We start from the raw sequence: 72,089 nt of genomic DNA, 5'->3' as shown, positions 1-72,089 counted from the left end.
GGGGTAGGGGTAGCAGCTCTGGCAAGGTGGAGGATGGGGTGGTAGACGGAGGAGGCTGGCCGCAGTGGGGAGGTTATCGTGGCACCGACGGTGTATGAATGCGGAAATGGAGGGGGAAGGGGGATCTCAAACTTTGGGGCGCGCTTGTCTGAAATGTGAGAAAGTTACGAACTTATCCCCCGTTTAAAATTTCGGACATCACGTCGGTTGGGGATAGGACGGTAATCCCGCATCTCCCAAATATTTGCCGGTAACGATTTCGGACGAGGATAGGGTGTTTCGCTGCCCACGGTGTATGAATGGGGCTGACAGGTAGGGTGGTTGTGTCACGTCTGGGGGAAGTTACACATCTGCCCCTATTTAAAATATTAGCCTACATCGATTTTGGAAGAGGAGAGTTTGTTTTGCTGCCCACCGTGGATGAATGGGGAAATGGAGGGAGAGACACATGTCTTTCGGACGAGCTTGAATCAAATGTGTTTTGCCACGCCTGTTTGGCGCCCATCATGTCTGAATGGGCTCAGAGGCCGTCGTGTCATGTCTGATTGAAGTCACTAGTCTACACCTATCGACGGCAGTGTAAATCCGGTCGATAAGGATGTCAAGTGTCAGGGGTAGAGAGTAATTTCCATCTTGCAAACACTTGCTTCGGGCAGCCCACAAATGATAGTGGGTGTTTAGCTGCTTCGTTCAAAACTTGGGAGAATTAGCATTCACGTTTTCCCTGGGCCCTGGCAACTAAATCCAAATGCAATTTTTATTCGATTTCGAATATCCATAGATAATTCTACGTTTTGTTATTTATTTCTTCAAAACCACAACAAAGATTTATTCCACCTTTATATATGATTATGATTTAGAAATGCCATGATCTTCGAATTCAGTAGGTTGGATACACTTTGAGTCAAACAGTTATTTCATCCAATACAATATGCTCACACGAAAAACAGTTCACCTTAGGTCAATCGTACAAATACTGAGGATTACCTCGCCTAAGAAATTCGGATCATTACAACTCATGGACAACATAGGGGGTCTTACAACATAAGCCATTCAGAGACATGACACAACATGCAAGTACAATAATCTAATGACAATTTCAACTGGTATCTAAAGAAGAATTGGGATTACCATGGGCTTCAGATAGCAGAAGCAGCAGGACATCCTCCGTCTTCAAATGCAACATTCTTACTTCCTCCAATTCTTGGGTTGCTTGCATAATGCATGCAGCTAATTGCATGATTTCCAGCTTCAAGATCGAGATTACCTCATCCATGGCAGCCAGACCACCTCTTTCTGCCTCTAGTAGAGCCTCAAGAACTGTAATATCTATGCTCACACTGCTCTCCGACGGTGTTGCCTCTGAACTGCTACCATCTGGTAACATGGATGGCGCACTACTTCCACAAATAGATTCTGGGGTTGTACATTGTGTCCTAGTGTGAACGGCATCCTGAAAGGTTTCCGCTGGACATAAGTAAGAGATGGTTATCGCATGATCCAGGCAGAAAGCTTACATGGAAAACGACATACGAATTATTGCCGAGCATGGCAAGCTATATTTAAATGGTTCGAAGCATCATCAGCCAAAAAGAAATTAAAATGGTAAGATGAAACTAGGGATGTAAGTGGCAAATAAACGACATCCGCCAATCCCATCTAGTTAGTTTTTGCTAGCTCCCTAGTTCATTTTTCTCGAAGAATAAAAACTCTTTTGAACTATCATACCACTAGTGGACTTTAATCGGATTAAATGGGACCCAGTTGATATCCCTAGTTGAAAGGGAGTGTACCACCGCTATATTTAAGTTGCCAAGGCATCTAAGCAATTGAAATAATCTGAGAAAGCACTTAATAGTGTGGCCTCATATAAACTATGAAGACAGTCTTTTGATGAAGTTCAGAGGAAAAGTTGAGGACTCGAATGAACTAGGCATGCAGTTCTTTATGATTGTACAGCAGGCACTGCTGACATCTTGGCCAACTCAGGTATAGCGTAACAAGTAACAAACAAACATTCGAATCAAAGCAATACAACAAAGCAGACAACCAAACTATTTGTAATTCTGTAGGATTACAGGTTGAGGGCACAAGCCAAGAAAGCAGCCCACACGCATTACATTTCAGATGTACTAAATCACAATCGCTTACCATATGTTGTTGTGTAGCCTCGCTGCTGTTGCAATGTTCTTTGAAGATATCGTCAGCATCTCGTGGTTGCAAATCTAGTTGTTGTAGTTTATTCTGCACCCTCTATTTAGGTAAAATTAATTTTAATCGCATGCACTAGTTTGAATTGATCATCAATGGTTCATCTAAACTAATGAAAGAAGGGTGTCTGCATACACGAGAATATATCTACTTCCCTCTATTTTTATGCTTGTTTGATTTGCCAGCCCCAAAAGAATAAATATTTTGCTTGATGGGGTTGGCAGCTCCATAATTAATAGAAGCATCAAATTAGTCATGCATCATGGGAAGATCAAGAACACACAAAAAAGTAATGAACAGAGGCTCGGAGAAGTGATGTAATAGCTAGCATCAGAAAATGTAGGGTAAAACAAACAAAAAGCAGCGGAACCACATGCTAGTTTGTCGATGTGTAATTAAGCATAGAGAACATGAAGCAGTCTGATGGAATCAACAGGTGGCATCAGAACAACACCATTATCATAAATATAGCATGCAAGAAGTAAAATAGTAGGCCGTGATATCTAGGAAGTACAGTAATACTTAGGACAAAACTAAAGCATATTAACTATATGTGCACTGGTATGTAATTTAGGACATGTAACATGTTCACTGCCAAAAGTATGGCCCTACAGGGGCAGGCAGAATAACGCGTCTCATGAAAAATTTAATGATGTCCTAAAGAAATTCAAAGGTGCGGTGCTTATCCTAAGAAAGTGAACGTAGGCGCCGGCCTTTGCATAATAGTACCTGATTCTCGGCGGCGTATGGGTATCGTTATCATACTTAATAGCCAAGGATCATCGATGGTGCTCGTGTTGCGGTTGAGTTTGGGCCGGCTATCGCCGTCGCTCAAGCGGCTCCGGTGCTTCGGTTGCGGCGCCTGTCGACATGCAAGAAAGCTCATCTATGGTAAGTGAACAGTTGCACGATCAAGAAGAGAAAACCTAAGGAGTACAGATCGAAATAACCTGATGAGGCTGTGGTGTCAGTAAAGCAGGGCCGGTGGAGTTGAATATGGTGTCCGTGGAGCTGGTCCGGTGCAGTGGACGAAGGCTTCGGTGGGCGCGGTGTACAGTGCTTTCGGTGAGGCGGATCTGTTGCGGCGGACGAGGGCTTGTATGAAGGGCCAGCGATGGGGCGGACGAGGGAGTCAGTGAAGGGCCTACATAGTTATCAGGGGAAACAACACCTATGGGATCACGAAGAATCCCTTTTGCTATGGTTGGCGAGCGCGGGACTATGGAAAGAGCGGGTTTGAGAGATCAACATAGAGGGACTATCTAGGTTCGGGCTGCAAGCGATGCGTAATACCCTACTCCTGCTGGTTTATGTTTATCTAGTGTTCTTGGACTAGCTACAAAGCGTGTAGGGTCCAAAAAGTCCGAATCCTTCCTCCATATGTCACGGGCCTCCTTTTATAGTCAAAAGGGGCTGCCACAGTGGCACACAGGAGGTGGAAAGTTGTACAATAGTCGAGTCTATCTCCTGGCACCGTAGGAAAAGCGCATTTAATGCGCTGCCGATGTGGCCTTCTTGCTTTATCGGGGACGGCAAGGAAGTTCGTCCCAGCTGTCGCCGCCTCGCCCGAACTGATGAGGCGTGTACTGCCACGCTGGCTGGCTACTGAGTTGGTGCAGTGGCAGAGTCTTCACGAAGATCTACATGCCACCACGTAGGTGCTTGCTGAGTTGGCCTAGAAGCCGCACGTTGCCACGCAGGTGCTCGCCTAGTTGGTGGGCTGGCAGCTTCATGGGAATGGCGGTGGAGTCTTGACAGGTGGGGCCTGGCTGTGGCCCTGTGGATGTCTTCGGCGAGAGTCTTGCCGGGTCCCCGGCAAGGGTCTTGCCATGGCGTCGTGGGCGTCCCCGGTAAGGGTCTTGCCGGGGGGGTCTGGTGGGTATCCTCGGCAAGGATCTTGCTGATGATCTTTGTCTTCTGATTCTCATCTAGTCTTGTATGTTCTTGGTCTTCACAAAGACCTGCACGCGTCCATGGAGGCGCCTCCCGAGCCTTGGTTTCAATGTGGGTGATGGCGTCGGAACTCTTAGGCTCAAGGGTGGCAGCCCTGCTGGCATTGGGCAAGTCGCCCCGGCAAGGTTCTTGCGGGGGCTGTGGAGGCCGCCCCAGCAAGGGCCTTGCCGGGGGAGTTCACCTCACCCTCCTGCTCTTCGTGTTTCTGGCTAAGTGTTGCTCCGGTCACCTTGCGACTTTGCTTCCTCTACCCCGCCAAGTGTGGCTACGGGCGTGGGGCTGCGACTGCTCGCGCAGAAGTAAAGGGGTACAAATAGGACCCCTACTTTTGTACACCGAAAGGAGCCCCCGGGCTTGGGCCGCATATAAGCGCGGAGTGTTATTGGGCCAGGCCCAGAAAGGTGCGCGGGCGTGAGTGCGACGGAGTTCTTACCGTAGTAACTCCCTTGCTCGTTGCGCTTCCCCACGACCCATGTTGAATGCGCGACGTGGGGGTCGTGCGTGACGTGGGGGTCATGCGTGGGGTGGTTGCCGCACTCATGCGTCACATCATGGTAAAGAGGTGGCCCGCGCCTTCCCCATAAAAAGGAAAAACTGCAAGAACGCTACTCATCTTACCCTCTGTGCCTTTTCCAATCTCGGAACTGCCATTCCCCTCTTTTTCCTCGGGCGAAAGATTCAAAGCTCTCACCTCTGCTAGCCGCCGCCGTGCCCCCATTGTTCTTGATCCTTCACCCTTTCCATGCCACCATGGCACCCAAAACCAGCAAGGGCAAGGGAGCGTCCAAGGACGCCAGGGAGAAGGAGGCGCCGAAGAGCGAGTTGGCGGTGCGGCGGACGCAGCTCTCCTACTTTCCTTTGACAGTTGACGCGGTCCACCTCAAGAACTACTTCTTGCACATGTGGGGCAGGAAGACGACGGGGCACCCTGCCACGTGCGTTGTCCCTGCCCATTTCGCCAAGGCCGGCCCAAATCGGTACCCCTTCTTCGTCAATTTCTTCTCTTGTGGGATCTACCCCCCTTTCTCTGACTTCTTCAATGACATCATGCACACCTACGGCTTCCATCTTCTGGATCTTACGCTGAATGCCGTGGTGTGCATGGCTCTCTTTGCCCATCTCTACGAGGGCTTTGCCGGGGTGCTCCCTAGCAGGACGCTCTTCCGCCACTACTTCTCCCCTCGCCTCCAACCAGGGGGCGCCATCTCCGGCTACATTACCTAGATCCCGAGGACCCAAGAGAAGGGCACGTATCCGGAGGGTGCCCAGAAGGAGAGGTGGGAGGAGTGGCAGGGCCAGTGGTGCCGGATCGAGGAGAAGGACCCGCAGGAGTTCTATCGGGTTCGTCAGAGCCCAACGATCCGCCGCGGGGACTGGAGCGACTTCGACGCCAACGACGAGAAACTCACGGTCGCCGCCACTAGGATCCATCGCCTCACCATGGCCGGGCTCACCCTCGAGATGATCGGGGCCGACTTCATCCGTCGCCGAATCACCCTGCTGCACAACAAGGGGAGGCCGGCTTGGGATTTCAGGAACGCAGCCGACATCATGAGGCTCCGACCTGGCCTGAAGCACCACATCACGGTGATGGGGCACGCCCATTTCTGTCAAAGGCTCCTTCAGCTCAACGTGGACAGCGACGACAGGGATGAGAGGACCGGCAAGGCCTCGAAGGCCGACAAGGCCATCAAGGGGCCCTTTTTTGGGTTGCCAGCGGGAGTAGTCCCGCTCAGAAACAACTCACGCCAGTCCGCCATCACTGCCATGATGCCAGACTTCAATGCGCATGGCCTTGACCCGGCATGGGCCGAGCCGCCAGCGGAGAAGGTGCAGGAGTTCTTCGACACTTTGTCAGAGAGCTATGTCCGTGACGAGCCACTGCTCATCCAAGACACCATCAAGGCGGAGCTGGACTACATTGCCCCCAGGGTGGCGGAGGCGGCGCTCGCCAGGGAGGCTGGCAGCGTTGGCGCCGTGGAGGACGAGACCGACGCGGCCGGGGAGGAGACGGAGCTCGCTCAGTGGGAGGAGTCTGCCGGGTAGGCCAACCACGCCAATGCCGAGGCCCCCCTTGTTGAATACGCGGGCAACGAGTCGTCCGAAGATGAGGTTGACGTGAACGACCCGCCGGCCGTGGGGAGGTAGCACGTCCTGTGGCGGGCCAGCTCTGCTGAGCCGGTCCGGACCGATAGGACCACGCAACGGCAGCCAGCCCAGGAGCAGCTCGTGCGTAAGAAGGGGGTGATGAAGGCCGCGGCAGCGAAGAAGGTGGCGAAGGCCAAGGTGGCGAAGAGGACAGCGACTGCTTCCTCCTCGTCCAAGTGGCACCAGACCCCATCTCCTTCCCCTTCTCCTTCGGACAGCACCAATTGGAGGCCGAGTTCGACCTCGGATCTTTTAGCCTGGCGAGGAAGAGGAAGCTAGTGGAGGAGGAGGTGGAGGAAGTGTAATTATTTCGTCCCCCACATCATCTCCTGACTTTAATCCTATGTTATCCTCCTTTGATTTGATGTTATGTTCACAGGGACGTGGAGATGCTAGCCCAAAGGGTGGCGAAGAGGGCCAAGGCCTCGATGGGTGACAAGCCCCCGACGGGTACTTCACGTACGCCATTGCTGGTGGAGAGCAGCCCGGACAGGAGCCCCAGCTTAAGCCTCCAGCGTAAGCTCATCACTCACTCCTCCGCTGATGAACATTGGGGTGTGAATCCTTGAATCTGACCTTGCCGGGTTTGCAAGAGAAGAACGGCAGTAGGAGGGGCCGCCGAGGGCCACCCCCAACACGCCGCCCCCCTCGACTACGCTGCCCCGAGGGGCGTCCCCAGCAAGGGCATCCACCACCGAGCCCAAGCATATGGAGGAGGAGGCGAACTTGGGTGCCGGGGTTCTGCCCCGGCAACGAATGCTAGCGGGGGGGGGGGTACTTCTTCCCTGCCCGGTGTGGGTAAGTCGTTTGTTTCCCGTACCAGTTCTTTCTTCTTCTTTTTGAACCTTGTCCTTGGCTCCGCCTCATTCCCCTTCTTGGTATCCAGAACCTTCCTCAGCGGACCGGGAGGACATTGACACCGTCATCGAGGAGGTTGCCAGGGACGCCGAGGCATAGGCCAACAAGATCACTGCCGAGGAGACCGCCAAGGCCTCCGCTGAGGATGTCGGCAAGGGGCCTGCCGGGGAGGCCGGCAAGGCCGCTGCCGAGGAGGGGGTGGTTGAAGACCAACCTTCCTCCTCTGCTTCCTCTGGCTCGGGTAAGTACTTGAAGGTGGCCGACGACCTGTTCGTCCACCTCCCAGGAACGGCGAGCACCAGGGCGCCAATCAAGGGGGAGGTGTTCAACGACGAGGCGCTCGCCGCCGCCGGGCTTGAGGTTGTTGATGAACCGAGCGCCGGTGGCGGCGGTTCCCAAGAGGAGCTGCTCCTTCGGGCCATGAGCGTCAACTTCAAAAAGCTCCAGGCGCTCCACCATGCCTGCCTGGACAAGGCGAAATCCAGGATGGCGCTGGTGGACAAAGCGGAGACGGATCTCGAGGAGCGCGTCGCCGAGATGCAAGCCTAGTTCCGCAGAGCCCACGAAGAACTGAAGGCTGCCCAGGATCTGCTAGCTGAGCGCAAACAGGAGCTCATCCTTAAGCAGGCTGATGTCGAGAAAGCCCAGGAGGCGGCGAAGGAACAGGCCACCAAGGACAAGACCGCTCAGCACCAGCACCAGGCGGAGCTGAACTCCCAGGAGGAGGACCTTGCCGCTCGTGAGGAGGCGCTCGTAGCTACACTCTGCGGCAAGGATGAGGAGGTCAAGAAGCTCGTCGCGCAGCGGACCTAGGAGCTGGAGCAGAGGCACAAGGAGGCACTCAATGCTCAAGTCCTGGCCCATGCCAGCAAGGTGAAGGAGCTGGAGGTGGAGCGGCATGGGCTGAAGAAACAAGTCATGGAGCTGACGAAGGAGAAGGATGCGGCCAACAGCGCTTTGGCGGAGGCACGGGCCACGGTCCTCTGCAAGGCTGAGCTACTCTCCTAGGCCAACGACTCCATTAATGAACTGAAGCTGAAGCTGGAGGGCCTTGAGGGGACGCTTTCGGAGGTTTGGGCCCGGGAAGAGACCCTCATCAAGGACCTGGAGGAGAGGCAGCTGCGGAGGAATGGTGCCGTCGAACACAAGGAGTATGCGTAGGGCATAAACCGTTGGGTTAGCCGCCTCACCGACGTCGCCGGCAAGGTCACCACGAAGCTGGCTACCATGGGGATGTCGAACGTGAGGTACTCCCCGGAGCCGAATGTGAGTCCCAACGCCAAACTGACCCTGTTCTTCGAGGGTGTTCTTGGAGCCCTGGAGCAGCTCCACTCCAATGGGGCAACTTATCTGGCCAACGAGTCCCGAAGGCTCTACCGGAGCACCCTGACCAAGGTACTCACCAAGGTGGCATTCTGGAACCCCACAGTCAACATTGCCAATGCATTGGAGAGCTTGCCAGAGGAGGCGGACCTTGCTGTGCTCAAGGAGCATATCAAGCCGATCATCGAATGCATCAATGGAGTTGAGAGGGTGGAGGGCCAGCGCTGGGACTAGGCACCCTGTTTCTCGTTGCCGCTACGAGTTCAAGATCAAGACAATTTTATCTTAAGTTAGAACCACAACGATTATTTGATGTATATAACTCTGCAGTACTTTAATATTGAGCATGCTATCTTCATGTTAGATATTTCTTTGTATGTTTGCACCCTACGCTTGTTGAGATAAGGCTGCCGGTGCATAAACCCATGCCATGGTGCTTTGAGGACGGATCCTTATCACCCTGTCGGGAGGGCGCTTTCATTCGGGCAAACCACCTTGCCGCCCCCAGCGCGGTCGCTTGAACTGTCGAGCGGACTTGAAACAGGACAAGAACGCTGGTGGTAGCCGGTAGGCCACCTTCTCGTTCTCAACGCGGCCGTTTGAACTGTTGCGCGGACTCGAAATAGAGCAAGGGCGTTGCCAATAGCGGAAGGGTCCCATTGCGTGCAGGTTTCCCATACAAGGAACGAGATCTTTCGAGGACGACAGACTTTTATAAATGAAATTAGCCAAAATTTTGCATGACTTAGCTTTTTAGGGCCACATGGGTGGCTGTCAAAGATGCGGACAACACCAGGGGTGACTGATCGAGGTCGCCCTCTCCCTTCGAGCCATCCCCATGAAAGAGTCGATGTGCTGACCTTCAAGTCGGATTTTCATAGCTTGCACCCCCTACCTGGCGCCGCAAAGATGTCGGGGGAATGACACATAGGGGATCACGAGGAATCCCTTTTGCTACGGTTGGCGGGCACGGGGCTGTGGAAAGAGCGGGTTTGAGGGATCAACACGGGGGGATTATCTAGGTTCGGGCTGCAAGTGATGCGTAATACCCTACTCCTGCTGGTTTATGTTTATCTGGTGTTCTTGGACTAGCTACAAAGCGTGTAGGGTCCAAAAAGTATGAATCCTTCCTCAGTACGCCACGGGCCTCCTTTTATAATCAAAAGGGGCTGCAACAGTGGCACACATGAGGTGGAAAGTTGTATAGTAGTCGAGTCTATCTCCTGGCACCATAGGACAAACACATTTAATGCGTTGTCGACATGCCATTCTTGCTTTATCGGGGACGGCAAGGAAGCTCGTCCCAGCTGTCGCCGCCTCGCCTGGCTCCGACGTGCATCCGAACTGACGAGGCGTGTAGTGCCACGCTAGCTGGCTGCTGAGTTGGTGCGGTGGCAGAGTCTTCACGAAGATCTGCATGCCACCACGTAGGTGCTTGCTGAGTTGGCCTGGAAGCCGCACGTTGCCACGCAGGTGCTCGCCTAGTTGTTGGGCTGGCAGCTGCATGGGAACGACGGTGGAGTCTACTCAGGTGGGGGCTTGGCTGTGGCCTTGCGGATGTCTTCGGCGAGAGTCTTGCCGGCGCCCGGCATGGGTCTTGACTCGGTGTCATGGGCGTCCCTGGCAAGGGTCTTGCCGGGGGGCTCTCATGGGTATCCTCGGCAAGGATCTTGCCGAGGATCTTCGTCTTCTGATTCTCATCTAGTCTTGTATGTTCTTGGTGTTCACAAAGACCTTCATGCCACCATGGAGGCACCTCCCGATCCTTGGTTCCAATGTGGGTGATGGCGTCGGAACTCTTTGGCTCAAGGGTGGTAGCCCTGCTGGCATTGGGCAATTTGCCCCGGCAAGGTTCTTAACGGGGCTGTGGAGGCCGCCCCGACAAGGGCCTTGCCAGGGGAGTTCACCTCGCCCTCCTGCTCTTCGTGTTTCTGGCTCAACGTTGCTCCGGTCGCCTTGCGACTTTGCTTCCTCTGCCCCGCCAAGTGTGGCTACGGGCGTGGGCTACGACTGCCCATGCACAAGTAATGGGTACAAATAGGACACCTACTTTTGTACACCGACAGGAGCCCCCAGGCCTGGGCCGCATATAAGCGCGGAGCGTTATTGGGCCAAGCCCAGAACAGTGCACGGGCGTGCGTGCGGCGGAGTTTTTACCGCAGTAACTCCCTCGCTCGTTGTGCTTCCCCATGACCCATGGTGAACGCGCAACGTGGGGGTCGAGCAAGACGTGGGGGTCATGCGTGGGGCAGTTGCGGCACTCATGCATCACATCATGGTAAAGAGGTGGCCCGCGCCTTCCCCATAAAAAGGAAAATCCATGAGCGCGCTGCTCAATTTACCCTCTGTGCCTTTTCCAATCTCGGAACCATCGTTCCCCTCTTTTTCCTCGGGCGAAAGATTCGAAGCTCTCCCCTCTGCTCGACGCCACCGCGCCCCCATTGTTCTTGTCTTCGCCCTTTCCCTGCCGCCATGGCACCCAAAAATAGCAAAGGCAAGGGAGCGGCCAAGGACGCTGGGGAGAAGCAGGCACCGGAGAGCGAGTTGGCGGTGGGACGGACGCAGCTCGCCTACTTTCCTTCGATGGTCGATGCGGTCCACCTCAAGAACTACTTGTTGCCCTTGTGGGGGAGGAAGATGACGGGGCACCCTGCCACGCGCGTCGCCCCCGCCGATTTCGCCAAGGCCAGCCCAAATCGGTACCCCTTCTTCGTCGATTTTTTCTCTTGCGGGCTCTGCCCCCCTTTCTCTAACTTCTTCAACGACGTCATGCACACCTACGGTTTCCATCTTCTTGATCTTACGCCGAATGTCGTGGCGTGCATGGCTCTCTTTGCCCATCTCTGCGAGGGCTTTGTCGGGGTGCTCCCTAGCACAGCGCTCTTCCGCCTCACCATGGCCGGGCACTTCTCCCCTCGCCTCCAACTAGGGGGCGCCATCTCCGGCTGCATTACCTGGATCCCGAGGACCCAGGAGAAGGGCACGTATCCGGAGGGTGCCCAGAAGGAGAGGTGGGAGGAGTGGCGGGGCCGGTGGTGCTCGGTCGAGGAGAAGAAACCACAGGAGTTCTGCCGGGTTTGTCAGAGCCCGTCAATCCACCGTAGGGACTGGAGCGACCTCGACGCCAACGACCAGAAACTCACGGTCGCCACCACCAGGATCCATCGCCTCACAATGGCCGGGAACACCCTTGAGATGATCGGGGCCGACTTCATCCGTCGCCGAATTGTCCCGCTGCAAAACAAGGGGAGGCCGGCTTGGGATTTCAGGAATGCGGCCGACGTCATGAGGCTCCGACCTGGCCTGAAGCACACCTTCACATTGATGGGGCACGCCCATTTCTATCAGAGGCTCCTTCAGCTCGACGTGGACAGTGACGGCATGGCTGAGAGGACCGGCAGGGCCGCGAAGGCTAGCAAGGCCGTCAAGGGGCGCCTGTTTGGGTTGCCGGCGGGAGTAGTCCCGCTGAGCAACAACTCTCGCTAGTCCGCCATCATTGCCATGATGCCGGACTTCAATCCCCATGGCCTTGACCCGGCCCAGGCCGAGCCGCCAGCGGAGAAGGTGCATGAGTTCTTCCACACTTTGTCGTAGAGCTATGTCTATGACGAGCCGCTACTCATCCAAGACACCACCAAGGCGGAGCTGGACTACATCGCCACCAGGGCGGCCGAGGCGGCGCTTGCCTGGGAGACCGGCAGCGTTGGCGCCATGGAGGACGAGGCCGACGCGGCCGCGGAGGAGACGGAGCTCGCCCAGTGGGCGGAGTCTGCCTGGGAGGCCAGCGGCGCCAATGCGGAGACCCCCTTGTTGAAGATGCGGGCGACGAGGCATCCGAAGAGGAGGTTGAGGTGAGCGACCCCCCCGGCCGCGGGGAGGCAGCGTGTCCAAAGGCGGGCCAGCTCTGGTGAGCTGGTCCGGCCTGCCAGGACCACGCAGCGGCAGCCGGCCTAGGAGCAGCTCGTGCGTGAGACGAGGGCGATGAAGGCCGCCGCAGCGAAGAAGGCGGCGAAGGCCACGATGGCGAAGAGGACAGAGACTGCTTCCTCCTCATCCAAGTAGCACCGGACCCCATCTCCTTCCCCTTCTCTTTCGGACAGCACTTTGGAAGCCGAGTTCGACCTCAGATCTTTTTGCCTGGCGAGGAAGAGGAAGCTAGTGGAGGAGGAGGTGGAGGAAGTGTAAGTATTTCGTCCCCCACATCATCTCCTGACTTTAATCCTGTGTTATCCTCCTTTAATTTGATGTTATCTTCATAGGGACGTGGAGAAGCTAGCCCAGAGGGTGGCGAAGAGGGCCAAGGCCTCGACGGGCGACAAGCCCCCGGCGGGTACTTCGCGTACGCCGTTGTTGGTGGAGAGCAGCCCGAACAAGAGCCCCCGACGTAGCCCCCGCTTCTGCCCCCAGCGTAAGCTCATCACTCACTCCTCCACTGATGAACATTGGGGTGTGAATCCTTGAAGCTGACCTTGTCGGGTTTGCAGGACAAGAACGGTAGAAGGAGGAGCCGCCGAGGGCCACCCCCAACATGCCGCCCCCTCGATTACGCCGCCCTGAGGGGCGTCCCCGGCAAGGGCATCCACCACCGAGCCCACACATATGGAGGAGGAGGAGGCGAACTTGGGTGCCAGGGGTTCTGCCCCAGCAATGAATGCTGACGTGGGGGGGGAGCACTTCTTCCCAGCCTGGTGTGGGTAAGTCGTTTGTTTCCCGTCCCTGTTCTTTCTTCTTCTTTTTGAACCTCGACCTTGGCTCTGCCTCATTCCCCTTCTTGGTATCCAGACCCTTCCTCGGTGGAACGGGAGGACATTTACACCATCATCGAGGAGGTCGCCAGGGATGCCGAGGCCAAGGCCAACAAGATCGCCATTCAGGATGCCGCCAAGGCCGCCGTTGAGGATGCCGCCAATGGGCCTGCTGGGGAGGCCGGCAAGGGGCCTGCCGGAGAGGCCGACAAGGCCGCTGCCAAGGATGGGGTGGTTGATGGCCAACCTTCCTCCTTTGCTGCCTCTGTGTCGGGCAAGTACTTGAAGGTGGCCGACGACCTGCTCGTCCAGCTCCCAGGAACGGCGAGCACCAGGGCGCCAACTGAGGGGGAGGTGTTCGACGACGAGGCGCTCGCCGGCGGCGGGCTTGAGGTTGTTGATGAATCCAGCGCCGGTGGCGGCGGTTCCCAAGAGGACCAGCTCCTTCGGGCCATGAGCTTCAACTTCCAAAAGCTCCAGGCGCTCCATCGTGCCCGCCTGGCCAAGGCAAAATCTAGGATGGCGGCGGTGGACAAGGCGGAGACGGATCTCGAGGAGCGCGTCGCCTAGACGCAGGCCTGGTTCAGCAGGGCCCATGAAGAACTGAAGGCTGCCCAGGATCTGCTTGCTGAGCGCAAACAGGAGCTCATCCTGAAGCAGGCTGATGTCGAGAAAGCCCAGGAGGCGGCGAAGGAACAGGCCACCAAGGATGATGCCGCTCGGCACCAGCACCAGGCTGAGCTGAACTCCCAGGAGGAGGACCTTCCCGTGCGTGAGGAGGCGCTAGCCGCCACACTCCGTGGCAAGGATGAGGAGGTCGAGAAGCTCGTTGCGCAGCGGACCGAGGAGCTAGAGCAGAGGCATAAGGAGGCACTCAATGCTCAAGCCCTGGCCCATGCCGACAAGTTGAAGGAGCTGGAGGTGGAGCAGGATGGGCTAAAGAAACAAGTCCTGGAGCTGACGGATGAGAAGGACGTAGCCAACGATGCTTTGGCGAAGGCGCATGCCACAGTCCTCGTCAAGGCCGAGCTGCTCTCCAAGGCCAACGACTCCATCAATGACCTGAAGCTAAAGATGGAGGGCTTTGAGGGGACGCTTTCGGATGTCAGGGCCCAGGAAGAGACCCTGACCAAGGACCTGGAGGAGGAGAGGCAGCTGCGGATGAATGATGCCGCCGAACACAAGGAGTATGCATAGGGCATAAACCGTTGGGTCTGCCGCCTCGCCGACCTCGCTGGCAGGATCACCACGAATCTGGCTGCCATGGGGGATGTCCAACATGAGGTACTCCCCAGAGCCAAACGTGAGTCCCAACACCAAACTGACCCTGTTCTTCGAGGGCGTTCTTGGAGCCCTGGAGCAGCTCCGCTCCTACCGGTCAACTTATTTGGCCAATGAGTCCCGGAGGCTCTGCCAGGGCGCCCTGACCAAGGTACTCACCAAGGTAGTGTTCTGGAACCCCATCGTCAACTTTGCCAATGCGTTGGAGAGCTTGCCGGAGGAGGCAGACCTCACGGTGCTCAAGGAGCGTATCAAGGCCATCATCGACTGCGTCAATGGAGTTGAGAGGGTGGAGGGCCAGCGCCAGGACTAGGCACCCCGTTTCTCATTGCCGCTGCGGGTTCAAGATCAAGGTAATTTTATCTTCAGTTAGAACCACGGCGATTATTTGATGTAATATAACTCTGAAGTACTTTAACATCGAGTATGTTATCTTCATGTTCGATCTTTCTTTTTATGTTTGCACCCTATGCTTGGTGAGATAAGGCTGTCAGCGCATAAACCCATGATGTGGTGCTTTAAGGACGGATCCATAGCACCTTGCCGGGAGGGCCCTTGCTGCCGGGAAAACCACCTTGCTGCTCCCAGCACGGTCGTTTGAACTGTCGAGCAGACTCGAAAAAGGACAAGAGCATTGCTGGTAGTGGGTAGGCCACCTTGCTGTTCTCAACGCGGCCGCTTGAACTGTTGAGCGGACTCGAAACAGAGCAAGGGCGTTGCCAATAGCAGAAGGGTCCCATTGCGTGCAGGTTTCCCATACAAGGAACGAGATCTTTCGAGGAAGATAGACTTATATAAATGAAATTAGCCAAAATTTTACATGACTTAGGTTTTTAGGGCCACATGGATGATTGTCGAAGCTACGGACGGCACTAGGGGGCGACTGATCGACGTCGCCCTCTCCCTTCGAGCCATCCCCATGAAAGAGTCGATGCGCTGACCTTCAAGCCGGATTTTCACAGCTTTGCGCCCCCTACCTGGCATGGCAAAGATGTCGTGGGAAACGACACCTATGGGATCAGGAAGAATCCCGTTTGCTACGGTTGGCGGGCGTGGGGCTATGGAAAGAGCGGGTTTGAGGGATCAACACGGGGGGATTATCCAGGTTCGGGCTGCAAGTGATGCATAATACCATACTCCTTCTGGTTTATGTTTATCTGATGTTCTTGGACTAGCTACAAAGCGTGTAGGGTCCAAAAAGTCTGAATCCTTCCTCAGTACGCCATGGGCCTCCTTTTATAATCAGATGGGGCTGCCACAGTGGCACACAGGAGGTGGAAAGTTGTACAGTAGTCGAGTCTATCTCCTCGCACCGTAGGACAAACACATTTAATGCGCTATTGACGTGCCCTTCTTGCTTTATCGGGGACGGCAAGGAAGCTCGTCCCAGCTGTCGCCGCCTCGCCTGGCTCCGACGTGCGTCCGAACTGACGAGGCGTGTAGTGCCACGCTAGCTGGCTGCTGAGTTGGTGCGGTGGCAGAGTCTTCGCGAAGATCTTCATGCTACCATGTAGGTGCTTGCTGAGTTGGCCTGGAAGCTGCACATTGCCACGCAGGTGCTCGCCTAGTTGGTGGGCTGGTAGCTGCGTGGGAATGACAGTGGAGTCTTGGCAGGTGGGGGCCTGGCTGCGGCCCCACGAATGTCTTCGGCGAGAGTCTTGCCAGGGCCCGGCAAGGGTCTTGCCTCGGCGTCGTGGGCGTCCCTAGCAAGGGTCTTGCCGGGGGGCTCTCGTGGGTATCCTCGGCCAGGATCTTGCCGAGGATCTTCCTCTTCTGATTCTCATCTAGTCTTGTATGTTCTTGGTCTTCACAAAGACATGCATGCCACCATGGAGGCGCCTCCTGAGCCTTGGTTCCAACATGGGTGATGGCGTCGGAACTCTTAGGCTCATGGGTGGCAACCCTGCTGGCATTGGGCAAGTTACCCCGGCAAGGTTCTTGCCGGGGCTGTGGAGGCCGCCCCAGCAAGGGCCTTGCCGGGGGAGTTCACCTCGCCCTCCTGCTTTTCGTGTTTCTGGCTCGGCGTTGTTCCGGTCGCCTTGCGACTTTGCTTCCTCTGCCTTGCCAAGCGTGGCTACCGGCGTGGGGTTGCGACTGCCCGTGCACAAGTAAACGGGTACAAGTAGGACCCCTACTTTTGTACAGCAACAACTATTGTGGACGAGGGCGCCGGTTAAGCTGATCTGGTGTGGTGGACCATGATGGCGGTCAAGGAGATCTGGAGCGGTGGACAAGCCAGTCGCTGAAGCGGCTCCGGTGAAGTGGTGAGTTGGCAGTTGGGGGTTCCTAGGTGCGGAAGGTAGATCCGGTGGGGTGTGAGATTCAGCGCTGCGGCAGAGGATTAGATTCGGTGACTTGCCGTGGTTGGTGGGGGGTCGGTGAGGGGGAGGGGAGGGGCTCTGGGGAAGAATGTTCGGGGCAAAGAGGGGAAAACAATGGAGTTACCAAAGCAGCCCTTTTCCATTCATGTGGCAAGGGTAAAACGGGAATATCACAGGGCTAGACTTTCGGGCACGAGATATTTCAATGTGAGCGAGAAGTTTCAAAGCTTTTGGCGCCTAAAATTATAAGTGTTCTGCTCTTTTACGGCCGACTATGATATCATGGCCAAGAACTTATTAGTTTTGCGCGCAAAAAAGTGCAAGTTTTGAAAATCAATGTCTCCAACTCGAAACTGAGATAGTCCATTCAATTCAAATATGGATCAATGAGTTAGTACTAGCAAATACCATCATACTGTCCAATTCAAATGAAATTCCAAATGTGTTTATCCTAAATATGATGACAAAAGCAAAAATGTGTATGTGTATGAATAAAGTGGATGATTATAAAGTTTGAACATGCCCGTATGTGTATATCTCTAGGTTTGATATATGAATTTGAAATCACAAAATCCCAGCATAAAAAATGTACCCCCGTTTAAATGAATTACAAAGGCTAACGATGGAGTCCAATTCCAAAATTCCAATGTTAGGTTTGTAATTCTGGTACATCAAGGTATATCACGCATGTTCAAAAGTATCGTTGTATCATAATCCAAACTGTGAAACAAATTGATCAACCATGAGTGCACACACTATTGACCATATATATCTCAATTACGCTAAAGTCCCTCAAATATAGACAACTCACACTTTATCTGAAGCCAATTCCCCCCCCCCCCCACATGCACAAGTCATTCTCTCCCCCAGACACGAACACATGAGCACATTAACACCCCCTCTCTTCTAAAGTCCGGACACCAATATAGGTCTCTATCACTTTGTCTCTCGAGCATGCACAAATCTCTTCCCCCACTCTCTAGGTCTCCCGGCATCTCTCTTTGCCAAGCACACGCACTATGTAGAGTGTATCTTTCCCGTACACACAAAACGTCGCCCCCAAATGTATATCTCCCTAGTTATGTGTTTCTCGCACACTCACCTCACACACCACCCCCACTTCAAACAAGCACACTTTGTCTCCTTGTGCACCACTCTACCCATTTTATCTCTCCCACATGCGAACCTGCCCCAACTCCTTCCCTGTATACATATATGCCGTGACTCTTTCCATAGCTCCCTAATGTATCATCATTCTCAATCTCGCATGTTGTTCTCTACACCGTCTATTCTAGATCTCTCATGAAGTCCCTACCACACACACGATGACTCGCTTCCCTTGCGTCTCCGTACATAGGCCAATTTCGAACAACATCAACATTGTCTCCCTATCTATACACCATTTATGGACACAAACGCCCCCTCTCCCCCCTCTCTTCCTCTCTCTCTCTCTCTCTCTCGCTCGCTCGCTCGCTCTCACACCCCTCTCCCACACGCACTCGATGTCTCTTCCAAATAGTCTGCTCCCCGGCCACACCCATGATATCCCGCTACTACACATGCCTTTGTCTCTCTATGACACACATTTCACACCATTCCCCCTTCCCTTATACTAGGTTTACATAATTATTGGTCTCTCTACTCCACATACACACACTCCCTCTCACACACAAATGCGCACACAAACACACACAAACACGCACAAACACCCATTTATTTGGATCCTCATCTCTCCCCATGTCCGCATGTGTATCTCACTCACTCTCTAATTATGTCTATGTGTCTCCATGTTACACAACACAAAGCCCCATGTACATGTCTCTCTCTATCCTCCACACACATAGACACAAAGAATCTCTTATCATTGCCTCAGTCTCTAGACATATCACACATGCACACTGTCTCTCTCTCCCGCAAACACATCGAACAAGGGTTTCCCCGTGAATAACTTACCATCTATTCATCAATAGTCGTGGCAGTACGGCGAACACGAGATGTGAAAAAGAATAAATCTACACTTGCGTAGACCACCTAGTATGACTACTAGGACTAGAGCAAGCCGAAAATGCGCCGCCATTACCCCTTCCTTATCAGCGACGGGAAAACCTTTGTTTTACACAATCGAGAAGTCTTTGTGCTAAGGCCCCACTTGCTGAGGCTTTGAATAGAATGTAGATCCTAGTTTATGGAAACAAGTATCGATAATATGTTTGTATCTCCATACTTATATATCCTCTCTTATAAAAAACTGAGTTGGTGATGATGGTACGCGTGCCATCTTACAATATAGACCGTCCAATCTATATCTGACGGATGGAAATTAAACTAAAAGATACCCGCACCTCTCTCCACACTTCCAGACAAGGCCTTCCCTCGTTCATCCTTATCTCCAACAACCTCATTGTTGAGAAATTAAAAAAGGAAGCCTTTGGAACAAACTGGCCTGGTGGCCGCTGCCGGCGTTGTCCATCCCCATGCCTCCGCTCAGTCCGACCACCAATCACCACCTCGCCCCACTCCTCTTCACCTTATCTCCTATTTCTCGAGATATCATTAGTTTTTCCACATGGGATTACTCCCGCATGGGTCAATCACAACAAGTGTTTTGTGAAAAAATACATCTTGATGTTCCGTGAAATGCACGGACATCTTGCTGGTACTCCTACAGAAGACTAAGTTGGTGATGATGGTGTGTCTGCCATTCATCATTTCTGACCATTAGATCTACATCTAACGACTGTGAGGTAAGTTGTTTCCTTTTCTCACCAACATCCCACTTCTCTACCAATTTGCAGAAAAACCAGTAATTAGTATCTTAAAACCAACCACATCCCTCCCTCACCTCACCAAAACAGCCCAAGGAATATATTCTGATTGAAACATAATATATCTCTAGCGATATATGTATCAAAATTAGAGTGTTTTGTATCAAGTTTGTGAATAAGTATTATTCTAATTATGATCTGTTGCAACGCACGTGAACATTGCTAGTATTTCCAACCATGAAAAAAGCTAGTATTTCCATAGTTTCGAGTTTTCCATCAAGATATTAGTCACTCATGCTTGATATTTACTTTCAATCACGTACACATATGCACTATGTAACTAGCCTTGCTTATTGGCTTCCAAAGCTTAACTTTCACTCCTACTTACAATATGTAGAGTATTTAATAAAAAACTACCACTTTCAACCAGCCCTAGGAAGAAAATATTGTACAAAAATAGCAAAAACATACCCAAAATTTCTTAATCCGCGCCAAAAACTACTACCTAGTGCCGATTAGGCTCGTTCAAACCCGTTTATGACAGGGTTGGCCCACACGTCCGTGCTGACGAGGCAGCTTAAACCAACACATTTTGTTTGACCGTTGACACGAGCGACCCACATTTGAGATTCTATCATGTTATTCCCCCTCAAATCATTATTTTTCCTAAACATTACTTCAAACAGTACTGATGTGTGTTTGTCGGTGGCGCCGGTGATGAGCAAGTTGGCCGCCGCTCCGTCGGACGGGCTAGACGCCGCGCTGGCCTCTGCACGGGTTGGCAGGCTGGCCCGAGCATGACTGATGAGCGAGCAAGCCGCCGTGCGGGCCTTCGCTCGAGCCAGATGGATGGCCTTAGCGTGGCGCGCGCGAGCAAGCCGCCGCGCCGCCGTGCCAATCTAGCTAGCAAATCTTGCAGACAAGCAGCTGGACAGAGCTGTCTTGTCTAGCTAGCAGCCGCGAGCACCGGACGGTGCTGGCATCCGGGCTGCCGCAAGATGGCTCCGCACCGCCGGCGGTTTTGACCTCGCCTTCTGCCGACGGTGGTAACTGCGTCCCATGGCCGAGGATGACTAGGTGGACGGGCCGGAGGTAGGAGGTCACTCAGCGATTTTTCTACAGACTGACATGTAGGTCCCACAAGTCATAACGCCAAACTTGCCGGTCGAATAGAAGGTGTTAACTTAAGGGGCGACATGGGTTGAAACATGCCTATAACAGCACTTTTAGAGTAGTCGTTTCTTGGTAGGGCTGGTTGGTAAGGGCATGTACAATGGTTGATAAGGTAGTCTTATCTTAAGTCTGCCATGTATGTAAGTGGTAGTAGTTTCTTGGCAATATTAGTGGTTTATTGTAAGGAACAATGTACTACTAGCGACAAAAGGCGATTCTAGGTTGCGTTGTATTCCAACGAGTACTACTAGTGGTCACGGGAGTGTATACCTCGTTTTGTGGTTTGATCCCAGCCAAACGCACGACGGCCTTTTTTAAATAGTAACTTCGTTGTGAGCCAATATTGTACACGGGTAGTTCGAGTTTTGAAGTCGAACGGACGTGTCGCACCACAATCTGGTTGCACTGGATAGCCCAGCCACGTGAACAGGTTTTCCTTCCCATCATCTCATGGCTCGCGTGCTCGCCCTAGCCACACCTCGCTTGCAGCTTCCTCGTCAGCTAGTAGCATATTTAAACTAGCGCCTCCCAATTAAGCGCGAGGAGCCAGAAAAGCCTGGCATGGCATTGGGAATTGTGCAATATGGCTCTGTACATAAAGTGCTAGTACTCTACTAGTACTCTGTAGCTTGTGGTGTTGCACGCATGGATTTCACTCCATTATCGGCTCTATAAATGAAATTCCTCTTGACGTGATTTTTTTTGAAACAGAGGCAAAAGCTTTGCCTCATCTCATTCATAAAGAAGGAACTACTAACAAAGTTCGACGAGATCCATTACACCTGCACAAATGCAAGCGAAAAGCCTAGTCTCACTGTAACAAATAACTCAAATGTTCTGCCCCTGTAGTAACCGTCGCTGATAAACAGGCTGCTAGTGTGTGCGTGAGAGGAGCGGCTGAGTAGGCCAGCTATGCGCTTGAATAGAGCACCAAGAGTACCCACTACACAGGTGTACTTTCCTTGCATTATTAGTACAACGATGGTTCTAGAGAACTATACTACCCTGTACTTCCAACTGTAGCTCCTTGGCCCTGAGATTAAGAGTTCAAAACTGGTGCATTATACTAGAAGCAGAGTACATCGCACTACTAGTTGAGAAAGTAGTACTAGCATTGCTACAGTACGAGTACGTAGTAAATAATAGCCTCACCCCTTCGCTAAGGAACGATTGAGGAGCTATAGTTAGAACGGATGAGGCCCTGCGTTTACTACGCTCTTATCTCCTCCTCACCAGTTCCCCTCCCCCTGAAGAGAAGGCAGGTTGTCACTGCTCCCATGGATTCACTAGGCGGTTCTCCTCCTCGTCGGGGCTGGGAGACCTTGGACGACGATCCTCTGGGAGAAATAGCACGCCACTCCAACGTCCTCACCGCCGCAAGACTCGGTGCTTCCTGCACCAACTTTTTCAAGATGGTGCTTAAACAGGCTTGGAAAAAGGCCATGCTTGTTAGTCTTCCATGCGTCCTCAAGGAGAAGGTTCTTCTATGGGACAATCCTTCGAACAGTCCACCGCTCCCTGGCCATTGGTTGCACGTTGAATCCGCTAGAGTTGCCGACGTTGAGAGGTAGTCGGATTTTGTCCGATGAGCATGTCAGACAGGGCCTGGTGCCGGCAAGGCAAGGCCCCGGCAAAGTCCGACGCCATCGGGGCAGGGCCCGCGCAGCCAAGTGAAGTGGTGCAGAAGAAGAAGATGATGCAGCACCCGGTTTACTTCGTCAGCGCCCTCTTGCGGGAGGCCAGGTCAAGGTACTCTGATACGTCTCCAACGTATCTATAATTTTTGATTGCTCCATGCTATATTATCTACTGTTTTGGACATTATTGGGCTTTATTATCCACTTTTATATTATTTTTGGGACTAACCTATTAACCAGAGGCCCAGCCCAGAATTGTTGTTCTTTTCCTATTTCAGGGTTTCAAACAAAAGGAATATCAAACGGAGTCCAAATGGAATGAAACCTTCGGGAACGTAATTTTGTCACCGAACATGATCCAGGAGACTTGGACCCTACATCAAGACACAAAATAGGAGGCCACGAGGTAGGGGGCGCGCCTAGCCCCCCCAGGCGCACCCTCCACCCTCGTGGGCCCTCTGTTGCTCCACTGACGTACTCCTTCCCCCTATATATACCTACGTACCACCAAACGGTCAGATACAGAGCCAAAACCCTAATTCCACCGCCGCAACTTTCTGTATCCACGAGATCCCATCTTGGGGCCTGTTCCGGAGCTCTGCCGGAGGGGGCATCGATCACGGAGGGCTTCTACATCATCATAGCCCCTCCGATGAAGTGTGAGTAGTTCACCTCAGACCTACGGGTCCATAGTTATTAGCTAGATGGCTTCTTCTCTCTTTTTGGATCTCAATACAATGTTCTCCCCCTCTCTTGTGGAGATCTATTCGATGTAATCTTCTTTTTGCGATGTGTTTGTTGAGACCGATGAATTGTGGGTTTATGATCAAGTCTATCTATGAACAATATTTGAATCTTCTCTGAATTCTTTTATGTATAATTGGTTATATTTGCAAGCCTCTTCGAATTATCAGTTTGGTTTGGCCTACTAGATTGATCTTTCTTGCAATGGGAGAAGTGCTTAGCTTTGGGTTCAATCTTGCGGTGTCGTTCCCCAGTGACAGTAAGGGCAGCAAGGCACGTATTATATTGTTGCCATCGAGGATAACAAGATGTGGTTTTCATCATATTGCATGAGTTTATCCCTCTACATCATGTCATCTTGCTTAAGGCGTTACTCTGTTTTCTTTAACTTAATACTCTAGATGCATGCTGGATAGTGGTCGATGAGTGGAGTAATAGTAGTATGCAGGCAGGAGTCGGTCTACTTGTCTCGGACGTGATGCCTATATACATGATCATACCTAGATATTCTCATAACTATGCTCAATTCTGTCAATTGCTCAACAGTAATTTGTTCACCCACCGTAGAATACTTATGCTCTTGAGAGAAGCCACAAGTGAATCCTATGGCCCCCGAGTCTATCTTCATCATATTAATCTTCCAATACTTAGTTATTAACTTTGCATTTTACTTTGCTTTTATTTTACTTTGCATCTTTATCATAAAAATACAAAAAATATTATCTTATCATATCTATCGGATCTCACTCTTGTAAGTGGCCGTGTAGGGATTGAAAACCCCTTATCACGTTGGTTGCGAGGATTTATTTGTTTTGTGCAGGTACGAGGGACTTGCGCGTAGCCTCCTACTGGATTGATACCTTGGTTCTCAAAAACTGAGGGAAATACTTACGCTACTCTGCTGCATCATCCCTTCCTCTTCGGAAAAAAACCAATGCAGTGCTCAAGAGGTAGCAAGAAGGATTTCTAGCGCCGTTGCCAGGGAGTCTACAAAAAAGTCAATATACCAAGTACCCATCACAAGCCCTATCTCCCGCATTACATTATTTTCCATTTGCCTCTCATTTTCCTCTCCCCCACGTCACCCTTGCCATTTTATTCGCCCTCTCTCTCTCTATCCTCCCTCTCTTTCCCGTTTGCCTCTTTTTACCCGCTTGCTTTTTGTTTTCTTGTCTGTTGGATTGCTTGCTTGTCTCGATGGCTCTACCCCAATTTGGTGATCTTCACCTTAAAAGGTTGGAAGAAATCGAAAACAACATTAGGAGTTTTGTGGTCATGCAATTCGAGCATAATAGTTTCTTTAGAAATGAGCTTAAGGAACAAAAAAGTTTTATGAGTTTTATGAATAAAGAGCTCGATGATATGTCTAAATAATTTGATGGTTTAAGATCCCAAATTGCTCGTCTTGAGAAATTGACTGCTGAAATTTCGGATAAGCAGGCTACCTTAGTTAATAGGATGGCCGCTAAACCGGATCCCTATGAAAATAAAGATGAAGATCTAAAAGTTATTGATGTGTCCCCTATTAAATCTTTGTTTTGCAATATGAATCTTAATAATGATGGGACTAAATATGATCCAACTTTACCTAGAAGGCGTTCCAAGAATTCGGAGTTTTTAGATCTTGATGCTAAAATTGATGAAAGTGGGATCGAAGAAATGAAAACCCTAGATGTTGCTAAACCCACTATTTTGGATTTCAAGGAATTTAATTATGAAAATTGCTCTTTGATTGATTGTATTTCCTTGTTACAATCCATGCTAAATTCTCCTCATGCTTATAGTCAAAATAAAGTGTTCACTAAACATATCGTTGATGCCTTGATGCAATCTTATGAAGAAAAACTTGAATTGGAAGTTTCTATCCCTAGAAAAATTTATGATGAGTGGGAACCAACTATTAAAATTAAAATTAAAGATCATGAGTTCTATGCTTTATGTGATTTGGGTGATAGTGTTTCCACGATTCCAAAGACTTTGTGTGATTTGTTAGGTTTCCGTGAATTTGATGATTGCTCTCTAAATTTTCACCTTGTGTATTCCAATATTAAGAAACCTATGGGAAGAATTAATGATGTTCTTATTGTTGAAAATAGGAATTATGTGCCCATAGATTTTATTGTTGTTGACATAGATTGCATTCCTTCATGTCCTATTATTCTTGGTAGACCTTTCCTTAGAACGATTGGTGAAATTATTGATATGAAGGAAGGAAATATTAGATTCCAATTTCCGTTAAGGAAAGGCATGGAACACTTTCCTAGAAAGAAAATTAAATTACCTTATGAATCTATTATGAGAGCCACTTATGGATTGCCTACCAAAGATGGCAATACCTAGATCTATCCCTGCTTTTTATGCCTAGCTAGGGGAGTTAAACGATAGCGCTTGTTGGGAGGCAACCCAATTTTATTTTTATTCCTTGATTTTTTATCCTGTTTAGTAATAAATAATTTATCTAGCCTCTGTTTAGGTTGTGTTTTTTGTGTTTAATTAGTGTTTGTGCCAAGTAGAACCGTTGGGAAGACTTGGGGAAAGTCTTTATATCTTGCTGTAAAAACCAGAAACATTAGCGCTCACAAGAACTGCTGCCATTTTTATTTGGAAAGTGATATTTGGTTAATTATTTTTTTAGATGATTAATAGATAAATTCCTCACGTCCCTAAATTTATTTTAGAATTTTTGGGGTTCCAGATCTTGCGCTAGCTACAGATTACTACAGACTATTCTGTTTTTGACAGATTCTGTTTTTCGTGTGTTGTTTGCTTATTTTGATGAATCTGTGGCTGGTAAAATAGTTTATAAACCATAGAGAAGTTGGAATACAGTAGGTATAACACCAATATAAATAAAGAATGAGTTCATTACAGTACCTTGAAGTGGTCTTTTGTTTTCTTTCGCTAACGGAGCTCGAGAGATTTTCTACTTTGAGTTTTGTGTTGTGAAGTTTTCAAGTTTTGTGTAAAGATTTGATGGATTATGGAACAAGGAGTGGCAGGAGCCTAAGCTTGGGGATGCCCATGGCACCCCCAAGATAATCTAAGGACACCTAAAAGCCAAAGCTTGGGGATGCCCCAGAAGGCATCCCCTCTTTTCGTCTACTTCTTTCGGTAACTTTACTTGGAGCTATATTTTCATTCACCACATGATATGTGTTTTTCTTGGAGTGTCTTGTATGATTTGAGTCTTTTCTTTTTAGTTTACCACAACCATCCTTGCTGTACACACCTTTTGAGAGAGCCATGCATGATTTGGAATTTTTTAGAATATTCTATGTGCTTCACTTATATCATTTGAGTTATATAGTTTAGCTCTAGTACTTCACTTATATCTTTTAGAGCATGGTGGTGGATTTGTTTTGTAGAAACTATTGATCTCTCATGCTTCACTTAGATTATTTTGAGAGTCATAAATAGCATGGTAATTTGCTTAAATAATCCTAATATGCTAGGTGTTCAAGATGAATAAATTTTTTCTTATGAGTGTTTTGAATACTAAGAGAAGTTTGATGCTTGATGATTATTTTGAGATATGGAGGTAATAATATCAAAGTCATGCTAGTTGAGTAGTTGTGAATTTGAGAAATGCTTGTGTTGAAGTTTGCAAGTCCCGTAGCATGCACATATGGTAAACGTTGTGTAACAAATTTGAAACATGAGGTGTTATTTGATTGCCTACCTTATGAGTGGCGGTCAGGGACGAGCGATGGTCTTTTCCTACCAATCTATCCCCCTAGGAGCATGCGCGTAGTGCTTGGTTTTTGATGACTTGTAGATTTTTGCAATAAGTATGTGAGTTCTTTATGACTAATGTTGAGTCCACGGATTATACGCACTCTCACCCTTCCATCATTGCTAGCCTCTTTGGTACCATGCATTGCCCTTTCTCACATTGAGAGTTAGTGCAAACTTCGCCGGTGCATCCTAACCCCATGATATGATACGCTCTTTCACACATAAACCTCCTTATATTTTCCACAAAACAGCCACCATACCTACCTATTATGGCATTTCCATAGCCATTCTGAGATATATTCCCATGCAACTTTCCACCATTCCGTTCATCATGACACATTCATCATTGTCATATTGCTTAGCATGATCATGTAGTTGACATACTGTTTGTGGCAAACCCACCGTTCATAATTCTTTCATACATGTCACTTTTGGTTCATTTCATATCTCGGTACACCGCCGAAGGCATTCATATAGATTCACATCTTGTTCTAAGTATCGAGTTGTAATCATTGAGTTGTAAATAAATATATGTGTGATGATAATCACTCATAGAGCATTGTCCCATATATATATATATATATATATATATATAAAGAAGGGACAATGCTACTATCCTTTTTCCACACTTGTGCTTCAAAATAGCACCATAATAATCATGATAGAGAGTCTTTTGTCTTGTCACTTTCATATACTAGTGGGAATTTTTCATTATAGAACTTGGCTTGTATATTCCAACAATGGGCCTCCTCAAGTGCCCTAGGTCTTCGTGAGCAAGCAAGTTGGATGCACACCCACTTAGTTTCTTTTTTTGAGCTTTCATACATTTAAAGCTCTAGTGCATCTGTTGCATGGCAATCCCTACTCCCTGCATTAACATCAATCGATGGGCATCTCCATAGCCCGTTGATTAGACTCGTTAATGTGAGACTATCTCCTTTTTTGGCTTCTCCACATAACCCCCATCATCATATTCTATTCCACCCATAGTTCTATATCCATGGCTCACGCTCATGTATTGCGTGAAAGTTTATAGGTTTGAGATTACTAAAGTATGAAACAATTGCTTGGCTTGTCATTGGGGTTGTGCATGATGACAGCATTCTTGTGTGACGAAAATGGAGCATGACTAAACTATATGATTTTGTAGGGTTGAACTTTCTTTGGCCATGTTATTTTGAGAGGACATAATTGCTTAGTTAGTATGCTTGAAGTATTATTATTTTTATGTCAATATGAACTTTTATCTTCAATCTTTCAGATCTGAATATTCATACCACAATTAAGAAGAATTACATTAAAATTATGCCAAGTAGCACTCCGCATCAAAAAATTTGTTTTTATCACCTACTCGCGGACGAGCAGGAATTAAGCTTGGGGATGCTTGATACGTCTCCAACGTATCTATAATTTTTTTATTGCTCCATGCTATATTATCTACTGTTTTGGACATTATTCGGCTTTATTATCCACTTTTATATTATTTTTTGGGATTAACCTATTAACCGGAGGCCCAGTCCAGAATTGCTGTTTTTTGCCTATTTCAGGGTTTCGAAGAAAAGGAATATCAAACGGAGTCCAAACTTAATGAAACCTTCGGGAACGTGATTTTCTCAATGAACATGATCCAGGAGACTTGGACCCTACGTCAAGACACAAAAGAGGAGGCCACGAGGTAGGGGGCGCGCCTACCCCCCCCCCCAAGCGCGCCCTCCACCCTCGTGGGCCCCCTGTTGCTACACCGATGTAGTCCTTCCTCCTATATATACCTACGTACCCCCAAACGATCAGATACGGAGCCAGAACCCTAATTTCACAGCCGCAACTTTCTGTATCCACGAGATCCCATCTTGGTCCTGTTCCAGAGCTCCGCCGGAGGGGGCATCGATCACGGAGGGCTTCTACATCATCATAGCCCCTCCGATGAAGTGTGAGTAGTTCACCTCAGACCTACGGGTCCATAGTTATTAGCTAGATGGCTTCTTCTCTCTTGTTGGATCTCAATACAATGTTCTCCCCCTCTCTTGTGGAGATCTATTTGATGTAATCTTCTTTTTGCGGTGTGTTTGTTGAGACCGATGAATTGTGGGTTTATGATCAAGTCTATCTATGAACAATATTTGAATCTTCTCTGAATTCTTTTATGTATAATTGGTTATATTTGCAAGCCTCTTCGAATTATCAGTTTGGTTTGGCCTACTAGATTGATCTTTCTTGCAATGGGAGAAGTGCTTAGCTTTGGGTTCAATCTTGCCGTGTCCTTTCCCAGTGACAGTAAGGGCAGCAAGGCACGTATTGTACTGTTGCCATCGAGGATAACAAGATGGGGTTTTCATCATATTGCATGAGTTTATCCCTCTACATCATGTCATCTTTCTTAAGGCGTTACTCTGTTTTCATTAACTTAATACTCTAGATGCATGCTGGATAGCGCTCGATGAGTGGAGTAATAGTAGTAGATGCAGGCAGGAGTCGGTCTACTTGTGTCGGACGTGATGCCTATATACATGATCATACCTAGATATTCTCATAACTATGCTCAATTCTTTCAATTGCTCAACAGTAATTTGTTCACCCACCGTAGAATACTTATGCTCTTGAGAGAAGCCACTAGTGAATCCTATGGCCCCTGGGTCTATCTTCATCATATTAATCTTCCAATACTTAGTTATTAACTTTGCTTTTTTACTTTGCTTTTATTTTACTTTGCATCTTTATCATAAAAATACCAAGAATATTATCTTATCATACCTATCAGATCTCACTCTCGTAAGTGGCCGTGTAGGGATTGACAACCCCTTATCGCGTTGGTTCCGAGGATTTATTTGTTTTGTGCAGGTACGAGGGACTTGCGCGTAGCCTCCTACTGGATTGATACATTCGTTCTAAAAAACTTAGGGAAATACTTACGCTACTCTGCTGTATCATCCCTTCCTCTTCGGGGAAAAACCAACGCAGTGCTCAAGAGGTAGCATACTCCGGTGTGCAGAAATTGCTCTTCGGCCTCCTTATGGCCTCGAGGAAGCTGCGTCATTTCTTCCAAGCCCACGAGATCACTTTCATCATTCGCCTCCCATTGCAACGGATACTGCACAACCCAGATGCAACCAGAAGGATTGTGGAGTGGGCCTTGGAGTTGTCAAGCTTTGGATTGAAGTTTGAAAGTACTTCGACAATCCAGAGCAGAGTCTTGGCGGAGTTCATTGCATAATGGACCTCGATGCCCGACGAAGAAATCCAGGAGACCGCTCTCCCCGGCAAGGAATCAAGGTGCGACTGGATCATGTACTTTGATGGGGCTTTCTCGCTGCAAGGCGCCGGTGCCAGTGTGCTGCTTGTCGCACCCACCGGAGAGCACCTCAAGTATGTGATCAAGATGCACTTTCCCAGGGAGATGTCCACAAACAACACTACTGAGTATGAGGGGCTGCTTGCTGGTCTCAGGATCGCGGCAGACCTCAGGGTGAAGAAGCTCATCGTCAGGGGTGATTTGCAACTTGTCATCAGACAAGTCAACAAAGATTATCAGAATCCATTGATGGAGGCCTATGTAGATGAGGTGAGGAAGCTGGAGGAGCGCTTCGACGGTATACAAGCGGAGCACGTTCCCCGAGCAGAGAACGACATCGCTGACTACCTGTCAAAGCACGCTACATTCAAGCTACCTGTGGAACCAGGTACCTTTTTTACTTCGGTTAACTCAACCATCTGTCGAACCACCAACGGAGCAGAACAAGCGGAGGAAATCAGGCCCCAGCAAGTACTTTCCCGCCGAGCCCCCAAGGGCCACCGGCAAGGGTGTTGTCGCTGATTCTGAGCCCGCCAATGGGCAGCTGGCTCCGGCAGGGCGCCGAGCCCTGGCCGTAGAGACGGCTGCCCCATGGCGGAAGAGATGCCTTTGGTCCTTGCCGTTGAGCCCCAGGCTCCGGCAGGGCGCCGAGCCCTGGCCATAGAGACGGCTGCCCCCATGGCGGAGGAGATGCGTTTGGTCCTTGCCGTCGAGCCCCAGGCTTCGGCAGGGGCGCAGCATATCGTCCGTTTCCTCCAAACATGGGAACTTCCCGAGGAGCAGGAAGAAGCGGAAAAAGTAGCCCGTCGGTCTGCCTTGTACCAGTTCGTCGATGACGTCCTGTACAGAAAAAGACCGAACGATGTGAAATTGAAGTGCATCCCTCAGGAGGAAGGACTGGAGCTGTTGGAAGAGATACATGGAGGCATATGTGGCTCCCACATAGGGTCGAGGGCCCTTGCCGGCATGGCTTCTTCTGGCCCACCGCCCTCTAGGATGCGATGGCACTAGTAACCAGGTGTGAAGCGTGCCAGTTCCATTCGAAGAAGCTTCATCAACCAGCTCAAGCCCTTCAAACAATCCCTCTCTCTTGGCCGTTTTCGGTCTGGGGGCTCGACATACTGGGCCCCTTCCCCCGTGTTGTCGAGGGCTTTGAGTTCTTGTACGTTGCAATTGACAAGTTCACAAAGTGGCTGGAGGTGGAAGCAGGGACGAAGGTGACAGCACAGCAGCCGTCAAGTTCTTCAAGGGACTAGTCTCTCGTTTTGGTGTGCCAAACAGAGTCATCACCGACAACGACACGTAGTTCACAAGCCACACCTTCATGCAGTACACCCAGGACCTCGGCAGCAAGGTTTGTTTCACTTCTGTGGCACACCCACGGAGCAACGGCCAATCGGAGAGGGCAAATGCTGAAGCACTGCGAGGCCTGAGAACAAAGACTTTGGACAAGATGCACAAAAGCGGAAGGCGTTGGATTGATGAGTTGCCGGTGATTCTTTGGTCAATCAGAACGATGCCAAATCAAGCCACCATCCAGACACCCTTTGCCCTAGTATACGGGGCAGAAGCAGTTCTCCCCATGGAACTCATATACGGGTCACCTCGAGTGCTCGCTTATGACGAGCTTGACAAAGAGCGATTGCGGCAAGATGACGCAACGCCCCATGAGGAAGATCGTCTTTGGGCACCTATGAGAGCAGCACACTACTAGCAACCCTTGCACCGCTACCATAGCCGCAAGGTTCATGCCCGAAGCTTTGAGGAAGGTAACCTTGTTCTTCGGCGCGTTCAGTCGGCCAAGAATTCCAACAAGTTGATGCCAAAGTGGGAAGGCCCTTATCGAGTAGTACGAGTCACCAGACCCGGCGCAGTCCGCCAAGAGACTGAAGATGCTGTCCCACTGAGCAATTCCTGGAACATCGAACATCGTTGCAAGTTTTACCCATAAGGCGCGGTTGCCGGGCCTCCCGGCAAACCACCTTTTGTACAAGCCTTGCCGGCAAGGCATGTAACCCTCTGTACAAAGCCAGGCGCAGACCCTGAGCATAAATAAATGAAGCGCTGGCGCCCTAAGTTATAGCATGCATTCTAGGTTAAGTATCTCCCTCGGTTAGGGTTGATAGTGCTTAGCGGCGACTAACCCCTGTTCTCTTTGGTTCGCAGGGCATGCAGACACTTCTGCTGAGCTGCTTGGGAAAAAGAGAACGAACCGGCGCTTCGGCACCGGCAAGCCAAGACTGCCGGGGGCTGAAGATACAAGGATCCAACCATGGCAAGCCAAGGTTGCTGGGGGCTGCGGATTCAGATAAGTCTTTCATCCCCCTGTTATGCGTTTTCGTATAGAACTGGGACATGTGAAACATCGTTTATGTTCTTAAAACCACCGTGCTCCCGCTTTCCTGTACCCAAGAGCTACCTCCTGGGTCGGAATTTGGTAGTAGTCGCGGTGGCGAGGAGATGAACGAGGGGCCTAACTCTACTTCGCCCCTGCCTCCGCCAAGAGCGCGAGAATGGTCGACCGAAGTGGGGAGACGGCAAGGCCTATTGCCGGGCAACAATGTTTATCTTAAGGATAACAAGGATTCATCCTTGGCATGGGCCTTGCTCACGCACAAAGAACCCGGCAAGCACCCTTTTTCATTAAAAACATCCCATACAGGTACAGTTCATATGGAATTAAAAACATGAGTAAGGGGATTACAAGTCTTGGAATTAACAAGTGCCCGCAGGCTTACGAAGTAAAAAGAGATAAGGTGCCCGTAATCCCTTTCTTGTCCCTCTCCGCAGAAGGTGGAACGAGGTAGTGGGAGGGTGAAAAGAGCGCCTAGGCAAGGTATGAGGAGCAGAAGGCACCAATAGAACATCTTGGTGCCAAGAAAGGAGCTGGAAGACGAGGCAGCGGGCCGGCAATACGCGACGAAGGTGTCGGTGCCCGCGTACTCCGATTTGACGGCTGCCACCCGCCTTATTCGCCTTCTCCGACCCTCCTACGCCAGCCACCCAAGGAGACGATGGGGAGCACCCTGATGGAGAGCTTGGCGAGGATGGCCCTCGGCAGGGCGCATGGCCGAGGGAGCGGTGGCGCGATCAGTTGAAGTCGGAGTCGGCATCCTGCTGCTCAACTCCCTCATCGTCAGTGTCGCTGTCCTCCTCGTCACTCCCGCTTGAGGAGGAATCTTCATCGTCGGAGGAGCTCTCCGCGCAGCACTTCAAGCGAGTTCCGAGGTCTCCAAAGACCTTGATGGAAAGCAGTCTGCCCTCCATTAACTTGAACAAGAGGACAAGCCCCACCGTTAAGCTGTGGGTGCGTGTGAATGTCTTCCATCTGTGGCGGAGGTACATGACGTGAGGAGCGGGGAAGTCGACATCAACCCGTGTGCCACCGTTCCCGCAGCCCCTCATGTGCAACCAAAGGGTCTGGGGTGGATCGAGCTCCATCTCCCAAGCAAATGCAGTAGGGAGACCCGAGGCGGCGATGCGGTGGCCGGCGCAGCCTGATGAAGAACTCGCAGGGCTGGTCCCCGATGTGGCGCTCTGTTGGGGAAGGCATCGCTGGCGGAGGCGAGGCCAATGCGCCGCCCTGTCCTCCTCTCCCCCGAGCGCCACGACAACCTTGGCCTCGCCCATCCCCCTTCCTCTCGTGGCCGGTTCCACCGCCATGAGCTCTCGGGGAGGAGGAACGCGCTGACGAGCAGCAAACCTCGCCGCCACCGTCAAAGGGCCAACACTTCCTCTTGCCATGGCGGATGGAAGAAAGAAGAGGAGGTGGAAAGAGACAGATGATGGAAGAATGTGGAATGTCGCCCCTCCCCTTCTTATAAAGAGGCAGAGTCAGGGCTCGGCCGCCCCACTCGACCAATCAGTTCATCAGGGGCACAGGGAATCAGGACCGGCCCGCTGCCACAATCTGCGACGGCCCGGTTTCCCGCCTCGACCTCCTGGCACCTGCATGAGGGACACATGGCGAGCAAGCAACATTAAAGGGATGGGCGAAGCAGCTGCTGCCCACCCCGTGATCGTGGGGCGTGGGCGCCTTGAATACTGCGACACGAGTCCACCCAAGTAAATGGGTCGTGCCTCTGCGCCTCCCTCCTTTTATGGTGAAGGCGCGAGCCGCCTCTTTACCATGATTTGATGCATGCGTGCGGGAACCGCCCCACGCATGACCCCAACGTCACGCACGACCCTCCACGTCACGCGTTCAACGCGGCTTGTGGGGAAGCACATCGGATGAGAAGATACTACGGTAAAATCCCGCCCCGACTGCCTGCACAACGTTTTGGGTCTAGCCCAACAACGTGTGGCGCTTATGTTTGGCCCAGGCCCGGGGGCTCCTATCAGTGTACAAAAGTAGGGGCGCTCCGTTCTACCCCTTTACTTATGCACGGACAGTCAGAGTCGCGCCCACGACCACACTAAGTAGGGCAGGGGAGGGAAGCCGGAGAGAAGCCAAAATATGAGGCAACCAAGGCTACGTCAAGACCAGAAGAGCAGGAAAGCAAGAGGGCAAGGTGGACTCCCTCGGCAAGATCCTTGGCCAGGCAGCCTCCGCAGCCCCGGCAAGAGCCTTGCCGGGGCAACTTGCCCGATGCCAGCGGAGTGAGCCACCCTTGTGCCCACCGACTCCAGCCTAACCAACTGCATTGGAACCAAGGCTCGGGAGGCGCCTTTGTGGTGGCATGCAAATCTTCGCCAAGATCATAAACAGATGAGTTCAGATGAGGACCAGAAGACGGCGACCCTCGGTAGGATCCTAGCTGAGGAAATCCACAAGACCCCGCCATGACAAGACCCTCGCCGGGCCCCCGGCAAGACCCATGCCGAGGGCATCAGCAGGGCCATTGCTAGGCCTGCGCCACCCAAGACTCCGCCGCCGATCGCATGCAGCTGCCGGCTCAACCAGCTGGGCAGGCACCTGTGTGGCAACATGCAGCTTCCAGGCCAAATCAGCAAGCACGCGTGTGGCGGCATGCAGATCTTCAGGAAGGCCCTACCACCTTGCCACCTCAGCTGCTTTCCTGCCTACATGGCGCTGCATGCATCGCTAGCCTGGTTGCGTGTCAAAGCGAGGTGGAGCAGCGACGGACGGGACGGGCCTTGTTCCCATCCCTGATAAAGTTAATGGACACCTATGTAGCATATTTAATGCACTTTGTCTTGTTGTGTCGTGCAATAAGCTCGCGCACTGTAGGCCTTTCCACCTCCTGTGTGCCAATGTGGCAACCCCTTTTTCCTATAAAAGGAGGCCCGAGGTGACAAGGAGAGGGATTCAACTTTTTGGAATGGCACAGCCACCGTAACTAGTTCAAAAAGCTCAAGAACACTCAATGCATCCACCAAAGCAGGACTAGGGTTTTACGCATCCTCGCGGCCCGAACCTGGGTAAACGATCCATGTGCTAGCTCCTAAACCTGCTCTTCTCATGACCCCGCGCCCGCCGACCGTAGAAGGGATCCCAGTGATCCCATAGGTGTCGTTTCCACCGACACAAATGCGCTGGCCTTCATGATTCCATGACCTGGAATCATACCAGCCGATGGGTGGTGGTTTATCGCTTGTTCAGCTGATGGCGGTCATTTGATGCTCATTTGCACGTACCAAATTGAAGAAACCATTTCATCAAACCACATGCAGTACAATGCCTAGGGCGTTCATGACATTGATGGCTATGGCTGCTTCGTGTTCAAGAAAGATCCTAGCTTCGTTGGGCCAGGCGTATTCAAGTGGAGGTGGGTTTACAGCCTCGGCAACCACTCCATGTTCCTCGGGCTCAATTATCTGATCATCCAACCAATCATCGATCATATCACCGGCAAGGATTAACGTGCTATGCAACTTGCATTCTCCAGGGGGAACTATGTTTACGCATCATACCATGGGTTTCATGAATCACCATATCCAGAGATTCGTCGACACAGCTTGTTGCCAGATAATCTTCAGTGTGTGAAAGGCATCAAGCTTCCATGCAAGGGATGACTTTTGCAAACCCGACATGCGGCGATGTGGTTCATGCCAACAGCTAATATGCACAACTTGATTCATACTGATATCTAGACTGAGCCATGTGTCCTGCTGCTGTAGTATGACCCTCTTTTGTTGGATCTTACGTACTGTTGTTAGTTTGAAGCACTCCTCTGGTTAGAAGGATAGATACCTTTCTGTGATCAAGTGCATCCTAACTCACGTACGCAGGATGTACTGATAATGATGATGGAGATGTTGTGCAGATATATATATAGGGTGGGACTATTTAGAAACCCCCCTCTAGAGTTCCTAAATAAGCTTATTTAGGAACCACCCCCTCCTAACTTGTTTTTTCCCGAAGGGAGCGAGCGAGGGAGCGAGCAGCGCGGTAGCGACGCGAGGGAGCGAGCGAGCTTGGGTCTGCAAGCCATTTGCATCATTCCAATAAACTGTTCAAAAATTACGATAAAAAATAGTGCGAAAAAAGGATGCCAGAAAAAGTCCGCTCGACAGTTAACTAGTATATGATGCACAGTTAGCTTATCTGTTTTTGAGCAGTTAGGAACGGTTCATGAATAGCTTATTTAGGAATGGCAGTTAAGTGAGCGAGTTGTGGAAGTTAACTTGAATACTTAACTGCCATGCACCCTCGAGCAGTTAGCGTGACCTTGGCCAAAAAAAGAACAAAAGGAAAAATGTTGATATCTTCAGTCAAGCAGTTCACTAGTTCTTAACTGCCGCAGTCCCGACAGTTAGCTATTTCAGGCCCTGCGGTTGGAATGACCCAGGGAAAATAATAAAAAATAAAAATATTAGTATCTTCAGTCCTGCAGTTAACTTGTTGTTAACAGCCGCAATCCTCAACAGTTAGCTATTTCAATACCAGCAGTTAGCTTGATCCGGGAAACAAGGAAAAAAGGTGTCTTAATTCGCTGTAGTTAGCTTGGTCGTCATACGTCAGTTAGCTATTCCGGTCGGGCAGTTAGCATGTATTGTAGCAATTCAGAAAAAATGTCAATATAACAAAGTTTTTTTATAATTTTAGTCCAATTTTTATTGCATATGGAAGTTAAGTGGGCGAGTTGTGGAAGTTAACTTGAACACTCAACTGCCATGCGCCCTTGAACAGTTAGCGTGACCTTGGCAAAAAAAGAACGAAAGAAAAAAAGTTGATATCTTCAGTCAAGAAGTTCATTAGTTCTTAACTGCCGCAGTCCCGACAGTTAGCTATTTCAGGACCTGCATTTGGAATGACCCATGGAAAATAAAAAAAATAAAAAATAGTACCTTCAGTCCTGTCGTTAACTTGTTGTTAACTGCCGCAATCCCCGACAGTTAGCTATTTCAATACCGGCAGTTAGCTTGATCCGGGAAAACCAGGGAAAAAAGTGTCTTAAGTCACGGCAGTTAGCTTTGTCGTCATACGTCAGTTAGCTATTCTACTCGGGCAGATAGCATGTACTATAGCAGTTCGGGAAAAAATTGACAAAAATATCGTTAGTTTTTTGAAAACTACTGTTAAACCATGGCGAATCTGAAAACGAGTTCTATATAACAAAGTTCGGGATAATCCATAGCTTTCCAATGGTGTATTATACACATCATTCCGACAAACGGTTTGAAAATTTCTTTCACAAAAACACTGAAAACGTGTTTGAAGAATTTCTAGTTTTTTTAATTTTGTTTAAAAATTGTAAGGATTTTGGGACAACGATCAACATACAGAAATTCCGCCTATTCAGTAGCTATCCAACGCTATGTCATTTGCATCATTCTGATAAACGGATCAAAAATTACGATAAAAAATAGTGCAAAAACGGTGCCAGAAAAAGTCCGACCGACAGTTAACTAGTATATGACGCATAGTTAGCTTATCTGTTTTCGAGCAGTTAGGAACGGTTCCTGAATAGCTTATTTAGGAACGGTTGCTAAAGTGTGCCTGTGTGCACTGTGGCCTATCCTACGCTCTCGCCATTTCGAGCCAACCGGCGCGCTAAGTAGGCAAACACGCTAACCAAATGAAAGGGCACGCGCGATCGTGGGTAAAAGTCCACCGTAACGTCTTACGACCAACCCCTCCTCGCTTGCCTAAATGACCATCGTAAAAGGGCATGTAGGACATAGTAACGTTATTACTATCAGTACTATTGCGGCAGGAAATGGCCCTTACGAAGTAGTAAGGGATTACCATCACGTACAATTTTCCTTAAAATAACTCGACATACCATCTCAGTGCGTAGGAAAATACTTAGGTCCATTACCATCCATGTTTAATATGTTACTATAGTGATACATTAATACTTATCTGGCCTATTACTATCTGTACTAAATCTATTACTGCCAATGTTTAGGATGAAACCTTGGATATATTAGTGACCGGTAAAAACCCTAGGTCCATTACCATCTATACTTAATATATTACTGGCAATGCATAGTGACCAACACATGGTAATAGAATTAAATCTATTACATTTTCCTTGACATACCGTTACCCTCAACAAGCTGCCTTTTCCTCTCTCCGCCCGGGCATGATTAGGGGCGTGACCTAGCGTGTGATTAGGAGCGGTCGGCGCGTAGTTTAAGTCAAAATGTGCGCACTCTTACAATGGCGCAGCCGTATATATATTGTGCTACTCATGTAGCCTACAAAGTCTGTTGCACAGCCTTGTAACTTCTTACCCCATTTCTAAATTTGTACTAGTCCTCTATACCGTATATTGCGCTACTCGAACTACTACCTCCCTCCTGGTTTACTGGTCCCCTTTGTAATTTGTGTGAAATTTTGACCATAAATTTCACTAACTAACTGTTAATGCATGTCACAAAAAATTATATCGTTTTATTCGTATTTGAACATAGTTTCCAATGGAATAATTTTTGGTGACATGCATTGACATTTTGTTAGTTAGATGTATGGTTAAAATGTGACACTAAATACGACTATTAAGTAGTACAGTAGCAGTACCACTATACGTTTGTCAAATTATTCATCATGTCCACACATTGAATTGACGTGGCAACACGCTGCGCGTGAGGTGACCCAAGAATACCGGCGGCGTCTTTAGGTATTTTGGACTTCAGATTTGGAGTACCACTTATATGTCGAAATCTTTCATCATTCACTTAAAATATTCCATTGATCATACATTGAGTACCATATAACTAGAATTAACCGATGCAACTCCAAGAAGGATTGGTCGATGCTACCGGCTGGCGTCAAGTTCGATCCCATGGAGCAGGAGCTGATCGAGCACCTTGAGGCCAAAGTGTCTGCTGAGAGCGCGTGATCTCACCCTCTCATCGATTTGTTAATGCCAACCATCGACAGTGAGCAAGGCATATGCTACACCCATCCTGAGAAACTTCCAGGTAAGACACAAATCGGCCATCTACTTGCACAAACATATTCTTTGTTTATAGCTCTATTTTTCTTTTTAGACGCAGACCTACTGAAGCAATTACAATTTGAAAGTTAATAAAAAGTGAAACAAGTGACTGGAACATGCCAAAGATGTTATGAAAATGCCAACCACGTACACTAAAACCTAGATTCGACAATACTGCAGGTATCACACTGAGTGGCCTAAGCAAGCATTTCTTCTAGCGCAATTATAGGGCGTTCAAAAGGGGCACGTATACGCGTCGCAAGATATAGTCGGAGTCCGGCATGCACGCGATGTGCCACAAGACCGGCAATACCTTGCCGGTGGTGGTCAACGGCCGGCAGATGGGCAGCAAAAAGGTTCTAGTGCTGCACACCAACAAGAACTTCGTCTAGCAGAGGACCAAGTGGGTGATGCACCAATACCACCTCGGGGACCTGGAGCAAGAGAAGGAGTGGGAGCTGGTCCTCTGCAAGATTTTCTACCATACGAACACTAGGGCCAGGAGTGAAAATATTATAAGTTGTTTGGTATTGGTACTTGTACTACCTTGTCATCCACAAGTTGGTATTGTGGTTAACGATCTTTCGGTATGAACTTGGCATTTGCTTTCAATCATCATGCCGAGGGTCGACGTGGATATAAAGATGAATCATTTGTTTCAAAATGAATTTTCAGGCACCAGATTTTTATTTGATGGGTAGCATAAGCACCTGCCGTTTAAATTTCCAGTTCTCCAAATTTTTTGAAACAAGTGCATGCACTTATTATCACGGTGAAAAAACAATACTGCTACATCCCAGTTATGAGTCTGTACTTGCAGAATTCTCTCATTTGTTGAGCAGGTATATTGTTTTTCAGGTCGAGCAAGTTTCAACTGGGTTGTAGACTGCCCATGCTAGGTTTTGTTTTTAACAGGCCCAGCCCATAACAACAACGGGGCACAAATATCCAGCAGGTATCTACTAGCCTCTGGCCTGCCAGCGTTAGTTATATTTTGTCTTACAACATCCGTTGGCAGTTTTTTTACTGAATCAAACACACAGCCCAGTTCTATTTTCCTCTTGAAACACCATGTCCTACATCCGTTTTCTAATCTCTACCTATAGTTTTACTAGTTCATATACATGTATCATTATATTGAAAATACATAAAGTTCCCTTTTCATATTTACATCCTTATTTTTGTTGTTGTTTTCCCTCCCAGCGCTGATTTTTTTACCACTGGTTTTCCCTTAAACCAACTCAATTGTCCCACGTCTTATTTGCATACAAAAACAAAACGATTTTTGGCAAATCAATAAGTTCTTAAAAATGTTTATCATTTCGGGATAACAATAGTTCAGGCTCCACCGAAATATGCAAAATAAGGTTGAACTTTTTGACCGTGGTCCTGGGCAGAAAATGGGCTGTAATAAATTACTTAAGAATTAGCAAATGGGCTGCAAATTATAATTTTTTTAGCAAATGGGCTCTATGTTGTCTGCCACAGATTTGGAGGCTGACTTGTGGGCCTACTATGTTCATGCGTACACAAGGTTTCTCAAAAAATAAACTTAGTCAACAATCGACTCTACCAACATTAGACCGTTAGATGTCAATCTAACGGCAATCGTGCTTCTTCAGTCTATAATCTTCCTACTCCAGCCGCCCAAACCAGCACCAGCGGAACCGCCTGCTCCCGGCTCCCATGCCGGCTGTGCTACCGGGAAGGCCTCACGGCCCCACCATACTCGCATCCCTGGCCTGTCTATCCCTCTACTCTTCCACACCTCCTGTTATTTTCCAGCGATGGCAGCCGAACCAGTCAACCCTCGTACTTCCCACAGCGTGGGCAGCCACTGTCATGTCTTCCCCGACTCTGTGTCGTTCCCTTTGTAGGCCTCACGTTGTCCATCGCCCTGGTGCTCTCGGCGCAGCGTGGTCAACGTGGTCAATGTCAGATCACGGGTTCTGGCAAAACCCTTGAGGTTCAAACACTAGGGTGCGCGCAAAGATCTCCCCCCTACCGATCCACGTCCTAACTCGGCTAAGATCTTACAAACTAACTCGACGAACTCACAACACAAAGGACACAACATTTATACTGGTTCAGACCACCATTGTGGTGTAATAGCCTACTCCAGTGTGGTGGTGGTGGTTTGCCTCTCGGGCTGAGGATGAACAGTACAAAGGGAAGAACAACCTCCTGAGGTTGATGTGTTCTTGTGCTTGGCGAACTTGTGCGTGTGTGGATTCGATTCACCCTCTCTCCGCCCTAGCTATGGTGGTGGCTAGTCCTATTTATAGAGGCCCTGATCCTCTCCCCAAATATTGAGCAAGAAGGGAGCCAACAACGGCCAATTTGAAAGGGGAAAGCTAGTACAGCTTATCCTAACAAAAGTAGTCTTCGCCTGCGAAAGGCTCTAGTGGTGACGCTGTCTTGGGCTCCATGGTGACCTTCGTCTTGTCGTGCTTCTGGTCTTGGTCTCATTGCACCGATATGGAAACCTTTGCTTGACACCTCGGTACTCCGCGCCTGCACCTGCTTCCTTAGCACCAAAGAGGAAAGAAGGACGTTGCGCGCGCTGGCGCCCGCCTAGCCTTGGTCATCATGGCTCACGTCACTAGAATCTCACGAGGTTTGCAGTGCCTTGATCTCTCCGCCCCTCGCGAGCCTGCCTGGCGAGGCCGCTCCTGAGTAGGGATGGCAATTTTATCCATGAATCTGGATACCCATGGATACCCGACCCGGTTGGGCAAGGGTATGGAGCACATTTTTGCCCATGGGTCCATGGATATGGATACCCACGAACAGCCGGGTTGGGCATGGTTATAGTGTATGCTCCATGGATATCCAATGGATACCCGTATGACATGTGGGGCCGTATGACAGTGATAGTAGAAAGAGCGAATCAATGGGAAATGGCAGGAAATATGCAACTTGTTCCATGAGCTATATGCTGGAGAATCTACCTCTGGTATGTCACACTTAAGGACTCATCGTATTACTTGTTGCCTACCTATGCATGTAGCTTATGTTGTCATTTGTGAGTGAATGATGATGAGTTCATTTTCTCTTTCGGAAGGCTTCATGCTGACTTTTATATGCCCATGGAGCTCCATGGGTATGTGGGTATCCAGTGGGTTTGGGCATGGGCACAAGTTTTGCCCATGGATAATTTGGTGGATGGGTAGAGAGTAGGAAGATGGGTCATGGGTTGGATTTGGACCAGCTCCACCCACCCCAAACCCGACCCATTGCCATCCCTACTCCTGAGGAGGTCTTGTGTCGTCCGTCATGAGGGTCTTGAATGTCTTGTTGATGAATATGGGCCGTACGGGCCCGCTCGCAGAGCCACACCGTGGGCCGCAGGCAGGCAAGTCTGGGGACCCCCATTCCCAGAACGCCGACAGTAGCCCCTGGGCCCAAGGCGCGCTCGGGCTTGGCTTCGAGGCGAAGCCAAAGGTCAAGTGTGGAGTGTCGCGGGCCCCAATAGTCTGCTGCCTTGGTCGACGCGTGGCGGTTGATTGGACGTGGGCGCCTCCGCTTCCCCACGCTGCCTCGGCAACTTCTCGGCTTGACAAGTCCCTGCGACATGCAAGGAAGACCCTCATTACCTGTGATCGTGGGGGGTACTGGTTGGCCTTCTCCTGGTATAAATGGGAGGGGGGCAGAGCACCCGTCGCCCATCTTTCCTCTGCCTCTCCCGCTTCTTCTCCTTCCTAGCTCCACTCCTTGCTCGCGCAGACATGGCACTGATCCAGAGGTTCTCGGCCGCCAAGAAGGGCAAGGCTCCCCTCACTAAGCCCGAGCTGCTCCAGCCGAAGAAGAGGAGGTCCCATCGCTGCGAGATGGTAGTGAGGCCTGTGGTGTCGCGACCTTGGTACGAAAGGCCGCCTCCGGGGTACCCGCTGCCCTTGTATGCTCACGCCGACGATTCCGGTGGGAGGATTGATGAGTGGCGCCGCCCGCACTAGGGCCGCGGCCGCCGCACTGCAGAGGCGCACGCCGTCGCCTGAGGGTTCCATGCTGAGGACTCCTCGCATGAGTTCGTGCTGTGGGCGGCGATGCCCCTGAGCACCTGGATTCGCCTCCCGCAGTTCTTCGCCTCCGAGGGGCCTTCGTGACCTTTGGCCGCAACACACTGACTGCGACGCCCCAACAACTAGAGCGGAGATTGGAGTCGTTGCCTCCGGGGAGATCTTCATGACCCGAGGCTGGGCGAGATTGCCCGAGTCTGCCGTGCGGAGGGCGCCCTCGCGGTCCACTTCGAGTACGAGGGCGCCTCCGTGTTATTCTTCAAGGTCTTCGACGAGGAATGCCGCCGCCTGGAGTGCTGCCCTGAAGGAGGTCGCCAGGACGATGCTGCGGCGAGCGCTGGGCCTGCCGCAGGCCTTGCCTACAGCTGCTTCAGCGATAGCAGTGACTCCTAGTGGACCAGCGACTCTCCTGAGCTATTGGAGTTTCCGGAGACGAGCGATGACAGCTACATGCCCCCGAGCTCCCACCGAGCCCGAGGCAGTGCTGCGGCGTCCAGCCACCGTCGCCGCTGATCTGGATAGGGTTAGCGCCGGCCTCGCGTGGCCCACTGTTGATGATGGCGTTGGCGACATTGGGTGTGTATAGGTAGAACTCCTAGGAATTCCTTCCCCTTTGTTCCCTCCGAGGAATCAATAAATGAACCCTATGGGGCGTGTAAAGCGTTTGTAATGCCTTTTGTCAACATAGCCCTCATTATGAAGATTTGTGTGCGCATATCGTGCCGAGGCTCGGCCTCCCCTTTCCAATCCTGCGGCAGCTTGGTGATCTATGCTGACAGGTCCCGGTCCCCAGGTAGGCTGTAGCCGTCGTTGGTATGCCAGGTCGCGTGCCAGGGTCAAGGCCAGGAGGTGAGCGGCCCGAGGTCCAGTAAGAGATCCTAAGGCGCGATGCTCAAGAGGTCCCCTTTAGCGCGCAAGCAGCTGTCTCAGGATGGGAAAGGAAGAGAACATTGCCGCAGCAGGGCAGTGAAGGGAGTGAGAGAGGGTCTCGTGCCATAGCGAATGGTGGATCCAGAGCGAGAACTTATCTTGGCTGTCCGGGGTCGGCCCCTCGAGGCGTGCCGAACTCGTACGTCGGCCACTATAGTGTAGCTTGGCCAGGCCCGTGCGGGTCTCCCCCTCCCCTCTATGTTCTTCTTGGTGCTCTGCGTCCTCAGGTCCCGACCCTCGAGGGAGCTCAGCCGCCGCTGGTATGCCAGGTCGCATGCCATGGTCAAGGCCAGGGGGTGAGGGCTGGAGAGCCAGTAAGAGCTCCTGAGGTGCGATGCTTAGGAGCCCCCCTTTTAACGTGCAAGTGAATCACATGAGAGAAGAGGGAGAATCCGCGGTACCACATGTTGTGGCCCTCAGGAAGTTCCAGCAAGTTAGCGCGAGGAAGGGCACCGATAGCTGTGGTGATTGTTGGTTTGCTTCTGGTGCGTGAGAGTGGAATCCCTACTATGGAGAGCCCCCAGGGCATGTACAGCCCTGCCCTGACACATGGCTTGCACGGCAGGGCTAGACGAGGTGTGTCTGGACACTCGTGAGCCAGCATAGGACTCACAAGGCCCTACCTCAAGGCAGGTCGCACCTGGTCTTGGTTCTTGTTCACTGTGTTGGTCCTGGGAGGTGGTTAGGCAACTTGCGCCGAACGAATCTCCTGAGGTTATCGCGTGAGCAAGATAAGCACCAACGGCCCCAGGAGGTGACGTGAATGGGGCTGGCCCGCCATACATAGCTAAGCCGCCGGATTTATCGACACTGCAGGCACGGGCCCAAGCATAGACGCCGTGCTTAACTTACTCACGCGAAGGGTCCTGAAGAACGATGACCGGCGCACGGCTCCCATGGTGGGCGACAATTAAGCAGGTGATAGTCATATATAGATTAAGCATGGAAGCAGCAGACTTAAGTAAATGCGGGGAAGATGCATGCCACTGGGTCCGGCCTGAGCGGCTTGGGGATGATGCAGCCCGAGGGGCGCCCCCAACAAGGTAAGGAAAGATACATGCCACAGGGACGGACCCACGCAGCCTGGGAACGATGCAGCCCTGAAGGCGCTCCCAGCTGAATGAACTCGGAAAATGTCACTTGGTTATGTTGACAAAGGAGAGTTGGGGCAGCTGAAGTTATGCGGCAAAGGGGCTACTCCTCATGAGCCACCGGGGCCCCGAGCCTCGGGAGGCTCTCGGGGTCCAGGGGGTTCCTTGAGGACCGTCTTCATCTCCGTCAGCACAGCGTGGTGCTTGGCCTCCTAAGCCGCCAGGGTGCTCCGCAGGTTGTGCTGATAGGCGGTCGCCACGCTCGGCAGGCCAAAAGGCATGCGAACGTAGCTGTGAGGTGGGCCCTCGCAGCGTCCCACACGCGAAGGCCAGAAAAGCTCCTGACAGGCAGCCCAATTGAGCCCCGGGACATCGATGCAGACGCGCAACCCGGCATCCTCGCCTGGATGGGGAGCTGCGTCTGCTGAGCGGCGGTTGGCGCGCATGGCCCTTGCGTCTTGCAGTTCCTGAGTGGTCTTGGTGATGAACTCCTCATCGGTGGGCACTCCTTGCCCTTTGTTCTCCTGAGGGAAACGTGCCGCGAAGCACACCGCCAAGTGGTGCCCAAGCGCCTCCCTCGGGATGCCGGCAAAGTATGAGGCCCTCTAGAAGAGAGCCCCCGAGCCCTGCCCGAGATGGGTGCTGGGTGCGCCTTCCTATATGATGGAGGGAGGCAACCCAGGCGCGGGTGCTGATCCTGACGAGGCGCCCCTTGCCTGAGGCCATTCGTGGCGCAACTGCTTCTTTTTCTTGGGGGTGGCCTCAGGAGGGCGCTCGCCCTGGCTGTCAGGGTCGTCGATTGCTGCTGCTTGGAAGGCACGCTCGAGGGAGCACACCGCGTCTCTTTCCTCACAGGGGACTGTGATGATTCCGCAGCTTCCCGACATCTTGAGGACATTGTAGCCATGATGAGTCACCGCCATGAACTTGGCCAGGGCTGGATACCCGAGGATGGCATTGTATGGCAGGCGGATGTAGGCGACGTCGAATTTGATGAGTTCGGTGCGGTAGTTGTTGCATTCTCCGAATGTAACAGGAAGGCGGACCTGCCCGATCGGGGTAGTAGAGCCGTCGGTCACTCCTGAGAAAGGCTTGGTAGGCTGAAGCTGGTCATATGGCACTTGGAGGTTGTCGAATGTGTCGACGGACAGGACATTGAGCCATGCACCGCCGTCGATGAGGGTCTTGGTAACTTGCACGTTGCTGATGACTGGTGAACAAAGCATTGGGAGGATGCCTGTAGTAGCTGCGCACTTGAGCTGATCTGCCGAACTGAACGTGATGGGGCACTTGGACCATCTGAGCGGGCGTGTGGCCTGGAGCTTGGGGAGGACTGCATTCACTTCGCGAGCAAACTGTTTGAAGATACACTGTGAGGCTGGGGATTGAGCTCCGCCCAAGATGCAAGCGATAGCGCGCGGCTCCTGGAAGCCCCCAGCCCCCTCGTCTTGGTGGTGGTCATCATTCCTTTTGGGTGGTGGCGGTAGTGGAGGAAGGCCAGCGTTGCCTTGAGGACGATCCTCACGAGGCTGGCCCCTCTAGGCGCCCTCGCGAGGCTGATCCTGCCAGCGGTCCTCACGAGGCCAGTCGTGCCACTCCTGGAGCGGTCCACGGTCGTCCCAGCGTCCGCCACCACGTCCTCCTCCTCGGTCGTAGCCCCGGTCGCTTCGCTCAGGGCATCGACCAAAGCGTCCTTCTCGAATGGCTCTAAGCTCTTGACAGTCGCTGGTGTTGTGGGTATGCAGGTTATGGAAGGCGCAGAACGGTCGGCTGCTCTTTGATGACTCGGGAAGATCTTGCCCGCGCTTGGTGTCTGGCTCCGGGCCGAGCACGGCCACTCCTTTGCGCTTCACGTCCTTGGCCTTGGCTTTCTTCTCATCCGGGTCCGCAGCAGGGAGCTTGAGGAGGGAGAGGCGCCCCTCCTTAGCTCTTGCACACTTTGTCGCGATGTTGAACAACTCCAAGGTCATGCACGGCTCCTCATGGATGGTGAGCTCCTCCTTCATCTTGACGTCGCGGACGCCGTCGGAGAACGCTGAGATGATGGCCTCGTCGGTCACCTTGGGGATCTTGATTAACGCGCTGTTGAAGTGCTGGATGTACTTCTACAGGGTCTCTCCTGGTTGTTGCTTGATGCGGCGCAAGTCACCCGCGACTGGGGGGCGGTTGCGAGTGCCCTGGAAGTTGGCGATGAAGCGGTTGCGCATCTCGTCCCAGGAGGAAATCGATCCTGGACACAGGTTCAGGAACCAGGAGCAGGCACCATCCTTGAGAGCCATGGGAAACCAGTTCGCCATGACTTTCTCGTCGCCGTTGGCCGCCTCGATGCTCAGCTTGTAGAGCTGTAGGAACTCCGCAGGGTCGGGGGTGCCGTCGTAGCGAGGAGGCAGATCTGGCTTGAACTTGCCTGGCCAGGCGACGCTACACAGCTCGGGGGTGAAGGCGCGACAGTCGACCATGGTCACCGGGGCCCGCCTTGGAGGTGGAACTTGGTCATGGCGCCCGCGCGCTGCTGCGACAAGTGGCGCGGGGCCTTGCCGCAGCAAATGATCCTGGCACGGCGGTGCGAGGAGTGGCTGAGCGTTCTCTTGCGGTCGAGGAACTTCTTGACAGCTTCTTTCTTCACGCGCGGGCACCGAACGTGGTGGGTCGCGCTGTGGAGCCGCGCGCCTTGGCGCTATGGCGCTGTCTTGGTGCAGAGGTGGTGGAGGTGCTTCGTGAGCTGCGTCTCCCCTGGCGGAGGGCGAGGAAGAGAGTGGGACGGTGCAGGGGAGCCTCCTGCGGGGCAGACAAGCTCAGCGATGCGGTCAAGCCAGTCCTCGTAGAGGTCGTCGACTAGGCGGTAGCGCAGGAGCTCCTGCGCCATGAGGAGCGCAGCCCGTGCGTCCGTGGGAACGCGACGAGCGTGAGACGATGAACCAGTGGGAGTCAGTGATGGAGTGGCGGTGCGGTCATTTGGTCGCACCGAGGGGTGCAGCGATGACGCTTGCTGCTCGTTCCCCGCCTGATGAGTGGCGGCGTTGGCGGCAGGCGACGGAGAGTGACGGGGTGGCCCGCCGACAAGGGCCGTCTGAGCGACATGGGTGGCAAGGGCTGCCCAGTGCTCGACGCGGGCGTGGAGTGCATTCGCCCTGGAGATGATGAAGCGACATGACGTGGAGCGACGGAAGGGAAGCTTCGGCGCACCCCTACCCCACGCGCCAAATGTTGGATCACAGGTTCCGGCAAAACCCTTGAGGTTGGAACACTGGGGTGCACGCGAAGATCTCCCCCTACCAATCCACGTCCAAACTCGGCTAAGATCTTACGAACTAACTCGATGAACTTGCAACTCAAATGACACAAGATTTATAATGGTTCGGGCTACCTTTGTGGTGAATACCATACTCCAGTGTGGTGGTGGTGGATTGCCTCTCGGGCTGAGGATGAACAGTACAAAGGGAAGAACAGCCTCCTGATGTTGAGGTGTTCTTGTGCTTGTCGAACTTGTGCATGTGTGGATTCGATTCACCCTCTCTCCCCCTATTTATGGTGGTGGCTAGTCCTATTTATAGAGACCCTGGTCCTCTCCCCAAATATTGAGTGGGAAGGGATCCAACAACGGACAATTTGAAAGGGGAGAGCTAGTACAGCTTATCCTGACAAAATCAGTCTTCGCCTGCCTAAGGCTCTGGTGGTGACGCCGTCTTGGGCTCCATGGTGAGCTCCATCTTGCCGTCCTTCTGGTCTTGGTCTCGTTGCACCGATATGGAAACCTTTGCTTGACGCCTCGGTACTCCACGCCTGTGCCTGCTTCCTTAGCACCAAAGAAGAAACAAGGACGCTGCACGCGCTAGCACCCGCCTGGCGCTCGCCTAGCCTTGGTCGTCATGGCTCACGTCACTAGAACCTCGTGAGGTTTGCCGTGCCTTGATCTCTCCTCCCCTCACGAGCCTGCCTGGTGAGGCCGCTCCTAAGGAGGTCTTGTGTCGTCCGCCTCACGAGGCTTGGCCCCTCACGAGGGTCTAGAATGTCTTGTTGATGAAGATGGGCCATACGGGCCCGCTCGCAGAGCCACACCGTGGGCCGCAAGCAGGCAAGTCTGGGGACCCCCGTTCCCAGAATGCCGAGAGTCAACGAATGACATCCATCAGAAGTGGACAGTACATGGAGAGGCTGACAGCTGGGTCCACGGCCGCACACAAGGAAATGTCTCCTTATTATGAGCAAAATAATGATTCCTCCACCTGACATCTGGGACCCACCGGAAGGGCCTCTGTATTTCGCGAAAAAAGCGTTCCCCCCACTGACAGCTCAGACCCACTAGCTATATCTTCGCACGCAAGGAAGTGCCTCCTTATTACGCACAAAAAAATGAATACCCCCCTACGTGGGAGGCTGACTTGTGGGCCTACTAAGTTGACGGGGATGGAGGGCTTTGTCAACTTAGTCAATATGAACGATTCTAACTCCAGTGACCGTACGATGTCCATCCAACGACCGTAGTGCTTCTTCAACCTCTGGTCTTCTTGCTCCAGCCACACAAACCAGCGGCAGTCGTGCCGCGTGCTCCTGCCTCCCGTGGCCTGCTGTGATGCCGCGGAGGCATCACCGCCCCTACTACTCCCACCGCTGGCCAGGCCATCCGCCTCTATTCACCCACACCCCATGTTATTCTGTGGCGATTGCAGCCTCACACCGCAGCCAAACCAGTGAACCCTCATACTCCTCTCCGCGTGGGCTTCCATTGCCGCGTCTTCCCCGGCCCGCGTCGTCCCCTTCCTAGGCCTTGTCTTCGTCCACCGCCATGGTGCTCTCAGCACGGCCTGATCGACGTGGTCAAGGAACGACTTCCATCGGAAGAGTACTGTACGTGGAGAGGCTGACAGCTGGGTCCACGGCCGCAGCAAGGAAGTGCCTCCTTATTACGCGCAAAATAATTATTCCTCCACCTAACAGTAGGGACCCACCGGACGGGCACCATATTTTGCGAAAAAACGTTTCCCCTAACTGCTGGAACCCACCAGCTACATCTTCGCACGCAAGGAAGTGCCTGACAGTCGGGACCCACCTGGTCGAAGCGTACGTAGCATAGTCATTCTGGTCGCGAACGTGTACGTACATACTAGTTGATGTTGAGGCGCGTACGTGTCATAGTAGAGGCGCGCACGTGTCGTAGTAGAGGCGTGCATGTGTCATAGTTGAGGCACGCACGTAGCATGTACACGTACGTACAACGAACAGGGTGCAAGAAAGTAATTACGCCCACATACATACATACGGGCGGGGTCTTGAATGCCTACTCGCGCATACGTACGGCCAGGGCTCGTGTACATGGCTGTGGCTGGGTCGAAACGGAGAAACTGCGTCGTCGTGTTTATGGAGAGGCAATAGAATGCGTCATGTTCATCGAGAGGCAACGGAACGCGTGCTATTCATTGGGAGCCAACCGGCTTGGATGGAACAGCCGATGGAAACGAGGCCTGGCATACCGCAGAACAGAGGAAACAACCTTGTTTTCGACCAGCCATGGTGGAAACGGGATCCTGTTCATTGGGAGGGGTCTGGCGTACCGCAAAATGGAGGAAACGGACCTCCTACGATCGAAACGAGGTCCCGTTGATTGGGAGGGGTGTGGCATACCACAAAACAGAGGAAACGGACTTATGTTGGAGCGCTACGGTCGAGACTGGGGCCCTGTTCATCGGGAGGGGTGTGGCGTACCAAAAAACGGGACTCCACGGGATACTGTTCATCTCCACCGATGACCTCCTCCAGCCTCCATGGGGTACTGTTCATCCACTGTCGACCTCCTCCAGCCTCCACCTACGACTGTTGATCCACGGGCTCCTATTCTTTTAGCCTCCACCGATTACTATTCCACCAACCCTCTCCACGGGGTCCTTTTCAACCACCCCTCCACGGGCTACTGTTCATCCAGCCCTCCACCGGCTACAGTTCATCCTGCCCTCCACCGGCTACTATTCAACCAGCCCTCCATGGTGTCCTGTTCATCCAGCCCTCCACGGGGTCCTATTCATCCACCGACTCGACCAATCTGGGTACTGTTCATCCGACGGCAACGGCCTCTACTACCACGGGTTCCTGTTCATCCAACCCCCACCGGGAAGTGTTCATCCAAACATCCGACGGCAGCATCGATCGGGTTCAGTTAGCAGCAGTAGCGAAGGAATCGCTCGATCGGGTTCAGTTAGCAGCCATCGATCGATCGCTCGGGTTCAGTAACGCGTAGCCTGGAGTGCAATCGCTCGGGTTCAGTTAGAGCCCAATGCCTCGCTCGGGTTCGGTTAGAGCGCAACGCCTCGCACACACATGCGTACGTATGAGAGAAACGCGCATCGCTCGGCCCCCGACAAGCCACCGTAACTGGGAGCTCCCCGATATTTTCCTCGCCCTCGCTTCTACCACGGTTTTTTCCGTCATGGACGGCCCAAAGAATGTCATGCAGCTGCGTCTCCGGCCCGCCCAGGACGAAAAGCCCATTTTCTATCATGATTTTTTGTCGTAGAAGTAGGACCCCACCACATCTATGATGATACCGGGTTTTGTCACAATTATTGTCATAGAAGTGTCATAAGTATGACATAATTTTTCTCGTTTGGCCCAAAATGTCACTGATGTGTCTTTTTTTTGTAGTGTATACACCGACGGTGCTCCAAGATATTTTGTGCTGCATCTCACACGGTTGGTGCTAATAACATGTGTGCGATCTACTTGATTTATCCTCTTGATTAGAATTACGTAATGGGTTCACAGCTACAAAGGATGGTGTTTGAATTGCTAGAACTTTTATCTGCAGTGAACATGCAACTATATGTGTGTCGTCAAAAAATGGAATCATTCAGGGTTCGTTTGGACGTTTTTATACATTAACTTGGTTTTGTAGGCATTTTAGGTGCATAATTCTAATTTGAACTACATGCACGTGCTCCAGTGCATATAAACGGGTTGAAAAATCAAATAGGTGTCCTTGGTTGCATGCTTAGGTCCCATGCAAGAATTGGGAATGAATGTCACACACCATGCCACCGTCACTTGCCGCAAACATTGAGATACCTGGTTTTTAAATTCTAGTAAATCCAAAACTAGTTTGAAATTCATGAAACTTGGCATGCTATCATGGAGCGGCATCAACATGCCGTGGTAAAATTTTTGTCCAATTTGGGGCAGGTTTTGGTATAAGCTTCTCACAAACCAGAGCTTTTCATAACAAGCATGATGGTTTTGGTAGGGAACGTGCCACCTTTGGGGACGAAACGGTATCCATTGCCTCTTATTGCTTTCAAAAAAATTCGAGTGTCAACATACAACAACAAGAGTGATGTGTCTAATTTTGGAACTTTTCGGGGTTTGTTTGGACATTTTTATATGTTAACTGGGTTTCCCAGGCATTTTATGTGCATAATTCAAATTTGAACAACATGTACATTCTCTAGTGCATATAAACTGGTTGAAAAATCAAATCTGTGTCCTTGGTTGCATGCTTAGGTCCCATACAAGAAATTGGAGTGAATATCAAACACCCTGCCACCGTCACTCGGCCGCAAACATTAGAGATACCTGGTTTTTGAATTCTAGTAAATCCAAAACTCGTCTGAAATTCATGAAACTTGGCATGCTATCTTGGAGCGGCACCAACATGCTGTGGTAAAAATTTTGTCGCATTTGGGGCAGGTCTGGGTATAAGCTTCTCACAAACTAGAGCTTCTCACAACAAGTGTGATAGTTTCGGTAGGGAACGTGCCACCTTTGGCGACGAAATGATATCCGTTGCCTCTTATTGCTTTCAAAAAATTTCGAGTGTCAACATAGAACAACAAGAGTGTTGTGTTTAATTTTGGAATTTTTTGGGATTTGTTTGGACATTTTTATACATTAACTGGGTTTCTCAGGCATTTTATGCGCATAATTCAAATTTGAACTACATGCACATTCTCCGGTGCATATAAATTGGTTGAAAAATCAAATCTGTGTCCCTGGTTGCATGCTTATGTCCCATGCAAGAAATGGGAATGAATTTCAAACACCCTACCACCGTCACTCGGACGCAAACATTGAGATACCTGGTTTTTAAATTTTAGTAAATCCAAAACTCGTCTGAAATTCATGAAACTTGGTGTGCTATCATGGAGCGGCATCAACTTGCCATGGTAAAAAAATGTCCCACTTGGGGCAGGTTTGGGTATAAGCTTCTCACAACAGGTGTGACGGTTTTGGTAGGGAACGTGCCACCTTTGGAGATGAAACGATATCCGTTTCCTCTTATTGCTTTAAAAAATTTCGAGTGTCAACATAGAACAATAGGAGTGTTGTGTTCAACTTTGGACTTTTTCGGGGTTCGTTTGGACATTTTTATACATTAACTAGGTTTAACAGGCATTTTATGTGCATAATTCAAATTTGAATTACATGCACATTCTCCAGTGCATATAAACTGGTTGAAAAATAAAATATGTGTCCTTGGTTGCATGCTTAGGTCCCATGCAAGAAATGAGAATGAATTTCAAATACCCTGCCACAATCACTCGGCCGCCAACATTGAGATACCTAGTTTGTAAATTCTAGTAAATCCAAAACTTGTTTGAAATTCATGAAACTTGGCATGCTATCATGGAGCGGCATCAACATGCCATGGTAAAAATTTTGTCCCATTTGGGGCAGGTTTGGGTATAAGCTTCTCACAAACCTTAGCTTCTCACAACAAGTGTGATGGTTTCGGTAGGGAACGTGTCATCTTTGGGGATGAAACGATATCCGGTTTTTTTGACTGGGAACTGTGGGGGAAAATCCCCCACAGCATAGCAAAACTTTATTAATCAAAAGGAACAAATACAACAAGCTGATTACAAGGGGTAATCTAGAAAAGAATCTAGACTTTGAGAAGGGGGGCAGAAAAGCCTTACTACACTAAGCCTTTAGGGGGAAGGAAAGAGATCCACTTAAGAAGATCATTCTTGTAGGCAGATTTAATCCTATATTGCAACACAAAGATATCATGTCTAAAAGCTCCTCGCCATTTATTAAAGCCGGCCCTCTCATTTCTGAAGACCACTTCAGAGAAAAAGGGTTTATCAAAACAACTCCTAGCCTGAATAACTAAATCAGACATTGAGTCTCCAGAAGACCAATCAATCTGTAGATAATTCCAAACTCTAACACTGAAGTTGTAGTTGAAGAAAAGATGATCCCTGGTCTCTCTAACCTGCAAGGGGCAGAGTCTATAATGCACTCCATCCTCCATGTGCCGATGCCTTCTTTCCACCATATCCTTCGTATTCAGCCTGTCCATGATGAGCATCCAAGAAAACACCTTAATCTTGAGAGTACAATAAGATTTCCATATCCAACAGAGTAAAGGCTTAAAGGCTTCATACTGAAAAGTGTGGAAGTAAAACATATTGGGCCTATACTGCTTGGAGGAGTTCTGCCAAAACCACACATCCATAGAGCCAGATGTTCTGCTGTGAGAACCCATCAAAGATTGGATCATACCCAACTCTCCAAATGCCTAAGCAGACAAAGGGAGATGAAAATGCTGGATAATATCCCGAGAATTGAAAAACTCCTTGACTGAAATCCATGGGTCTTTAACATATGAAAATAATCTAGGATATCTTGTTTGGAGAGGAGAGACCTCATCACCAATATTCCAGTTGTCTGACCAGAATAGTGCAGTGTCCCCCTCATTAATCTGAACCAAAGAACATTCTCTAAAAGACAACATCACCTGGCAAATGTCCTTCCACCAGAAAGAGACACAAACAAATGTTCCTTGAGGCACCCAAGGAATATCCTTCCTATTGAGGAAGTTACTTGCATGTTTGAGAAGCAAGGCAACATTCTGCACCCCCAGATTAAGAATACCAAGTCCACCCTTGTTTTTTGGCCTGCAAATGAGCTCCCAAGCAGCAAGGAAGGGGGCTGGTTCATCTCAATGTTTTCTCCATAGACACTACCTCTGAATTCTTTCCAACTGCTTAAGAATTCTAGCAGGAATAGCCAAACTACACATAAAAAAATGGGTATGAAGAAAGAGCAGAGTTCAAAAATTGCAGCCTCTCCCCTTGATTGAGGAAAGAAGAGCTAGCAGTCATTCTTCTTTCCATACAGTCCACAAGTGGCATAAAGTCCACCATTTTGGGTCATGTGGTTCCCACTGGCAGCCCCAGATAAGTGAAAGGCATTTTCCCTATTTGGCAACCAAAAGCAACAGGCAGGTCATTCATCACTACAGGATCAACATTTATGGGGATGAAAAAAGATTTATGATAGTTCACATCAAGACCAGCGGACTGAGAAAACACTTGGAGCATATCTTTCAAAGCCAGGAGTTGTGTTCTATTAGCAAGTAAGATAATTAGGGTATCATCTGCATATTGGATCATAGGGTAATCCTGATCATGGCAAGGGATAGGCAGGTGTAGAATTCCTCTTCTGAACATGTCATTAATAACTGATTGTAACAGATCAGCATCTATAACAAAGAGGAGTGGAGAGAGTGGATCACCCTATGTGACTCCCTTTTTGCAAACAAATTTCCTCCCTGGGACACCATTAAGAAGAATTGAAGAGGTACCAGCGGCCACCAACTGCTTCATCCCGACAATCCATTTCTCATTAAAACCTTTGTGCCTCAGAATTTGAAAGAGAGCTTCATGTTCCAATGAGTCAAAAGCCTTCTCAAAATCTAACTTAAGGATTACAATTGGCCTTCTTGATTGATGAAACTGATGTAGGTACTCAAAGGTCCAGCCTATACAATCCTGAATTGTTCTGCTCTTAACAAAACCATATTGGTTCTTACGAATGCACTGCAAGATCACCTCTTGAAACCTATTTGCTGCCATTTTAGAGAGAAACTTTAGACCCATACCAGTAAGAGAAATAGGCCTATAATCTCCTACGTCTTCAGGTGTGAGCTTTTTAGGCACTAGAGTTATGTAGGAGTCATTAATGTTGCCCAAGACAGGAGAGCCCTCATAAAAAGCCTGAGCCAACTCATAGAAATCCTGAGAGATTATATGTCAGCATTTCTTCAAGAACAGACCATTAAAACCATCAGGACCTGGAGCTTTATCCACAAACATATGCTTAACCACTTTATCCATTTCATCCTTTTGAAAAGGCTTGGTGAGAATGTCAAGGCCCTCAACTGGAGTGATGAGAGTAGATAGGTGAAAACCCATCACAATACCCCTTGAGGTACCCATTATATTTTTAAAACAATTCCAGATGATTCCTTCCATTTGGGAATGGTCATTCACCATAGTACCATCAGGTAACTTGAGACTTGCAATGAAATTCCTCCTATGCCTTTCAGTGGCCATGGCATGGAAAAACTTAGTATTTCCCCCTCCCACCTTAATGTATCTGATAGTGCACCTTTTCTTCCAATAAAGGAATTGCAAATGTAATAATCTCTCCATGCGCACTTTGACAATTCTTCTGAAGTTTAATTCCTGAATAAACAGAGGCCTCCACTCCTCTTATTCATCTAGAAGAAAAATAAAATGATTACATTTACCAATCAGAAGCTTCAAGTTAGATACATTCATTTTCCATCTTTTGAGACACATTCTCAAAGATTTAAACTTATGAGCAATCCTAGCAGTGATGTGCCCCTTCCCAGGAGGTATTTTCCAAGACCTAGCAACACAGTCCATAAAGCCTTCCAACTCCAACCAATAGTTCTCAAACCTAAAGATATTTGATTTAGGAATGGTTGTTTTGATTGAGACAACACAGGGGACATGGTCAGATGTAGTCCTAGCAAGGGGGAGCACTTCAGTCATAGGATAGTCAAAGATCCAATCCACTAAAGTGAAAAACCAGTCTAATTGCTCAAGAAGAGGGCTGTCTTGCATATTTGACCAAGTGAAAGCTCTTCCCTTGATGGGAAATTCAAGAAGGCCCAAGTACCCAATTATCTCATTAAAAATGAACATGTCATTTAGGTCTCCACCAGGTAAATTCCTATTATCTATGGACCTAGTGAAGTTAAAGTCCCCTAAAAGTAACCAATTCTCATCAACAGGAATACACAGATTAAAAAGCCAAGTGACAAAATTATCTCTAGCTTCACCCTGACTGGGCCCATATACAGCAACCAAAGTCCATTTGTCATTGTTTTGTCTGGACACAAACTCAACAACCATTGCAAATTGCTGAATCTCAATTAAAGTACCAATAAAGACAGAGGAGTTCCAGACCACAAGAATTCCCCTAGAGGCTCCCATGGAAGGAGAGCAGGCAAAGCTATCAAATCTCTTAGGGCAGAAACTTTTAATTTATCTAGAATTAAAAGAGGAACATTTAAAGCTATCAAATCTCTTAGGGCAGAAAATTTTAATTTATCTAGAATTAAAAGAGGAACATTTGGTTTCCTGCGAACAAGCAACAACACACTGACTTTCATCAATTTTTTGCCTGACTGCTCTCTGCCTAGCCTCAGAATTTAAACCTCTGACATTCCAACACATAACATTCCAGTTTCTACAATGATTACTCATTAAAACAAAAGATAATAAGTTCCACAAAGCACACAGCACACAATGTCATATGACCAAAAGAGCACATAAATGTCTACCCCAGTACTATTACATAAAAGTTTGCATGACAGAGTAACCAGCAAAAGGACAGATAAAGAGCAAATTCAGGGGCTTGCCAGACCCAACAATATATGACCACACTAATCATTTGAAGTAGTGACAGCAGCATTAGGTGGGTCTACCATAAGTGCATCCACAGATAGAAGCTTAGCATCAATCTCCAACTCCTTCCCAATTTCTTGCAGACGACTGATAGGTGTAGCTGGTGGGATCTCCTCCTGGGCTTGGTTGTTTGGCATCTCTGAAGTGAAAGGCTTTGCTCTGGGCTTCTTCTTTTTGGTATGCAAAGTTCTCCTGAAAGATGGGCTTGAACCCATCACGTTGGATCGAGCTCCTGGTACATCTTCGAACAGTGGTGTCCATAATGGGAGTAGGTGCCAACGTTTTGCGAGGCCTCCTAGCTTTGGTGAGCGCTGCAGTTGGTGGGGGAGATTTCTGAATTTCTTCAACATCTACAGAGAACAAAGCCCTAGCAACCGGCCTAGTTGGCTCCTGCTCCTTCCAAGTGAGCAAAGGCAAGTCCATGTGTCTGAAGGCAAAGTCCCAACTCCTCTTAGATAGAACCACTGGATCCAGAGGCTGCAGAGTGATGGGGTATGGAACATTAAAGATAGCAGGGGCTTTCAGGAGATTTTCAAAAGTTCTGCTCCACACCATTTCAGGCGGCAAAGGAGGCCCAAAAGGAACAACAATAGGCAGCTCAACTTCAGGCACAATCAAAGGAGACTGATAAACCACTATTGCCCAATTTCTTGCATCATCAATATTGAGAGCCGCATCCAAAGGAGCATCTGGAGCCTCAGGTAATTCCTCATCAATGAAACAACTGGAACAACAGGAACTTGCTGAACAGCATCAGAGCTTGGCTCCGCAGAAACATCAGTCACCATGGATTCTTGGTCTTGAGGTACAGGCTGGTCCACTGGCTCATTCCAATTCCCCCAATTATCATCTTCCACTTCATTGACAGCAGGCTCCGGAGGATGAGGGGGACATCATTCCATCCAAAAGCTAGATACGGGGGCATGTTAAACGGTGGCAGTTCAGGGAAAGGCACCCCAGGAACTGGATGTGGATTTCCATTGATGGGCATCCAGTCTTCATCCTGTGGCATCTTCTCAGCAAAATTTGTGCCTAGAATATAGAGCGGCGCCATCCAAGAAACACGCGTGCCGCCCCAAGCAGCATAATCCATGAACACAATGTCACGGGGCACAAGCACATCTTCAGGGAAAGATGCAAAAACCAGAGTCCGAACCAAATAGGGATCCTCACTAATCCAATGATGAAACTTGCCAAACATGTTAACTGCAACTCTGTTACAATCAGTATTGTGAAGATCTAAAGGGATGCCCAAGAACATGAGTAAACCCTAACGAAAACCTTGGGCACCCCGGAAGGACTCCCCCTCATTGTGCTTCATGAAACGGACAAAACGATCATTGCCCAGTGGCTGTGGTGGAAGTTGAAGCAACTGGAATCGAACAACAGCATCTCTAAGCTCAAAAAACCAACCGGGCGAATCCAGGGCTGCGCAGACCTGACTAGGACACCATGCACTTGCAGCCACTGAACGACCTCTTCCCTAGCAGCACCTATCTGGTCGGGCAGAGGGATCGATATTACCTCAGCAAGCATAAACTCTTCATGGCGGCACACAATTGGGGTATGTGACGTCACAAAAGTTCTCGGCACCCGATCTCCGCCACCGTCAACAATGTGGTGGCTAGCCGGGACATAGAGCAGAGGATCCAGATGGAAGTTGGCCATGGGAGCAGAGCTGTCGCGCTCCGCCGACAGCGAGTGCAGCGGCGGAGGAGGTGTAGCAGGCGGTGGAGTTGATGGAGTCTTGGGTCCGGAGGCTGATGGGACTGGACGAGGGAGTAAATTTGGAAGTGTAAGGGAGGTCCTACTTTGGTAAATGTGATTCCAGAGAGATATTATCGCTGGATGCCTCAGAAGTTACAATGTTAGTGGGTTTTGGTTGCCAAACCAAACCTAGGATCCGAGCAAATTTGTTGCAATCTTTTTTAACATGACCGCTATGGCAGCAAGAGAGGCACCAGAGTTTTGACGTGCAAGCAGTTGCAAAATGCCCCTTTTCCAAGCAAATCTAACAAGTGTGAATTTCCTCAACCATGCCAGAAATCAAATCATCAAAATCATCTCTGGCTTGTTGAGAAGAAGGAATATTAGATAGCCCAGAAGAGAGATTTTGCTCAGCCCCATTCAACGACCCAGGATACGTGCGCTCTCCTGGCCCGTGGCACACATCGAAGATGGCCAAACATGGCCAGGTGTGTCCACATTCAAAGAACCATGATTCCAGCCCGAGAAGGGCGACGTCCGATCAGCCGGAGACAACAAATCTTGCACCGTACCAAAATATATCGAAGGCCTCGTCGACGTCCACCGGAGATTCGCCGGCAAGGTTGGATGAATGACTACCCTCTCATGTGATGGAAGAGAATAACCCGCATCTTCAGTAGTTTGAATGCAATTTTCAGATGCCGGATAATGATAAGCACGGCAAGCTGAGTAGTTTTGAAAGACTGCAAACGATAATTTCTTGCCAACTGAATGAACAGATTTGAATGAGGACTTTGGAGGTTTCTTATGCATGGCCAACAAACCAAGAGCAGCATGCCTTTTTTAGGGACTAACAAGGATCCACTTAGCTTCACTTTCTAATTTCCAAATCGTAACCTCACGACCCCAATTTGGGCCACCGTTACCCCAAAGATGAAAGTAACATTCGAAATGATCACAAGCAAAATATGTAAGACTTAGAATAATCATGGCTACTGCCTTGCAAGAGACTTGAAACCCAAATACCTTATCCTTGATCAAGAAAACCATGAACTCAATAGCTGAACCACCAATGGCCGCCTCCAGAGCCGCCGCCACTGAATCTTCGTTTAGAAGAAAATCATGACGCCCAAAAGAGACCACCATGGTGAAGATTTCCGAATCAACCAAAGGGTGCAATATAAACCAGTAGATCCAACGGAATTGCCTTGTAGGCTAGGGATGAAAAGTACAACGGAAGAACAACCTCCCGAGGAGAGGTGTTCTTGAGCTCGATGAGCTTGTGTGGTTGGGGATGATCTGAATCCTTCTCTAGATGAGCCGATCCCTGCTACGGTGGTGGCTAGCCCTATTTATAGAGGCCCGGGTCCTCTCCGAAAATATTAGGCGGGAAGGGATCCCACAACAGCTAATTTGAAGGGAGACAACAAGTACAAGTTATCCTAACAAAAGGTGGTCTTCGCCTACCAAAGGCTCTGGTGGTGACGCCGTCGTGGGCTCCGTGATGACCATCGTCTTGCCGTCCTGCTGGTCTTGGTCTCGTTGGACCGATATGGAAACCTTTGCCTGATGCCTCGGGACTCCTCGCCTGCGCCTGCCTCTTTAGCACCAAAGAGGAAACTGACACTCTACGCCCGCTGGAGCCCGCCTGGCCTTTGTTGTCATGACTCACGTCACGGAAACCTCACGAGGTGCCCCTCGCCTTGATCTCTCAGCTCCTTGCGAGCCACCCTAGTGAGGCTACCCCCGAGGAGGTCTTGTGTCGTCCGCCTCACGAGGTTTGGCCCCTCGCGAGGGTCTTGAGTGCTGGTTGATGAAGATGGGCTGTACCAGGCCGCCGGTGGAGCCACGCCCTGGTCCACATGCAGGCAAGTTTGGGTACCCCTGTTCCCAGGATGCTGACAATGCTATCATGGAGCGGTATCAACATGCCATGGTAAAAATTTTCTCCTATTTGGGGCAGGTTTGGGTATAAGCTTCTCACAAACCTTAGCTTCTCACAACAAGCGTGATGGTTTCGGTAGGGAACGTGCCACCTTTGCGGAAGAAATGATATCCGTTGCCTCTTATTGCTTTCAAAAAATTTCTAGTGTCAACATAGAACAACAGGAGTGTTGTGTTTACTTTTGGAATTTTTTGGGGTTCGTTTGGTCATTTTTATACATTAACTGGGTTTTCTAGGCATTTCATGTGCATAATTCAAATTTGAACTACATGCACAAGCTCCAGTGCATATAAATTGGTTGAAAAATCAAATATGTGTCCTTCGGGGCATGCTTAGGTCCCATGCAAGAAATGGGAATGAATTTCAAACACCAGGGCACTGTTGATTGCCGGCAAAACGCTGAGATACTTTGTTTTTAAATTCTAGTAAATCCAAAACTCGTCTGAAATTCATGACACTTGGCATGCTATAATGGAATGGCACCCGACATGATGTGGTATTTTTCGTGTCCATTTTGAGAGAAGGCACACTCGAATAACAGCCAACAAAGGCATTTTGAAACAAATAGTTGCCACTGTAACATCTCAAACGTTTTGTATAATTTAAATTGTGTGCGTTCTGTTAACCATTCACGTGACACCACGCCTCACTCTTTTAATGGCTAGGAGGTGTCGTGCGGACAGGTGCTTGAGTGCTTGACTAAACTGAAGGCGTGCCAACAACTTCCATAGGAAGCCAAAAGAAAAAGTGTCGAGCAGGATTTCTACAGCTCTTGATCGCAAACATTTTAGATAGAACACCCGTATGCAAAGTGAGAGCTATGGTCTTCCTCCTTAAGTCGAGGGAAAATCCGCAGCGCAGGTTTTTGGCATCCCTTCAACGCAAACGATTGTTTTCGATGACCCGTGTGCAACCACGTACAAACAATTTGGTAAGATTTTCATCTGTCATATTGGCCATGTTGCCATTTTCAATCCTTGTAACACTGTGGGTTGTCAAAATATGCAGCTAGAAATCACTAGAACTATCTAATTTTGGCAATTAAAATTCTGTAATTAAGTATAGATTTAGATTAAGCAGTCGTTCTTAATTTATACAAACAGTTAAACTTGGCAGCTGAACCGACCAAACTTTTCCCCAATTGTTGCCAACCACGTACTGAAATAGCTAGTTCAACTATATATACTAGCTAATTTTAAGTACGTTGTATAGTTCGACTACACATCTATAGTCAGATGAACTAAAGAAAATAGCTCCTAAATACTACTACCATGGAGGGGCTTTGTGCTACTTCCGGCAGCCTCTCCTCTGTCGAGCGCGCTCAGTAAGAGGCAGAGGAGGAGGAGGAGGAGCCTACCGACGAGCTGGAGAAATGCAATACGGTGCCTGCCACTACTGCACGTTTAGTGACGCTCGCTAGCTCGAACGCCCACTGCTGCTCCAGACGATCCCTCTCCAAGCGGCCGGACTGCTCGTAGATCTCCTGATTCCTCGCCTCTACGTCGGCGTGTGCTGCGGCCACGGATGCGGTAAGGAACTTTGCGTGGTTGACGAGGCGCTCCTCCTCCTCCCGCAGGAACTCGATGTAGCGCGCAAGGTCGCTAATGCACGTGCAGGCCTCCACCTCCGCCTCCCTCCTTCGGGCAGCGGTGGCGGAGCGGGTGATGATCCCGGCGGTCGACGATGGGCTGGCGGCCACCGCGGCCGACGATGGGGTGGCGGCCATGACCACCACCTCCCGCCTTGGGCCGTTGTGGTGGAGCGGGTGATGGCCACGGTGGCCGGCAGTGGGGTGGCGGCCACGACGGCCACCTCTCGCCTTCGAGCCGCGGCAGCGGAGCGGGAGATGGCGCTGGCTTTCGACGGTGGTGTGGCGGTAATGGCGGCCGGCAACAGCTGCCGACGGGCTATCAAGATTGGAAGCAACGTTGCACGATCAGGACTATCAAGATTGGTGAAGAGAATACCAAATTTTTCCACGCCCTGGCCACTGAGAGATATAGAAAACACACAATTACTTTGATAATAAATGCAGCTGGTGATGTGATCTCTGATCATCAACAATTGGCGGGAATATTCTGGGCTGATTTTAAACATCGGATGGGCCGTGCCAAGGGCATCCAAATGGGCTTCGATTTGGATTCTCTAATCCACAAAGTTGATGGGCTAGAAGATATGTCTAGGCCTTTCACTAATGCTGAGGTGGAGGAGGTAATCAAACATATGCCCATCGATCGTGCCCCTGGCCCAGATGGCTTCACTGGCCTCTTTTTAAAGAAATGCTGGCCCATTTTGAAATCTGATTTTATGCACTTAGTCAAGGATTTTTATGATGGTAATTGTGATCTGGAGTGCCTAAACACCTCCTTAATTACACTCATTCCAAAGAAGCTTAGCCTTCAGGTGGTGGGTGATTTTCGGCCAATATCTTCGACCAAAACGTGTTTGAAATTTTTAACGAAGCTCTTATCCAATCGCCTACAAAAAGTGATCCTCCAGTGCATACACAAGAACCAGTACGGTTTCCTTCGTTGCCGATCAATCCAAGATTGCCTGGCTTGGTGTTTCGAATATATACACCAATGTGAACCTTCCAAGCGGCCCATCATCTTTCTCAAGCTAGACTTCACCAAGGCTTTCGACACAATTGAACATGAGGCTATCCTCAGGATGTTACAATGTAAGGGTTCTGATGATCGCTGGACTGGCTGGGTTAATGGGTTGTTATCCTCTGGATGTTCTTCGGTTTTACTTAATGGTGTACCGGGTCAACATTTTATGTGTCGTACTGGAGTTCGGCAAGGTGACCCACTATCTCCACTGCTCTTTGTAATCGCTGTTGACCTTCTCCAATCTGTGGTGAACAAGATGTGCACTAGAAACATCCTAACAATGCCCATCCCAACAAGTTCCAATGATTACCCGATTGTGCAATACGCTGACGACACACTCATTGTCCTGCCAGCGGTGGATGACCAGATCTTGGCCTTCAAAGAGATGCTTGACAAGTTTGCTCTGTCCACGGGTTTGAAGGTTAACTTTAGCAAATCCTCTTTGATATCTATGAACACGACTGATGAAAAGGGCCTACGAGTTGCTAGCTTGCTTGGTTGTGATGTTGGCTCCATGCCGTTTACTTATCTTGGACTCCCGATGGGCACTTCGAGGCCAACTATATATGATCTTTTGCCCCTTGTTGACCGCATTGAGAGGCGATTATCGGCATCCTCATGCTTGTTAAACCAAGGTAGTAGACTTCAGCTCCTGCAATCTGTCCTTGCTTCCATGCCAATATATTTTTTGTGCTCATTCTCTTTGCCCCAAGGTATCCTTAAACAGATTGAGCGGATCATGAGACAGTGTCTTTGGCGAGGCAATTCTGATGCCCCACGCCAGTCCTTGGTCGCTTGGGATTTAGTTTGTAGGCCCAAGAAATATGGTGATCTCGGGGTCACTCATCTTGCTTTTCAGAATGAAGCATTGCTAATGAAACACCTATTCAAGTTCTTCAACAAATTGGACATACCCTGGGTCACCCTAATCTGGGACACATACTATGGATCCTCGGCCCCACAAGCAACCAAATCCTGTGGATCTTTCTGGTGGCGTGATGTTCTCTGCCTATACAATAATTTTTGTAAACTTCCTACTCCTCAGGTGCATGCAGGTGACACGGTGGTTTTTTGGTTAGACCGCTGGAAAATTGACAGCAGATCTGTCTCGTTGAAGGAAAGATTCCCACGTCTCCACTCATTTGTCATTGATGACCTGATCATGGTTAGAGATTTTTTACCATGACAACTGAGACGGATAATTTACACATGCCCTTGTCAGTGGAAGCATATGATGAACTGCAACAGCTCCAATATTTACTGTCTCCCATAAATCTGGACCCCGAGGGTAAGGACATTTGGACATGGCCGTCAAAGTCTAGAGATTTTCAATCAAGGCTCTTTTATGAGCTTAATTTTCATCATTTGGTAGTTGACCCCGTTCTTAAGTGGATTTGGAAATGCTCATGTACCCTCAAGATCAAAGTGTTTGGATGGCTCCTTCTAATGGATAGATTAAGTACCACAGACATGATGCAGCATTGGAATGTGCAGGATGACACGTGTGTTCTGTGTCATATGGCCAGTCATGTGGATCGTGTGCATCTCTTCTTCACTTGCAACTTCAGCCAGCGTGTTTGGAATTATCTTGGTCTTTCTTGGATTTCCCACCCTAATCAGACCACATACATGATGGTATCTTCTGCCCGAAAGGAATTTGGCTTCCCATTTTTTCTGAAGTGGTTTTCACTTCCACTTGGAATATTTGGACTCGGAGGAATGGAAAGATCTTTAGAAATGAGACACCCAGCTTCATAGCTTGGAGAATAAACTTTGTACATGATATCTCCTTGTTAGCTCATAGGATTAAATGTAAATATAAAGATAGCTTCCTATCTTGGATAGCTTCCCTTCCTTAGGCTTTTGTAAGTATTCCTTCCCCTCTAACCCCCACCCCCCTGATTTGTAAAGTGTAACTTGTTTTACCTTGAGTTTTAATAAAGGACCGTGAGGCTATTGCCTTATAGTATATAGTTAAAAAAACAGCTGCCGACGGGCAGCGGTGGCAGAGTGTGTGGTGGGTGTTCCACGGACACCCAACAGGGACGCCATGCGAACTACACTACACCGGGGACTGTGCCGCCGCCGCGGTGTAGCCTTCCAGCTAGAGCTGTCCTCTGATGACGGCGGAGTGGCTGAGTGATGACGACGGACCGGTGCCATTGGCGATTGTGGGAGAATCACACGAGATAAGCTACAGGGAGGGAGGGGAATATGCGACGCAGGAATCGCCGGCCGTGAGGGTTTTTATAGCAGGACGGTAAGCATTGGGATTTTGGGGGATTTCACCGAGTCGGGCGGGAAGCTTGCGCGGGAACCTGCGAGGTTGCGCGGGAGCGGGCTCAGTGAGGATTCATTGGCGCCACCATTTGGCCAAAAGAACGCCCCCGCGCGCTACGCAAGCTTGCGCTGTAAGCTGTCTGCGGCAGCGGAGTGACAAGATGTGCGAGAGGAGGACGAAAGGTTTATAAGTAGGATTTAACTAATAAAAACTTTTGTGATTTAATTACCTACTATACCCCCGTCCTGGTTTATAAGTAGGATTTAACTAATAAAATACGAATGCATGTCGCCAAACATTATATCGTTGGAGTCGTATTTGAACATAGTTTCCAGCTATACAATTTTTGTAACATGCATTAACACTTTTTTGGTTAAATTTAAGGTTATATACCAGCAAGCATTTGCCCGCAGCACACACGGCTTATTCCATCACAAACAGCTCGGATGGATCAACTCTGTGCCACGTATTGCACATGCAACTCTAATCTAATTCGTGCTTGATGTCTCCGACATCGCTTGCACAATTCGTCTTATTTGCCATGTATCACTGTGGTAGCCTCTTCTTGCGTCCGTCGGCAAGCCCTGCTCGCCGTTAGGCGCCGCGGCACGCTCTGCTCGCTTCCGTTGACGCGCTCTCCTCGCGTCCGCCGACGCGCTCGGCTTGTGGACAGCTTTTGCGCGTTCAACTGCTATATGCATATATATATGGTTGCTCGCCATTGAGGCGACCGCAGAGCGCTCTGCTCGCGTCCCTCTGCGCGTGCTCTGCCAGCGGTTGGGTGTGCGGACGATCACGTCGGGGGCCCCGTATGCATGTGGTTGTGCCACGCGCGTTGCCACGCGATGCAGTTACATGCGGCACGATGGAGTTATGTGCTGCAAATTAGAACTGCCATCAGGGCATGCTGATATTCCTAGTCGTTCGGCTTCCCCTTTAATTCCCGTGGCCATTATAACCTTAGTCTCTTGTATCTTTTGATCGTGCCCCACAACAGAACAAGCACACCCACGACGACACATAGAGAGGGGATGTCCTGCAGTGCTTCAATGGAGTTCGGCGAGCATAGAGGGAGACCCATGCGAGTGAGATGGGTCTCTTGGTGGTGTACACCATCGACCCGGCCGTGGTGGATGACTGCATCAACAGCGTTGAGGAGTTGCTTGCTCGAGACAAGTACAAGGTGGTCAGCATCGACCTCTAGTACACCACCATTCGTCCCGGCATAGATCAGAAGGTTGCCGTTTCCCAGTTGTGTGTGGGCCATCATGTCCTCATCTACCACTAATGCATGGCCACAGAGCCTTGCGACCGTTTCAACAGGTTTTTCAACAGCACCGACTACAAGTTCACCATGGTGGAAACCACCGACGATGTACGCGCGCTCCGTGTTACGGGCTTGGCCTGCAAGAACCTTGTCGAAATCCATGACCACTACATGGTCTGGGTCAGCACGAAGAAGGACTCCCTGGTCGAACTCGCCTCGGCCATCATCAACCCATACTACTAAAAGATGAAGCAGGATGCCCAGAGAACAAGTCCCATATCTTGGCACAAGGCCTAGATGCGGCAACTGGATGAACCTCACCTCAGGTTCGTGGCCAAGAGCGTGTACACATGCTAAGAGATGCACAGGAAGATCGTTGACATGAGGAAGTGCCTCGTTACCAAAATCGACGAGCCCGGATCGAGCCACAAGCAGAGCAAGCGTCACAAGAAGTAGATGATGATCAGATGATCGTTTATGCTAATTAATCATGCATGTAATATATAGTTTACTTTATTGGTGTGTGGAAATGTCATGTGTGTACTAGCCACCTATGTAATTATGCATGTAATAGTTTATTGGTGTGTGCAAATGCCATGGTTGTAGTAGCCACCTATGTAAGTGGATGTTTAATTTGGTTATGCAAGCATGTCCTTATAAGTGAACCGTATGCCGTATATCGCACACACCTCCATCTGGCTGCCCGTTTCTTTTGTTCCTCCTCATCGCAAATAGTTAATTGAACTGAACCGTATGCCCGATATCGCACACGCAACTAAAATCTGAACCGTGTTTGATAGCTCCGCTATCGCAAACGTTTTGCACCTTTTTTGACGGTTTTTTACACCACTGTTTGTGATTTTGGCATCGCACACTGTTTCATCGAAGAGTCTCTGATCGTAGTGTCGCGTTAGCAGCATCCTGTAGTAGTGCCCCCTGCACGCGCCGGAGCTCGCCGTTGCCCTGTCGCGCCGCCTCGCTGCCCAACCGCCTCCACCGGCGCTCCTACTCGCCGGAGCGTGCGCCACCGCCGCCCTCGCCACGGATCCGGTAGGGCCGGACCGGATCCGGCCGTCCCCGACTTCCCTGGACACCTCCCGCGCCTCCACCAGCTTCCTCCTCGCCAAAGCACCTCGCCGGAGTCGGAGTGGGACGAGATCCACCCATCCCCGAACCAAATGCGCCTCCCCGTCCCCAGATCCCTCCGTCCCAGTTCCACCCCGTCCAATTTCTTGAGAGGTCGAATTTCTTCTAAGTCCCCAGATTTTCAACGTTATGTGTGCATCTTGAGCATGGCATAACTATGTGCATGTTGCTCCGTTTTGCATGTATGATATGTCAAATTGTTCATCTCGTGATTCTATACATGTTGGTTCAATTTGCATGCATGCTACTGTCTATATTGATGCCTTAATCCTCATTGCAAAAGTGCCAAATGTTATAACCTGCTGAAGTTTGTCATAACTTGTTGATTTGTCTTTTTCGTAGCATGTTGTGTGTTTATCGTTTGAGCATCATGTCAATATGTTTTAGGAGCATCTTCATGCCATATTTACAGTGGTGCAATCTGTGTATTTTTATGTGCCCTATGGTGACTAGTACAAGCTTGCAGAGTGTGCTACTTGATGTTTGATGTTTTCTGAGACTTTGTGATTTTTGCAAAGTCTGTAACTGTTACATTGTGTTGCCATATTAACTTGATGCTACCATCAATTCCATGCATAATCTGGAGATGCCTAGTTGACATGTTTTGATGTCCATGTTATTCTCTATCATGCCATGCCATTTGATGCCTCATATATGTCCTATAGCATATGTTTCCATTGCCATGAACATGCCTAATTGATGTTCCAGTTTTCTGTTAACTTCATGATGCCATGTTGTGAGCTTGTTATTAATTAATCTATGCTTATTTTGGAGATAATCCAATTACATGATTTGAAGTATGCTATGAGTACATTGCCCACATGCCAAGTTTTATAATTTTGGACTTCATATAACCGTTGTTCCAAACTTGCAAAAATGCTATGGTGATGTTGCTGTTTTACACTTGCTGAAACTGTTACAACATTCAAACTTGTCTTGTTGGTTCCCACTAGTCCATGAGCCATATGTTTATGATGCCTTGATGTTATTTGCTCCTTGTTATGTGTACTTTGATGCCATGCCCTTGGTTGCCATATAACTTGCTGTAGTTTGTCTCATTCTTGCTCTCAAGTTGCCATCATGCCAAACCTGTCAACCTCTTAATAGTATGTTCCATTTTACAAGAATCATAGTAATTACTCCATGCATCATATGAACTTGTGCCCATGGACTAAGTTGAAGTATATCATGTTTACTATATGCCCATGTCTTTTAAACAATTATTAAAGTTGGTATGCTTACTGTTATGTGCCTCCAAAGTCAGCATCATAATGTTATTGTCTTGCATTCCCAGATTTCCTCGTAAGTCTGAGAATCAGCTTATATCATGTTTGCATCTTGTCTTGATGATTACCATGAACCTGTTGCTCATATGGTTATACCATGTTGTGTGTTTTGAGACCCATGATATGTACTAGCATGCCATGCTTTTGCTTGCCATGTTCTTACACTATAGCTTAATTACTTCTTGCCTCCAACATGCCATCATATAAACTCTGCTCATGCATATGCTCTGTTTTTCACTAAGTCATAATCTGTGTTATCAAGTTGCTTGTTGCATTGATCATATTGGGTTAATCTTGATGCATATGAACCTGAACCTTAATGATATTTGAAGCATGTTGTCTGTACTTGAACTGCATATCAAGTTTATGTCCATATGATTAGCATGTTGTTTCCTTGATCGCAAAGTGCTTAGTTGCTGTTTTGGGTAGATTGTGTTTGAAACTTGTATTGAGTGTATGTGTGGAACCGTGGCTCCGTTTGGAGCATGCTTTATATTGAACTTTCTTAGTTTTGCATGTAGTTTCATGTTACCTTATTGCATCTAGGTTTTGGAGTGTTTGCGATGTTGTTTTGCTTGCATTTGCATCAATGCCATGTTTAACTTGTTTTGCTCATATCTTCTAGGCCGTAGCTCCGAATAAAACGAACTTTATATGTAACTTGACTAGAAAACCATGTAGATCATCTTGGTGCACTTTAACTTGATGTTTAACAACTTTAAATTAATGTTTTGTTCAGATCTGGACCAATTTCAAAATTTGCATATGGGGAGTTTCCGGAATTGTTGTATGTTGATTCCGGCCTCATTTAAACTCGCTCTGATGTGTTGTTCTTGTATGCATCATCTCTTGCCATGAGTAGCATCATGTAGCCTTATCATGCATCATACTTGGTTGAGCATCATGTCTTGATTATGCTTGTTGGTTTACCATATTGTTTGCTTCTTTCTGGTTGTGCTTCTTCTCGATAGTTTCGATTGTGTTGCGATTGTGAGGATCCGTTCGACTACATTGGATTGTCTTCTTCATGGACTCGTTATTCTTCTTAGCGTTATTTCAGGCAAGATGACCGTCACCTTGGATCTCACTACTATCATTGCTATGCTAGTTGTCTCGATGCTATCGCCATGTCGCGCTACCTACCACGTGTTTATCAAGCCTCCCAGATTGCCATGATAGCCTCTAACCTTTTTCCACCATCCTAGCAAACCGTTGTTTGGCTATGTTACAGCTTTGCTCAGCCCCTCTTATAGCATTGCTAGTTGCAGGTGCAGTTGCAGGTTGTTCCATGTTGGGACATGGATATTTTTGGGATATCACAATATCTCTTATTTAATTAATGCATCTATATACTTGGTAAAGGGTGGAAGGATCGGCATTATGCCTGGTGTTTTGTTCCACTCTTTCTTCCCTAGTTTCCGTCATACCGGTGTTATGTTCCTTGATTTTGCGTCCCTAACACAGTGAGGGTTTATGGGCCCCTCTTGACAGTTTGCTTTGAATAAAACTCTTCCAGTAAGGCCCAACATTGGTTTTAACATTTGCCATAATAAAAACTT

The sequence above is a fragment of the Triticum urartu genome, chromosome 1 (assembly GCF_003073215.2).
Source record: "Triticum urartu cultivar G1812 chromosome 1, Tu2.1, whole genome shotgun sequence".
Taxonomy (NCBI): domain Eukaryota; kingdom Viridiplantae; phylum Streptophyta; class Magnoliopsida; order Poales; family Poaceae; genus Triticum; species Triticum urartu.
The sequence above is the reverse complement of the archived record's forward strand: the minus strand, read 5'-3'. Positions refer to the sequence as shown.